Source organism: Erinaceus europaeus, unplaced genomic scaffold, assembly GCF_950295315.1.
Source record: "Erinaceus europaeus unplaced genomic scaffold, mEriEur2.1 scaffold_671, whole genome shotgun sequence".
Classification (NCBI taxonomy): Eukaryota; Metazoa; Chordata; class Mammalia; order Eulipotyphla; family Erinaceidae; genus Erinaceus; species Erinaceus europaeus.
The window spans coordinates 3213-70621 of NW_026648068.1; the positions used below are offsets into that span (position 1 = coordinate 3213).

The 67409-nt window shown below is 42.1% G+C and overlaps 3 protein-coding genes and 1 non-coding gene across 7 annotated transcripts; 1 reads left to right on the top strand and 3 right to left on the bottom strand.

Moving 5' to 3' along the window:
* Positions 1–15466: 15466 nt before the first annotated feature.
* Positions 15467–24789, top strand: LOC103115998 (protein FAM163A). Of its 2 annotated transcripts, XM_016189462.2 has the most exons (5): positions 15467–16292; positions 19327–19418; positions 20309–20334; positions 20823–20937; positions 22647–24789. In XM_016189462.2, exons 4-5 carry the CDS (start codon positions 20845–20847, stop codon positions 23055–23057), a joined length of 504 nt encoding a protein of 167 aa, XP_016044948.2. In that variant the 5' UTR covers positions 15467–16292; positions 19327–19418; positions 20309–20334; positions 20823–20844; the 3' UTR covers positions 23058–24789. The 2 variants fall into 2 exon arrangements, with proteins under 2 accessions (XP_016044948.2, XP_007525914.2); XM_007525852.3 differs by lacking the exon at positions 20309–20334 and having other exon boundaries at positions 16150–16292.
* Positions 24790–35252: 10463 nt separating this feature from the next.
* LOC103116010 (torsin-1A-interacting protein 2-like) lies at positions 35253–60017 on the bottom strand. 2 transcript variants are annotated; one of them, XM_016189469.2, is made up of 5 exons: positions 59881–60017; positions 48704–48904; positions 46363–46878; positions 41545–41646; positions 35253–38311 (listed from the first exon to the last, which is right to left on the bottom strand). In XM_016189469.2, exons 2-5 carry the CDS (start codon positions 48756–48758, stop codon positions 37554–37556), a joined length of 1431 nt encoding a protein of 476 aa, XP_016044955.2. In that variant the 5' UTR covers positions 48759–48904; positions 59881–60017; the 3' UTR covers positions 35253–37553. The 2 variants fall into 2 exon arrangements, with proteins under 2 accessions (XP_016044955.2, XP_060040686.1); XM_060184703.1 differs by having other exon boundaries at positions 59774–59905.
* On the bottom strand, positions 45919–46047 carry LOC132536607 (small nucleolar RNA SNORA11). The gene has a single exon (XR_009548114.1). It is a non-coding gene; the product is annotated as a small nucleolar RNA SNORA11 (small nucleolar RNA).
* On the bottom strand, positions 57530–60015 carry LOC103115997 (torsin-1A-interacting protein 2). Of its 2 annotated transcripts, none has more exons than XM_060184704.1 (2): positions 59881–60015; positions 57530–59679 (listed from the first exon to the last, which is right to left on the bottom strand). In XM_060184704.1, the coding sequence occupies exon 2, from the start codon at positions 59377–59379 to the stop codon at positions 58984–58986; it is 396 nt and encodes a 131-aa protein (XP_060040687.1). In that variant the 5' UTR covers positions 59380–59679; positions 59881–60015; the 3' UTR covers positions 57530–58983. The 2 variants fall into 2 exon arrangements, with proteins under 2 accessions (XP_060040687.1, XP_016044957.1); XM_016189471.2 differs by having other exon boundaries at positions 59774–59910.
* Positions 60018–67409: the final 7392 nt, after the last annotated feature.

Genomic DNA, 67409 nt, shown 5'->3' on the forward strand with positions numbered 1-67409 from the left:
CAAGGTATTGTCTAGGGAGATGGTGTGACTTTTTTTTTTTTAAGAAAGGATAAATCAACAAAACCATAGGGTAGGAGGGGTACAACTCCACACAATTCCCACCACCAAATCTCCATATCCCACCCCCCCCCCCTGATAGCTTTCCCATTCTCTATCCCTCTGGGTCATTGTGGGTTGCAGAAGGTAGAAGGTCTGGCTTCTGTGACCCAGGGTCATTGTGGGTTGCAGAAGGTAGAAGGTCTGGCTTCTGTAATTGCTTCCCCGCTGAACATGGGTGTTGACTGGTCGGTCCATACTCCCAGTCTGCCTCTCTCTTTCCCTAGTAGGGTGGGTCTCTGGGGAAGCGGAGCTCCAGGGCACATTGGTGGGGTCTTCAGTCCAGAGAAGCCTGGCCGGCATCCTGATGACATCTGGAACCTTTTTTGTTTTTTAATAGAGTCTGAGAAACAGAAAGGGAAAGCAACAGAGAGAAGGAGAGATGCCATGATACTGCTCATGATGTTTTCCCTTTATTTGATTTTTCCATGGACTTGAACCCAGGTCCAGCACTTGGTAAAGCAAGTCTACCAGATGAGCTATCTCTCAAATTGGCTGTTATGTTTAGGTGTTTTCCACTACCAAAAAATGTCCACATTATCCAGTCTATAACCATTCTTTCTCATTTACAGTGAGACCCCTCAACTGTCTTCCTTTTCTCAGATATATTTTATCTTTTATTAAAATTTTTATTATCTTTATTTATTTATTGGTTAGAGACAGCCAGAAATTGAGAGGAGGAGGGAAGCTAGAGAGGGAGAGAGACAGAGAGACACCTGCAGACCTGTTTCACCACTTGCAAAGCTTTCCCCCTGCAGGTGGGGATCGGGGGCTCAAACCCGGGTCCTTGTGTACTATAGCATGCGTACTCAACCAGGTGCACCACCACCTGGCCCCTCCTCAGCTATATTTTAAACTTTCTTTCTGCTTGAAGCTTTTTGTGAGTTTCTCTATCCTTGTTCTAAACCTCATTTTCCCCTTACCCATTGCTTTTCTGATTTTATTTAGCATTGTTATATTTGTTGTTTTAAGTCTTTCAGATAACCTACTTGGTTCCACTACATCTAAACTAGAACCCTATTTTAAAAGCTGTGTAAGGCCAAGAGATCGCTGAATGGGCCAAACACATGCTGTGCTATGTATGAAGCCCTGGGTTTGAGCCCTGGTACCACATAGCAGTGCCATGGATGGCACCTGGGGAACTCCATGGATGGTAGAATGATAGATGGTGTCTCATCTATCTCCATCTGTTTCTCCCTCTCCCTTTTTTTCTAAGAAATAACGCATAGAAAATTGGATCAACAGAAGAGAAAACACAAGTAGAACCTGAACTGGAATTGGCGTATTGCACCAAAGTAAAAGACTCTGGGGTGGGTGTGGGGGAGAATACAGGTCCAAAAAGGATGACAGAGGACCTAGTGGGGGTTGTATTGTCATATGGAAAACTGGGAAATGTTATGCATGTACAAACTATTGTATTTACTGTCAAGTGTAAAACATTAATTCCCCAATAAGGAAATTTAAAAAAATTAAAAAGAAAAATTGGATCAAGGGGTGACGGGCGGTAGCTCAGTGGGTATGCGCACTTGGCGAAAAGCGCAAGGACCCACACAAACCTCGAGGACCCAAGTAAGGATCCCGGTTCGAGCCCCCAGCTCCCAACCTGCAGGGGGGTTCGCTTTACAGGTAGTGAAACAGGTCTGCAGGTGTCTTTCTCTCCCCGTCTCTGTCTTCTCGTCCTCTCTTGATTTCTCTCTGTCCTATCCAATAACAATGACAGCAATAGCAACAACAATAATAACAAAAATAAACAACAAGGGGAAAATAGCCTCCAGGAGCAGTGGATTCACAATGCAGGCACTGGGCCCCAGCAATAACCCTCGAGGCATAAATAAATAAATAAATAATAAAATAATTAAAAAAGAGAGTCTGGAGGCAAAAAAAAAAAAAAAAGACTTACAGAGCCGGAAAAAAAAAAAAAGTAACGTGCACTTGCTCATGCAGAGATTCTGTGAACTGCAGGCTCAGTGAAAGCTATTAGGGGACAGGGGAAACCCTGACTCTAGTATCTCATTCAGTCTCCAGGGACCCTGGTGAGAGAGGTCAGAGAAATTTTCTGTTATAATCTTCTTCTAGCTTCATTAGGCTCAGAGGTCTTCCCATTTATGGAACTAGGTGCTTTTCCCATTGTTGTAAATTAAAAGCAAAGACATAATTAATAGAAGGAAGGTTGACCTGGAAAGAACAGAAGCCAGAAGAGTCCAGCTGCCCTGGCTCTCACACTCAGTAGCAGTGGCAGTACTAGGGTGACCCTTCAGCCACATCTCCACTGCCCAATCCCACAAGCCAGGTAATTCAAGGAGGGAAGAGGCCTGTATGCACCAGGAAGTACTCTTCATGCTACCAGGAAGTCCTTGAAATGGGGTTGTAGCCTTGGTTTACACCACTTGTCGGCATAAAGAATATTAGTGCTTCCTATGACTTAGAAGTGCCCTATCATGGGCAATTCAATGAATTACCCCCACTTCCAAAGCAAACCACCAGGCCACATCCACAGAGAGGCTGCTTCTCTAGGGGGTCTCAGTAATCTAGAATTTTCAGTTAGCATAATACTGAGTTTTCCTATTGTAGTTGGTATACTGGTGATAAGATAAAACAATAAAAATCACTGATGTAGATAGTAATTTGAATATAAATGGAAGATCACACTACCTCATTCTTTTTTTTTTTTCTTAAGATTTAATTATTTCATGAGAGAGGAAGAGACAAGAGCACCGCTCTAGCATGCATGGGATCAAACCCAGAGCATCAGAAACAAGAGTCCAGGACATCTCATCCCTCCTGCCCCTGCCATCCTCCTGAGGATTCTCACTGGCTCAAACACTCCCATGAACGTACATACACACTCACACACACACACACAAAAAGCAGACCTCTGGAGGTCAAGGAATGAATGCCCTGAGAGCCCAAGTTAAGAAAGATTCGGGAGTCGGGCGGGAGCCCCCGCCTGCAGGGGAGTCGCTTCACAGGTGGTGAAGCAGGTCTGCAGGTGTCTATCTTTCTCTCCCCCTCTCTGTCTTCCCCTCCTCTCTCCATTGTCTCTCTGTTCTATCCAACAACGATATCAACAACAGCAACTATAATAACTACAACAAGGGCAACAAAAGGGAATAAATAAATACAAAGAAATAAAAGAAAGATAGATATTCTCCTACCTTTGTTGGTGGGTCTGGTGAGTTATATACCCATACATGTATATGAGTGTGAAACTATATTTCTAAAATCTTATGATATTGTAAATCAGTGTTAGAATACTATTTATTTAGTACTGAAGTAGGCTTGGGTAGACAGTTTAATGGTTATATGATAGCCTTTCATGCCTGAGGCTCTAAAGTCCCAGGTTTAATCCCCAGAACCACCATAAAACAGAATTGAGCAGTGCTCTGTTTATTCTCTCTCTCTCTCTCTCCTCCCCTCCCCATCTCTCTCATTAAAAATAAGTAACATATTTAAAATTAATTAATAAAAATAAAAGCACTAAGATAACTCTGTGTCCATGAAGGCAGGAGATACAGTCTCCATCTGAAAGCCCTGGACTAGGAAGCAGAATTGGAAATTTGTGATGACTAGATGATATAAACCAATTTTGATACTTTATTTTATTTTATTTTATTAAACATTTATTTATTTATTCTCTTTTGTTGCCCTTGTTTTATCATTGTACTTATTACTGTTGTTATTGACGTCTTCGTTATTACATAGGACAGAGAGAAATGGAGAGAGGAGGGGAAGACAGAGGGGGAGAGAAAGATAGACACCTGCAGACCTGCTTCACCACCTGTGAAGTGACTTCCCTGCAGGTGGGGAGCCGGGGGCTCGAACCGGGATCCTTACACCAGTCCTTGTGCTTTGCGCCATGTGCGCTTAACCCGCTGCACTACCGCCCGACTCCCACTTCATTTTATTTTATCTTATTTATTTCCACTAGGGTTCTTGAAGAGGCTCAGTGCCTACACTACAAATCCACAGCTCCCAGTGGCCATTTTTTTTTTTTACTTTTTTTGTTTTATTTGATAAGATAGAGAGAAATTGAGAGAGGAGAAGGAGATAGAGAGGAAGAGAGAAAGATAGACACCTGCAGACCTGCTTCACTACTTGTGAAGCTTTCCCCCTGCAGGTGGGGAACTCAGGCTCAAGTCCAGGTCCTTGAACATGGTAACATGTGTGCTCAACTAGGTGCGCCACTGTCCCGTCCCCACCCACTTCTTTACCAATTCACTACCCTAGGATCCAATTTATTTGTTTGGCCAGTTTTTCACAAATGTATCATTATCTGATTTTTAAAAAGGGGGGTATTAAAGTTCTTTGTTGTTGGTTATTTCTTTGGGTCTTAATTTTAGTGTATCAGTACATACTAAATTGCAGGGTGTGTTGTTTTTTTTCAGTTAAAAAAAAAAAAGAAGAAACATATCCCTATTAGTGCTCCCCAGTCCACCATCAGAAATGACTTTGTCATATTTTCAGAGCAGTTTGGGTTGAGGGCTGCATATCCTGCCCTCTTAGACTTTCCATAGGAGGAAGGGGACAGCATCCAGGACCATTGCCCTCTGCAGGGGACCGTGTCTGGAACCCTCTTCAAGACACCAGCCCAGGTAGAGGAACTTGAAAAAGGAATGGCCCAGCTGTCTCTGCTCTTGTTGAAAAAGAAACAGAGTTTACAGAGTTATATTGCTGATCCTCTTTGTTCCTTTTAAAGCAACATGGTTCAGTGCCCTTCCCAAGTAGAAAAGGCCTGAGGCTGAAATCCACATTTCTCTCCCATCATGCTTCAGTCTCAACAGTTTTCCCTACCACTCACAAGCGTAGGTGTCAGTAGTGACTTGTCAGTATTATACAAGAAGCAGTGACCCAGCAACCAGAAGGACAGAAATCACTAAAGTTAGGGCAGAAATCAATAACATTGAAAATAAGATAACCATACAAAAGATCAACAAAAGTAAATGTTGTTTCTTCGAAAGAGTGAACAAAATCGACAAACCTTTAGCCAAACTCACAAAACAAAAAAGGGAGAAGACCCAAATAAATCAGATGTCAATGAAAGAGGATATATCATAGCAGACACTGCAGAAATTCAACATATCATGTGAGACTTCTATGAACAACTATATGCCACCAAGCTAAAGAACCTGGAAGAAATGGACGATTTCCTAGATAACTACCAACTTCCAAAACTAAGTAAAGAGGAAGTAGATAACATGAACAGGCCAATCACAGCTAATGAAATTGAAACAGTTATCAAAAATCTTCCAAAAACTAAAAGTTCCAGACCAGATGGTTTTACAAATGAATTCTACAAAACCTTCAAAGAAGAACTAATACCTCTGCTTTTAAAAGTCTTCCAGAAGATTGAAGACACTAGAATACTCCCTGCCAGCTTCTATGAAGCCAACATCACTTTGATACCAAAAGGAGACAGGGACATAATGAAAAAACAAAACTACAGACCAACATCTCTGATGAACATAGATGCTAAAATACTGAACAAAATTCTAGCCAACCAGATACAGCAGTATATCAAAAAGATTGTTTGTCATGACCAAGTGGGGTTTATCCCAGAGATACAAGGTTGGTTGCATATACGTAAATCAATCAGCGTTATCCACCACATCAATAAAAGCAAAACCAAAAACCACATGGTCATATCAATAGATGTAGAGAAAGCCTTTGACAAAATACAACATCCCTTTATGATCAGAACACTACAAAAAATGGGAATAGATGGAAAATTCCTGAAGATAGTGGAGTCTATATATATCAAACCTACAGCCAACATCATACTCAATGGTGAAAAACTGGAAGCATTTCCACTCAGATCAGGTACTAGACAGGGATGCCCACTATCACCATTACTATTCAACACAGTGTTGGAAGTTCTTGCCATAGCAATCAGGCAGGAGCAAGGAATTAAAAGCATACAGATTAGAAGAGAAGTCAAACTCTCCCTACTTGCAGATGACATGATAGTATACATAGAAAAACCTAAGGAATCCAGCAAGAAGCTTTTGGAAATCATCAGGCAATACAGTAATGTGTCAGGCTACAAAATTAACATTCAAAAGTCAGTGGTATTCCTCTATGCAAACACTAAGTCAGAAGAAATTGAAATCCAGAAAACAATTCCTTTTACTATAGCAACAAAAACAATAAAATATCTAGGAAGAAACCTACCCAAAGAAGTGAAAGACTTGTATACTGAAAATTATGAGTCACTACTCAAGGAAATTGAAAAAGACACAAAGAAGTGGAAAGATATTCCATGTTCATGGGTTGGAAGAATTAACATCATCAAAATGAATATACTACCCAGAGCTATATACAAATTTAATGCAATCCCGATCAAGATCCCAAGCACATTTTTTAGGAGAATAGAACAAATGCTACAAATGTTTATCTGGAACCAGAAAAGACCAAGAATTGCCAAAACAATCTTGAGAAGAAAGAACAGAACCAGAGGCATCACACTCCCAGATCTCAAATTGTATTACAGGGCCATTGTCATCAAAACTGCTTGTTACTGGAACATGAATAGACACACTGACCAGTGGAATAGAACTGAGAGTCCAGAAGTAAGCCCCCACACCTATGGACATTTAATCTTTGACAAAGGTGCCCAGACTATTAAATGGGGAAAGCAGAGTCTCTTCAACAAATGGTTTGGAAAAAATGGGTTGAAACATGCAGAAGAATGAAACTGAACCACTATATTTCACCAAATACAAAAGTAAATTCCAAGTGGATCAAGGACTTGGATGTTAGACCAGAAAATATCAGATACTTAGAGGAAAATATTGGCAGAACTCTTTTCCGCATACATTTTAAAGACATCATCAATGAAACAAATCCAATTACAAAGAAGACTAAGGCAAGTATAAACCTGTGGGACAACATCAAATTAAAAAGCTTCTGCACAGCTAAAAAAAACTACCAAAACCAAAAGACCTCTCACAGAATGGGAGAAGATCTTTACAAGCCATACATCAGACAAGAGGCTAATAACCAGAATATATAAAGAACTTGCAAATGTCAACAACAAGAAAACAAATAACCCCATGCAAAAATGGGGGGAGGACATGGACAGAATATTCACCACAGAAGAGATCCAAAAGGCCAAGAAACACATGAAAAATGCTTGAAGTCTCTGATTGTCAGAGAAATGCAAATAAAGACAGCAATGAGATACCACTTCACTCCTGTGACAATGTCATACATCAGAAAAGGTAACAGCAGCAAATGCTGGAGAGGTTGTGGGGTCAAAGGAACCCTCCTGTACTGCTGGTGGGAATGTAAATTGGTCCAACTTCTGTGGAGAACAGTCTGGAGAACTCTCAGAAAGCTAGAAAGGGACCTACCCTATGATTCTGCAATTCCTCTCCTTGTGATATATCCTAAGGAACCCAACACATCCATCCAAAAAGATCTGTGTACACATATGTTCTTGGCAGCACAATTTGTAATAGCCAAAACCTGGAAGCAACCCAGGTGTCCAACAACAGATGAGTGGCTGAGCAAGTTGTGGTATATATACACAATGGAATACTACTCAGCTGTAAAAAATGGTGACTTCACCGTTTTCAGCCGATCTTGGATGGACCTTGAAAAAATCATGTTGAGTGAAATAAGTCAGAAACAGAAGGATGAATACGGGATGATCTCACTCTCAGGCCGAAGTTGAAAAACAAGATTAGAAAAGAAAACACAAGTCGAACCTGAAATGGAATTGGAGTATTACACCAAAGTAAAAGACTCTGGGGTGGGTGGGTGGGTGGGTGGGTGGGGAGAATACAGGTCCATGAAAAATGATGAATGAAATAGTGGGGGTTGTATTGTTAAATGGGAATCTGGGGAATGTTATGCATGTTCAAACTATTGTATTTACTGTTGAATGTAAAGCATTAATTCCCCAATAAAGAAATAAATTATTTTAAAAAAAGAAAGAAAAAGAAACAGAAGGATGAATATGGGATGATCTTACTCTCAGGCAGAAGTTGAAAAACAAGAGCAGAAAAGAAAACAGAAGTAGAACCCGAAATGGAATTGGCATATCGCACCAAAGTAAAAGACTCTGGGGTGGGTGGGTGGGGAGAATACAGGTCCATGAAGGACCTGTTTTAGTGCAGATAAATGACATAGTGGGGGTTGTATTGTTAAATGGGAAACTGGGGAATGTTATGCATGTACAAACTATTGTATTTACTGTTGAATGTAAAACATTAATTCCCCAATAAAGAAATTAAAAAAAAGAAAAAGAAAACACAAGTAGAACCAGAACTGGAATTGGCGTATTGCACCAAAGTAAAAGATTCTGGGGTGGGTGGTGGGGAGAATACAGATCCAAGAAGGATGACAGAGGACCTAGTGGGGGTTGTATTGTTATATGGAAAACTGGGAAATGTTATGCATGTACAAATTATTGTATTTACTGTCGAATGTAAAATATTAGTTCCTCAAAAAAGAAATTAAATTTTAAAAAAGGCTGTGACCCAAGAGGGGTCATAACCCCAAGAAATTCTGCACTCAGAGTCCATACTACATCCAGCACAGCTCCCCCCCAGTGTTAAATAGCCCCACAGGCCAGGGTCCCTAGGGGCTTCCTGCATTCTGGTTACATGGTGTGTATCCAATTCCAGAAAATTCATCAGATTGCTTATTTATGATTTGTGCATTTTCCAGGTGTTACATTTCATTAAAAGAGTTAGAATAGAGCCTTGCCAACCATTCAATTTTTTTTTAATTTTCCCTTTTGTTGCCCTTGTTGTTTTTCATTGTTGTTGTCCATTCAAATTTCTTATGAAGCAAACTAACAAAAGCAAGAGGATATCGTAGTAATTGTAGGCAGTCAGTAAATCAAAGTGAAGAATGAATTTGGAAGTTTGTCTGAAATTAATCTTTTCTAAAGTGATTTTTTTTTCATTCTAAGAAAATTGAATGGAGGGAGCTGGCCAGGCAGTGGCACACTGACTTAAGTGTACATATTATCATGCAGAAGGATCCAGGTTCAAGCCCCTGCTTCCCACTGCAGGGGGGGAAGCTTCACAAGAAGTAAAGCAGGTCTGCATATGTCAGTCTTTCTCTCTCCCTCCCTATCTTCTCTCCCTTTTCAATTTTTCTCTATTCTATCAAGTAAAACAAGAAAAAAAATGGACTCCAGGAGTGTTGGATTCGTAGGGCCAGCACCAATCCCCAGAGATAACCCTGGTGGCAATAAATAAATGAACAAACAAACAGGCAAACAGAAAACTGGGGCTCAACTGGCAGACCTGAATTAGCTCTATATCTGAAAAAGGACAGGGGATAGATAGCACAGTGGTTTCCATAACACACCTTCATGCCTGAGGCTCCACGGTCCCACCCTGGTTCACTCCCCCGCACCACCATAAACCAGAGTGGAGCAGTGCTTTGTTTTTGGTTTTAATTTCTTTATTGGGGAATTAATGTTTTACATTCAACAGTAAATAAAATAGTTTTTACATGCATAACATTTCCCTGTTTTCCATATAACAAAACAACCCCCACTAGGTCCTCTGGGAGCAGTGCTTTGGACAAAGAAAACAAAGCAAAATAAAAATAATGAAAGGCCTAAAACTGAAATGCTAACACTACTGAAAACATTATAGCTCATATAGATAGTACATCTGCTTTGCCATGCATAGACCAGGGTTCTAACTGGGTCCCCACAACACTGGGGGGAGTTTCAGTGCTGTGATGTCTTTCTCTCTCTCCCTCTGTCTTTCTGTCTCTGTCTTTCTGTCTGAAAATGTCAACACAGAGTGATGAAGCCCCAGTAAGGCGGGGGGGGGGACCCATGTAAGGATCCCCATTGGAGCTCGGGCTCCCCACCTGCAGGGGAGTCACTTTGCAGGTGGTGAAACAGGTCTCTCTCCCTTTCTGTCTTCTCCTCCTCTCTCCATGTCTCTCTGTCCTATCTAACAACGATGACATCAACTACAACAACAATAATAAATACAACAATAAAAAACAAGGGCAACAAAAGGGGGGGATCCTTGCAAGATGAAGCATTAAATTTTTTAATGAAAAATTCCATATGTAACTTTTTTTTTTCTTTGCCTCCAGTCACTGGGGCTTGCTGCTGGAACTAAGAATCCAACACTTCTGGTGTTTGTTTTGTTTGTTTGTTTGTTTGTTTAGCCTCTCTGGGGATCAATTCCTGCACCACAAATCTACTGCTCCTGGTGGCCATTATATTTCCGTTTTATTAGATAGGATAGAAAGAAACTGAGAGGGGAGGATAAATAGAGAGGGGGAGAGAAAGATAGACACCTGCAGACCTGCTTCACCACTTGTGAAGTGACCCCCCCCCCTGCAGTGCTCCAACGGGGATCCTTGTGTTGGTCCTTGTGCTTCATACTATGTGCACTTAACCTGCTGCACCACTGCCCAGGCCCCCGTTACATAACTTTGCATGCAAGAAAACTTCCTAAACCAAGTAGATCAGAAAAAGTGATGGAAGATTGAGCTCTTTAAAAAGGAAACACTTCTGGGAGTCCCGCGGTGGCGCAGTGGGTTAAGCACACATGGCGCAAAAAGGAAACACTTCAGGGGCCAAGTGGTGGCTCACCTGGTTGGGCACACATGTTACAGTGCGCAAGGACCCAGGTTCAAGCCCCCGGTCCCCACCTGCAGGAGGAAAGCTTCACGAGTGGTGAAGCAGGGCTGCAGGTGTCTCTCTCCTCTATCTCCCCCTTCCCTCTCAATTTCTGGCTGCCTCTATCCAATAAATAAATATATTTAAAAAAAAAAATGAAGCACTGGGGAGTCGCGCAGTAGCACAGGGGGTTTAGCGCACATGGCACAAAGCCCAAGGACCCATGTAAGGATCCCCATTGGAGCTCGGGCTCCCCACCTGCAGGGGAGTCACTTTGCAGGTGGTGAAACAGGTCTCTCTCCCTCTCTGTCTTCTCCTCCTCTCTCCATGTCTCTCTGTCCTATCTAACAACGATGACATCAACTACAACAACAATAATAAATACAACAATAAAAAACAAGGGCAACAAAAGGGAAAATAAATAAATACTTAAAAAAATTTTAAACACTCAGGGCCAGGCAGTGGTGAACCTAGTTAAGTGCACATATTGCAGTGCGCAAGATTGCAGGTCCAAGTCCCTCGTCCCCACCTGCAGGGGGAAAGCTTCAAGAGCGGTGGTATCTCTCTTGGTCTCTCTCCCTCTCTTTCTCTATCCAATAAAATTAATTTAAAAAATTTTAAATATTAAAAAAAATGAAACACTCAATGGAACCAGTGCCACTTTGGCATGTTTTACTTTGGATTGTGTCCAGAGATGCCAGATGTGGAATGTCAACCCTCCAGCTTCATTACTCTGGTGAGACCTTTCCTAGCTCATAGGACTCCTTAATTCCATTTCAGATGGTACACTTCCTAACAAAGTCTCAAAACCTAGATATAGACCAAGGCCCATGAACACATGTATCCGTAAGTTAGGGGTAAATATATACCTTAAAGCAAAAGTGTACAATAGTTTTCAGTGAGTCAATAAATGCAGCAAGCAAGTAGAAAGACCTAAAAAAAGACACCATAAAGTACTTAATCAAATAGTTTCTACTTAGGTCTAAATGCCCTCCTCACCTCCTTCCTATTTCACTTCCCTCAATGACTCCAAGGCTGACCTTGTCAGACAAAGTAAGGACTACAAAAGCTGGATAAGGGCAAGAGACTGGCATACTTTAATGATGGACCTATTGGTCACTACCAGGCCACCCCATTACCCAAGGCCCTAGTCAGACCCTAGTCCTGAGATTCCCACACAGACATGATGGGCCTAGACCTGTAACAGATCCCTGTCTCCACAGTCACTGGTCATCTCCATCAAGAACAACAAAATGGACCCCTTTGTGGGTCCCTGTGGGATCTTGCCCTCACTGTGGATCAACAATGGTAGGGACAGCCCCATTCTCCAAAGGGAGGTTGGGCAACATACTCTACCACTTGAGGAAGATGGGTCCTGAAATTAGTGCAGCCTAGAATGTTCCTAGCCGTGACCACAGAATGTGAGCTCAGACCTACTGGGATGCAGGGGTTACACGGGCTCCTACAACGAATATGGGCCTCAGATCAAATTGATGGGTTTACAGTTAACAATATTTATATATTTTCCCCATATTTGGTAGCTACTCTCTTACCTGATCCAGTTTTCTAATCCTTTTTCCAACTATGACACCATCTCCCCAGACAATACCTTTGGTCCACCTGCACGTTAGCTGTGAGACTCAGGCAAAAACTAGTAAAGTCATGGATCCCTTGGAATAGACCTAAAATAGACCTACTAGCTTTTTCCAAAATGGAGACCCCAAATCTCATCTGATATATTCTTGCCTTTAGGCTCCTGATTATTTAATGGTTTGTTCTTCTTTATATCTTTTTTTTTAAGTTTTTTTTCTTTTTTTTATTTTATTTATTTATTCCCTTTTGTTGCCCTTGTTGTTTTATTGTTGTAGTTATTATGTTGTTGTCATTGTTGGATAGGACAGAGAGAAATGGAGAGAGGGAGGGGAAGACAGAGAGGAGGAGAGAAAGATAGACACCTGCAGACCTGCTTCACCGCCTGTGAAGCAACTCCCCTGCAGGTGGGGAGCCGGGGTTCAAACCGGGATCCTTATGCCAGTTCTTGTGCTTTGCGCCACCTACGCTTAACGTTTCTTTTTTTTTTTTATATTTATTTTTTCCCTTTTGTTGCCCTTGCTGTTTTATTGTTGTAGTTATTGTTGTTGTTGTTGTTGTTGGATAGGACAGAGAGAAATGGAGAGAGGGAGGGGAAGACAGAGAGGAGAGAAAGATAGACACCTGCAGACCTGCTTCACCGCCTGTGAAGCGACTCCCCTGCTGGTGGGGAGCCGGGGTTCGAACCGGGATCCTTATGCCAGTCTTTGTGCTTTGCGCCACCTGCACTTAGCCCGCTGTACTACAGCCCGACTCCCTCATCTGATATATTCTTGCCTTTAGGCTCCTGATTATTTAATGGTTTGTTCTTCTTTATATCTTAATGCTTTTTCAATCACCAGGTTCCAGATGTAATCTAACTTCCCCGGGCAGATGACCCCACCAATGTGTCCTGGAGCCCTTTCTCCCTGGAGCCCAGCCCCACTAGGGAAAGAGAGAGACAGGCTGGAAGTATGGATTGACCTACTAATGCCCATGTTCAGTTGGAGAAGCAATTAAAGAAGCCAGACCTTCCACCTTCTACACCCCATAATGATCCTGGGTCCATGTTTCCAGCGAGATAAAGAATAGAAAAGCTTTCAAGGAAGGGGATGGGATAGGGGGATCTGATGAGACCTGGCTGGCCTAATGGCTCCTTCTGTGGGATAGGGAGATCTGGTGGTGGGAATTGTGTGGAATTATACCCCTCTTATCCTATGGTCTTGTCAATATTTCCATTTTATAAATATTTTTTTAAAAAATGCACAGAACCCAGGTGCGAGCTCCCTGTCCCCACCTGCAGGGAGAAAGCTTCACAAGTGGTAAAGCAATGCTGCAGGTGTCTCTCTGTCTCTCATCCTCTCTGTCACTCCCTTTCCTCTCAATTTCTGGCTGTCTCTATCCAATAAATAAAGATAATGATTTTAAAAATGAAATACTTTGCATGGGGATAAATAGCATAATTGTTATGCAAAGAGACTCTCATGGCTGAGGCTCCAAAGCCTGAGGTTCAGTCCCCCACACCACCATAAGCCAGAGCTGATCAGTGCTCTGGTAAAAATAAACAAACAAACAAATAAAAAACTTACACATAGAAAATGAATTCATACTAAGAAAATGTTGGGGGCACCAGTCAGTGGCACACCAGGTTAAGCGCACACATTACAGAGTACAAGGACCTGGGTATTTTAAAAGAAAACTTTAAAATTCCTCTTTCCATGTTTGTATTTCTCCCAGTGTCACATACAAAGCATCGCCCAACACCCACACACACCAGCAGCTACCTCAAGTCCCCTGCTTCCTACAGTCTCCAGATGTTTCTCAAATATCTCTCATAATAACTCATGAATTTCCCCCCTCCTCTGTTCTTACAGCCTAGGTATATTCAGGGGCTGGAGTAGCTAGCATAATGGTTATGCAAAGAGATTCTCAAGCCTAAGGCTCCAAAGTCCCAGGTTCAATCCCCTGCATCACTATAAGCCAAAGCAAAGCATTACTCTGGTTAAATTAAAAAAAAAAAAAAAAAAGTGCTGAGTATATTCAGGTCAGTTAGTCTGACTTCCCTGAAATAAGCTGAAACAGCACCTCCTCCAAATTAACCATTACCCCCAGTCTGCTCAGTCCAAGAAATGAGCTAACGACACAGGCCAGCCAAAAGAAAAGAAGGCTGATAGCGCTCTACTTTAGCATAACACATTTTCCTGTTACTTAAAGGAAGTGAAAAGGCACCAGACTGCACTCCTCTCCGCCATCCTTTGCACCCACATCTCTTTGGGCAGGGCTTGATGATAATGGCAAAAGGGAACATAAAAGAGAAAGGAACTCCGTTCTCTGACTCCCTCTGCTGGCCTACCCTGAGAATTGCAATCCTGGAGGAATGCTTAACAAGAAAATTAAGACTGCCTCTTCATTGGGGTTGCTAACCCACTGTGTCAGTTTCCTGTAATAAATGATTGGAGAAGGCTTAATTACATTGGAAGATATTGAGACCAGCTAGTGCTTAGGTGACATTCAATTAACTCCTGCTCCTAAGGGGGCCAGCAGGTAGCAGGGGACCATGCTTATTAATTACATGTGTCTGGTGCCAGCTATAGTTTCTGCCAGTGTGGCTCCTGAAGAGACACGATGAACCTGCCCCAATGAGCAGAGGTCATGGAAGGCAGGGACTCTTCAGAGCCCTTACATCCCCCTAGCCTTGTCAGAAGTAGGAGACCCACTTCTCAACACAATATGTGAAAGTGGCATTTCGTTCCCCCTCGAGCTTCTACAAAAGAACTGGTCTTGTGGTCCGGGAGGAGGTGGCACAGTGGATAAAGCATTGGATTCTAAACAATGAGGTCCTGAGTTCAATCTCCGGCAGCACATCTACCAGAGTGATGTCTGGTTCTTTCTGTCCTCCTATCTTTCTCATGAATAAATAACTAAATTCTTTTTAAAAAAGGAGGAGGAGGAGGAGGAGGAGGAGGAGGAGGAGGTGAAGAAGAAGAAGAACTGGTCTTGAAGATGACCTGTCTTAGTATCTGGCAACCATGGGCTTTTGACTCTCTGCACACCCATCTCCTCCTGCTTCCTTCCTTCCTTCCTTTCTTTCTTTTTCCTCCAGGGCTATTGCTGGGTCTCAGTGCCTGCACTACGTATCCACTGCTCCTGTGGCCTTTTTTTTTTTTTTTTTTTTCGGGCAGACTCCCCTATGTGGCCTTTTTTATTTGGGGGGGGGGAGGGTAGGACAGAGAGAAACTGAGAGGGGAGGGGAAGATAGACAGGGGAGAGAAAGATAGATACCTGCAGATATGCTTCACCGTTTGTGAAGTGTTGCCTGCCCCCTTGCAGGTGGGGATGCCGGGGTCTATATCTGGGGTTCTTTTTTTTATATTTATTTATTTATACAGTCCATTTTGTTGCTCTTATTTTATTATTGTAGTTATTGTTGTTGTTGCTGGAGGGAGGAGGGGAAGACAGAGAGGGGGAGAGACAGACACCTGCAGACCTGCTTCACCACCTGTGAAGTGACTCCTCTGCAGGTGGGGAGCCGGGGGCTCCAACCGGGGTCCTTCTGCCGGTCCTTGTGCTTTGCACCACCTGCACTTAACCCGCTGCGCTGCCGCCTGACTCCCTAGATCTGGGATTCTTTCGCAGGTTCATACACTTCTTACTATGTGCACTTAACCTGATGGTCTGTCAGCTCCTCCTCCTGCTTTCTGGCCTGCTTGCCCCAAAGACAGAATCCAGAGTCAGGCTTGCTATGGACTGAAGATGAGAACAAAGTCACCTACCTCCCAAAGATCTGCATTCCTGCATCACTTTTCCGAAGGGCCAGATGGTACAACTTCACCCCACCCCTTAAAAACACATCCCCAGGCCATTCCCCCAATAGACTGCATTGGTTGGAGTCTATGTGTAATTTTTTCCCTTTTTTTTTTTAAAGAGACTGAAAAAGAGACCACATCACTGAAGTTTTGTTCAAGACAGTGGTGGCTAGACACAATCCTGGGTTATGCACATAGCAAAGCAGCACACTATCCAAGTGAGCTATTTCACTATCCTTTATTTTTAGATTTATTTATTTACTTACAAGCGAAAAAGAGAACAAAACATCATTCTGACATATGCAGTGCTGGAGAGCTAACTTGGAACCTCATGTATGCAAGCCCTATAGTCTGTCACTGAGTCAGCACGCTGAACGCATGAAGAGTCTCTGGTTTTATTTAACATGTAGCCTCTGTGATTGCTATCCTCCAGCTGATGAGAATTTCCACTTTAGGAAGCCATTCTCAGTTCCCTGTGATATAAGTACAGGTTTACTGGAAGGGAAGAAGCTACCTCTATCAAAAAGGAAGAAAAGGAAGGAAGGAAGGAAGGAAGGAAGGAAGGAAGGAAGGAAGAAGGAGAAGAGGGGAAAGGAGATGTGGAGAGAGGAGAAGAGAGGAGATGTGGAGAGAGGAGAGAAAATGAGAGGAGAGGAGAGGAGAGGAGAGGAGAGGAGAGGAGAGGAGAGGAGAGGAGAGGGAGAGGGAGAGGGAGAGGGAATGGAGGAAAGAAAGGGAAAATGGCTGCCAGAGATAGTGGAGCCATGTAAGCATTGAGCCCCAGTGATATCCCTGGTGATAAAAATAAGTAAATGAGCAGAAAAAAATTAATTAATTTGGGTTTGCAGGTGCTCAATGTGAGATGCTAGATAAAGAAAATGTGACTTATATACACAACAGACTACTGCTCAGCTATGAGAAAGGATAAAGTCTTGCCTGTTACATTAACAGGGATGGAATTGGAGGCAACATGCCAAGAGAAATAAAAAGATGAACCATATAATCTTACTCATATGTGGGATATAAAGACACAAAGCTAAATAAAAACAAACCCTGGGGGCCAGGCAGTGGTGCACCAGGTTAAGCGCACATAGTATGAAGCATAAGGACCAGTGCAAGGAGTCCGGTTTGAGCCCCCAGCTCCCCACCTACAGGGGGTTTGCTTCACAAGTGGTGAAGCAGGTCTGCAGGTCTGTCTTTCTCTTCTCCCTCTATCTCCCCCTCCTCTCTCAGTTTTTCTCTGTCCAATCCTGTTGGGTAGTATGCCAGCTCCCCCGGCTTCTGTCTCTAATCCTGCTTAACTAAGCACCAGCATGCCTGTATGGCATTGGTTTGATCCCACTCAAAGCTGCGGTCTATTTACATAAATCACTAAGCACCACCCTCCCTCCAGGGCATTGGTGGTCCTGTGGTAGAATTCTCACCTGCTCCGCCCCCTCTCCTTGTCACACCCTGATTTTCCACCACTCTCTTTTCGCTCCATCCTCTACATCACATCCTGTTTACACCCTACTTGGCAAGTATATATAAGGACAGGTTTGTGAGTTTTCAGTTTAGTTTAGTTTTAGCATAGCTTGGCTTAGATTGTGCTTCGTTCTGCATGAATAAAGGTTCTGCATGAATAAAGAGATACTGCGTACAACTCAACCATGAGTCCAGGGTCGTCTGTCTCCGCTTGCGAAGCTAGTCCGACACTATCCAATAAAAAAAATGGAAAATTTGGCTTCTAGAAGTGGTGGATTTGTAGTGCAGGCACCAAGCCCCAGTGATAACCCTGAAGGCAAAAAGAAAAAAGAAAGAAAGAAAAGAAAAGGAAAAGAAAATAAACCCCTAGAATCTGACCACAAAGGGCTGAGGAGATAGCATCATGGTTTATGCAAAGGTTTTCATGCCTGAAACACCAGGGGGCCCAGTTTCAGTCCCCAGCACTACTGTAAGCCAGAGCTGAGCAGTGTTAGAAAAGAGAGGAAGTCCTAGAAATAGGAAGGAAGGAAGGAAGGAAGGAAGGAAGGAAGGAAGGAAGGAAGGAAGGAAGGAAGGAAGGAAGGGCCTAAGCACAGAACTTAGCTCACCAGATGGGGATGGAGGAAGAGCATTGGAAGGGCAGCGGGCCCATAGGACTGTGTAGAAAGCTATTGGTACTTTGGTGGTGGACATGGTTCTATCCCTAAAATGTATGCTCTTATAAAAAAATATTACCTTGTGTGGTCTGGGAGGTGGCGCAGTGGTAAGCTTTGGACTCTCAAAGCATGAGGTCCCGAGTTCGATCCCCGGCAGCACATGTGCCAGAGTGATGTCTGGTCCTTTCTCTCTCCTCCTATCTTTCTCATAAATAAATAAATAAAATCTTTTTTTTTAAAAAAAAAGATTACCTTAAAATATATATATAAAGAACATGGGTTTGAAGTGATCCCCGTGACTTTCAACCTACCTCAGATTCCTGAATGTCTCCAGGGTTCTGCTGCTACCTCTGTTGACACACATGAACCTGACGTGTCCATCTCACCATCCATCCAGTTGACTGAGGGGTTGGGAAATTGGAGTCAGTAATGTGCACCTCTGAGGACCCAAATAGTCTCAGACCCCTCGGGACAGGAAATAGGGAGGGGGTATGCAGGGGCATAGAGGGAGCAACTGGCTGGGGTGCCTAAAAGGCTACATGCACCAGGAGACAAACATATGAGGTTCTCTAGTGGGGTGTGGAACAGGTATTGGATTCCCTCTCACCCATGAGCACTGCTTTCCAAAACAGGTAGAGGCTCCTTCCCAGGGCCCTACAGAAGATTCCAGAGAGTGGTCCTGGGACAGGGAAACAAGAATAAGACAGGATGTGACTTCAGAGGTTTTGTCCCAGTTTTTTAGGTCAGGACATCAGAACTTGCAGTTACCAAGGGGTCTCCTCTTCCAGCTTTTTTTTTTCCAATAGAGAAATGGAGGGGGGGGCAAGCGGTTGCTCACCTGGTTGAGCGCAGCTGGTTGAGTGCACATGTTACAATACGCAAGAACCCAGGTTCAAGCCCCTGTCCCCACCTGCACGGGAAAGCTTCACAAGTGGTGAAGCAGAGCTGCAGGTGTCTCTCTGTCTCTCTCCCTCTCTATCTCCTCCTTCCCTCTCAATTTCTGGCTGTCTCTATCCAATAAACAAAGATATTTTAAAAATTAATTCTAAATGTACCTTGTGCTCTATCAGGTGCACCACTGTCTGGTCCCTCCTTCTCCAGCTTTCACCAACCCTCCCTCTCTTCTCTCCAGGGATTGAAACCTTTGGCCATGTTGCACCTCCAGCTGCTCTCTGCTCAGGCACAGCCTGAATGACTGGACTACCACCGTCCTAGCTGTTTCACGTAAGTGGAAAGCACAGGACAAGGTTCTGGACCTTGGGGGTGGGGAACTCCAAAAAGACCCAGTAGCAGAAGGCAGGCCCATGAGGTCTTCAGCTGACAACATGTCTGTCTTTTCTCACTGCCTCAGTGCCTAAGGCAGCCAGCCAGATCTGCTAGACCCAGGGAGGGAGCACAGTGATCCCTTTCTCCTGTTCTCAGGAAGCTAACCAGGGACCGTTGATATGATGGGAGTATCATGGATGATGAAACGGTCTGTGATATCTCTCCTTCCTCACCTCTCTCTCAGAAAAATAAAGGCTGAACACTTAGTGGTAGGGCACGTGCACAGGCCCTGGGTTCATTCCCTAGGACTGCACAGTTTTTTTTATACTGTGTATATTTATACACACACATATCCCAGTGTCCCAGTGAATCCCTGAAGCACTGCCTTCAGTGCATCTGGGGAAAATAAAATGGCTTTGCTCAACGAAGTATCCAAAGTTTCCATCTACAGTGAGCTTCTTCTTCTTCTAGCGTTTGCTAAGAGCTAGGATCTGCTGCCATCTGGTGGTCAGTCTGTTGTGACTACCAGATACTTTGGGGAACTCACAGAGAGGCCCTTTGACCAACCTGGAGAATTGCTCTTAGCATCTCTGATAGGACCATTTAGTCCATCACCTGTCATTAGGACTGAGTTTGAGGTGACAGGGGACTTCCCAGTGAGACTTGTCTCTTGGCACTCAGAGACAGAGCTGGAGACCCAGAGTAGGGGATTGTTGACTTATTGGTGATAGTGGGCACTGTGGGGAAAGCAAGAGGAGGAGGTGAAGTTTAGGAACAGCTCTAACCCAAGGGACCTTTAACTGGGGGGTGACACTCTTCTTCCAACATGCTCTTCTGTTGTCTTACAGGTCACCCACCGTTCCCTTTACTGGACGTGAGTGCTCATGGTCATTCTTCCATTGTCAAGTGCCCAGACCTCCCCCTCCCCCCCACACCCAACTCCTGTGGCACAATTAGCATGTCCTCATGTGCCTAGGACTTGAGAATACTCATTCTGTGGCCTGGATGCAGAGTCTACCCCAGGCTAAGCAGCCTTACACAGCAAGCTTGCCTCTGAGCTGACAGATTGGACCCCATTAACCAAGGCCTGTCCCCCAGTCTGAAGGTCATCTGCTTGTCCCAGGCCCAGGGAAAACATGAGTTCTTATTCCCCATGAGAGTTGGAGAGAAAAGAGACACCCCCAAAGGGAATATGGGTTTGACCCAGGGTTGAATAGGGTGAGACTTTTGCAATTTGGAACCTATCCCCTCCAGTTCAAAGACTCTGGTCAAGGACTCAGGAACCTATAGTGTTTGTGCGCCCCTTCATCCCCACCCCCAGGGCAGCGACTAAGAACTAAGTCCTAGCACATGTCTTTGCAGAGTTTGATGGGGCGTCGTGCGGATGACAGCGGGCACAGTTGTGATCACGGGCGGAATCCTCGCTACGGTCATCCTACTCTCCATCATTGCCGTCCTGTGCTACTGCCGGCTCCAGGTGAGACCCTAAACCTGGGCCAGCCCCTCTTCCTCCAGAAACTGGATGTCCAATGTGGGGGGCGACAGAGCCCTGAGCCAGAGAGTGAAAGCAGTATTCAGGGAAATCAAAAAGGAACTCTGTAACCCCAAATTATGCACACTTGTGGGGATTGAAAAGCAAGCTGGAGGAATGCCAGGTATAGCCACCTAACATCAGGGTTCTTTAAGAATGGTGGAAGGACACCTCCTGGGGAGACTCTGAAAACTGCTCCTGAAACCAAATGCCGACAGGAACAGGAACAGGGCTGAGGTATGTAAGCCTCTGAACACTGTCCTTTTGTTTCCTAAATTCAGTTTCAGCATATTAGCTGCTCCTTGCAAAACAAGTCCTTTAAGCAGGGCACTGAGAGTTTTTATCTGTTTCTTACCCAATTTATCAATTTCACGTTGTCTCCTCCCTCTAGGGCAGGCATAGGGAACTTGTTGCTGCCAAGGGCCACTTGGGTTTTTATAATAGCACTCACTGGCCACACAAAAATTAGTGAGTTTAAAGAATAAGCACTTACGGGCCAGGGTAGATAGCATAATGGTTATGCAGAGACTCTCGTGTCTGAGGTTCCATAGTCCCAGATTCAATCCCCACCCCAACACCTTAAGACAGCCGATCAGTGCTCTGGTAAGAAAAAAAGAAAGAAAGAATACTTAATATTGCTATGAAAAGAAAGGTTCTGGGGCCAGATGGTGGTGTACCTGGTTAAGCACAGACTACAATGCACAAGGACCCGGCTCAAGCCCTGCAGGGAGGAAATTCATGAATGGCAAAGCAGGGCCGCAGGTATCTGTCTCTTTCCCTCTCTCCCTCCCCCCTCCCTTCTCAGTTTCTCTCTGTATCTAATAAATAAAATTGTATTTTTAAAAATGAAAAGAAGGGGCCAGGTGGTGGCGCACCTGGGTGAGCGCACATGTTACAGTGCACAAGGACCCAGGTTCGACCCCCTGGTTCCCACCTGCAGGGGGAAAGCTTCACAAGTGGTGAAGCAGGTGTCTCTCTGTCACTCTCTCTCCCTATCATCCCCTTCCCTCCTGATTTCTACCTGTCTCTATCCAATAAATAAAGATAATTTATAAAAAAATTTAATAAAAAATGAAAAGAAAGGTTCCAGGTGGGGGAGATAGCATAATGGTTATGCAGAAGACTTTCATGCCTGAGGCTCTGATGTTCTAGGTTCAGTCACTTACACCACTATAAGCCAAAACTGAGCAGTGCTCTGGGGAAAAGAGAAAGAAAGAAAGGAAGACAGAAAGAAAGAAAGAAAGAAAGAAAGGCAACAAAAGTGAATGAATAAGTAAATAAATAAATATTTAAAAAAAATAGAAAGGAAGGAAGGAAGAAAGAAAGAAAGAAGAAAAGAGAAAAAAGTTCCAAGATTTATTGGATTTTGAGCGCCACTTGCAGTTGCCTTGACTGGGCCAGACCAAATAATGGACATTCCCTCCCTGCCCCCCCCCCCCAGCCCTGCTCTAGGGCTGTCAGGTAGCCAGTCCCTTAGGAGCCGCAGTTTTTCCTCCCACCAGTCCCACCTCCACTACCCTGTCCTTAGTGTCATTTGTTTGTAAAAGGAGAGAGGGAAGGTTGTTGGTCCTGCAAAGCTGGGAATAGCATTTGTGTGGGCCCAGGTGTTGGGTTTTACCCTGAGCACCAACTGAGCACCACTCTTTGTCTCCTAGTATTATTGCTGCAAGAAGAGCAGAGCTGAGAATGCAGAAGAGGAGGAAGAGGAGCAGGACCTGCCCACACCCCCCAGAGGCCCCACCTGCAATGCCTGCAGCTACCAAGCCCTGGACCACCCAGCAGGTGGCCTGGCACCCCTCCCCAGAGAACCATGCAGCCAGCCATGTGGGGTGGCTGCCGGCCATTGTGCCACCTGTTCCCCAAACAGCTCCCCCTTTTACATACGGACAACTGACATGGTGCCCAATGGGGGTGGAGGGGAGAGGCTTTCCTTCACTCCTACTTACTACAAAGAAGGGGGACCCCCATCCTTCAAACTGGCAGCACCCCAGAGTTACGCGGTGACATGGCCAGGCTCTGGGCATGAGGCCTTCACCAATCCAAGGGCTATTAGTACAGACGTGTGACCCCTCCCTTCCTGATCCCCCCCTCACCAATGCTGCTGACCCAGCAGGAACAATGGGGACTGTGGTGTTCTCTTCAACAGCCCACAAGGACCATCTCCATTCCTCTGGCTTTTTCTTGCCCTACAGTGGGGGTCTCACTGATATTTAAGCAGTGTGAAGCACTGATGAATAGAATCCCATGGCCCAGAAGTGCCCCCCCCCACACACACACACACACACACACACACACAGAGTGAGCTGGAAACCTTGCCAGTTTCTCTCTTGGGACCTCCCTCTGGTCAGCCCAGCACTGCCACACTCCTTTTCACCTCCCCCCCAAGCCCCACTTTGCAGGGTTGCAAGAAGAGAAGCACTGGGTTCTGAGGGCTGCCAGAGTTCTTGGGTGTGTATGGGAGGGGGCTGGTACAGAGGAAGCAGGAAGGACAAAAGCAAGAGAAGAGGTGAAAACTTAGATATTGTAGAATTGGAAATGGAGCTGAAAGTACTGGAGGAACCTCTTCTGGACCCTAGATCTAATTCATAAGCGAGTTTTGTATTGAGGTAGTCCGTCAGAAACCACAGGCCTTGCTCTATAACCTCTTCTTAATTAAAGCTGGATAGCTTCCTCACTGGTCTGCATACTACTGATCAATCCACTTCAGAGCACAAATGCCCACACCCACATGAGTCCAGAGCTCTGTCTCCCAGCACACAGCTGTGCCTGCCTCGCCTTGTGCCCATGCTTAGTTGACTCTGAGGCCCTGACATCAGGTTATTATGTAATCCCCAAAATGACTATCTAACCTCATTCTCTCCTCCCCACCCCCAAATCCTGTTTCTCAGCCCTAGAACCAGCTGCCTCAGCAGCTAGAAAAATGTTTTCAAGTTCTGTCACTATAATTCAAGTAGCTGAGAGGATAAGGCTGTGGTCCTGGCAAGCCACACTGAGTGGTGTCACTGGACAGACACACTGGACACCTCCAACACCCCGCCCCTACCCTTAGGTTTGGCCATTTTCACAAACTGCAGAGTAGAAAGGAGTCTGGTAGAGCAACTAGAAAGCAAACTTTGAGTCCCTGGTCAGATGAAAAGCAAAGTGGCCCTCCCCAAGGCAGCCAGCTGGTTGCATAGGACAGCAGCCAAGAACTTAGCTTCCCCTGTCACTGCCAACCCCTGTCTGCCAGGCTGCCAGCCCTCCTAGATTCCTGACAGCCCAGATACCTTGCTACTCTGGCCCATCAGCCCCAGAAGCGGTTTCTCCTTATCAGAAATCACCACTCCCTTCTACCTCTCACCTTCTGGAATAACCAAGATGATCCCAAAGTTGATATCCATCTTGCAGCAGAATGCAAAGGATCTCATGCAGCCCTGTCTCCCCCTGTAGCTTTCCCAGCCTCAGTCCTGTTACCCACCCACCCCTCGAAGTGAAATCTGGGTTTAGGGCCATTAAGGGCTCCTAGCTCTCTCCTGCTTCCCTATAGACATGTGGACCTGCCCTGTGCAAGTGAAAGCACACCTTGTCCACCCTCACTGTACTTCAGAGCTGTGGCGTCTGAGTTCTAGGACACTCTGTGGACACTTTTTTGAACTGCACCCTAAAGAGGAAGAAGAAAGTTGGAGACAGTTTGTCCTCTCTGCCACCTTGTTTCCAAGCCAAGTCCCAGGTCCCTCTTGGATTTTCTGGCCTGCCTCTCTGAGAGCTTGGAGTCACCCCTAAGTGGATGTTGAAATAAATGAGGAATTTGAAATACAAGCCTGATGACAAGGTCCTCCTTTCTGTGCTTGAGGAAGGAGCAGCTGGGTGTTAGCATGATGAAAAACACTTTCACACTAAACCTACCAACACCCTCATCCTTCTTCCTCCTGTCTCATATATCTGACACGTGCTCCCCAGAACCACCAAAGCCCAGGCTAGAGCTCTCAGACGGGTAGGACTTGGTGTCTGTTGGGAAAGGAAACTTAAAGTATTGGACTATTGGCCCCTTGGGGTGGACATGAGACTGTCAACAAAGAGGAATCTCACTGAGGAGCAAATCAGGGCTCCTCTCATAGCCCCCACCCTCACCTCTTAGGCCCATGGTCTTCTGGCCTGTAGTTCTGGATTAATTCACTTCCCTGAAGTCTGTGGAGTCTAGAAGAGACCAGAGTCTTTGCCTATTGGGATGGGGAATGAGGAGACTGAAAACTAGGCCTTTACCTCAGACCCTGGCAGAGAAGCATAAACAGGGTGGGTATGTCTCAGTAGAGCCTGTAATTTGGTGTGAAAGGGAGAGTCCAGGGGCAGGATGAGGAGCATGCTTTGGGGGAAGGGACAATTAGAAATCCCTGAGACAGCAGAAGACCTGACCTGAGTGGTCAAACCCTTAGACACTGCTTCACAGGCCTTCAGACCTAAAGTTAGGTCACAAGGGGTACCCCCAATTCCTGTCATGCCTGCACAACAGCAGCTGGGGCTGGGTGACAAAAGTCTAGATGTTCATGGGGTGGGAGGAGTAGGGGGGGGTTGATCAGTTGATTGGTGGTGAATTGCAGCCTCTCTCACCACCTCACCAGGCCCTGCTCTGGTCTCCTCTGGGGGAGCCTCTACCCAGGTGCTACATCTGCTTGGAACCCCACAGAGGCCCTTAAGACTGTCTAAACACAGAGAAGTGGCTTTACTTATTATTACTTAAATTTTTTTGTCTCCAGGGTTATTGCTGGGACTCAGTGCCTACACTATGAATCCACTGCTCCTGGAGGCCATTTTTCCCATTTTGTTGCCCTTGTTGCCATTATTGTTGTCATTGCTATTGTTGTTGGATAGGACAGAGAGAAATCGAGAGGGGAAGACAGAAGGGGAGAGACACCTGCAGACCTGCTTCACTGCTTGTAAAGCGACCCCCCCCACACACACAGGTGGGGAGCCAGGGGCTCAAACTGGGATCCTTAGGCCAGCCCTTGCACTTTGTACCATGTGTGCTTAACCTGCTACACTACCACCTGACTCCCAGAAGTGGCCTTGTGACATATTAGCTATACCTAGATTGGGGGGTGTTTGGCCGTTTGACTTTAGGAGTTGGGAAGTAGAGGAGGATGGAGCCAATGTGGGGAGGAGGCTTGTGAAGGACCGGGTGAACACCAGAGGGAGGCCTTCCAGGGCTCCTCCAGCCCAGGTCCCTTGAAGTTGATAGTCCCATGATCTTGATTTTTTTTTAATATTTATTTTATTTATTTATTCCCTTTTGTTGCCCTTGTTGTTTTATTGTTGTAGTTATTATTGTTGTTGTTGGATAGGACAGAGAGAAATGGAGAGAGGAGGGGAAGACAGAGGAGAGAAAGATAGACACCTGCAGACCTGCTTCACCGCCTGTGAAGCGACTCCACTGCAGGTGGGGAGCCGGGATTCGAACCGGGATCCTTATGCCGGTCCTTGTGCTTTGTGCCACCTGCGCTTAACCTGCTGCGCTACAGCCCGACTCCCCGATTTTTTAAAAATATATATATATATATTTATTTTTTATATTTATTTCCCCTTTTGTTGCCCTTGTTTTTTATTGTATTATTGCTGTTGTTGTCATCGTTGAATAGAACAGAGGGAAATGGAGAGAGGAGGGGAAGACTGTGTGGGAGAGAAAGATAGACACCTGCAGACCTGCTTCACTGCCAGTGAAGGGACTCCCCTACAGGTGGGGAGCCGGGGGGCTGGAACTTGGAATTGAACTGGAATCCTTATGCCGGTCCTTGAGCTGGTCCTTGCACTTAGCGCCATGTGCGCTTAACCCAATGCGCTACCGCCTGACTCTTAATCTTTATGCTTTGACAAACCCCTCAAGTAGAATCAGGTGTGGCGGGGGGCAGTGTTGTGTGAAAATAAGTTCAGAGTTCTGATAAAGTCATAGACTGAGGCAAGCAGCAGCTTTCACATACCAGTAGTACTTTTAGACTGAGCTACAGCATCTGCTAGTGTATGTGTCCCATACATTATGTTCAACATAATCTTTTATGATCACATATATTTGATACCTGTATACATTTGAAGTTATTAGATTCTAGCAGGTAGGGTTGTAGTATACAAAAATAAAACAGGGAGTCGGGCGGTAGCACAGTGGGGTAAGCACAGGTAGCTCAAAACGTAAGGACTGGTATAAGGATCCCGGATCAAGTTCCCGGCTCCCCACCTGCAGGGGAGTCGCTTCACGAGCGGTGAAGCAAGTCTGCAGGTGTCTTCCTTTTTTTATTTTTTTTTTAATATTTATTTTCCCTTTTTGTTGCCCTTGTTTTTTTGTTGGTGTAGTTGTTGTTGTCATTGTTAGGACAAAGAGAAATGGAGAGAGGAGGGGAAGACAGAGAGGGGGACAGAAAGATAGACACCTGCAGACCTGCTTCATCACGACTCCCCTGCAGGTGGGGAGCCGAGGGCTCGAACTGGGATCCTTAAGCTGGTCCTTGTGTTTTTTGCCACATGCGCTTAACCCGCTGCAGTGAAGCAGGTCTGCAGGTGTCTATCTTTCTCTCCCCATCTGTCTTCCCCTCCTCTATTTCTCTCTGTTCTACCCAACAATGACGACATCAATAACTACAACAATAAAACAAGGGCAACAAAAGAGAATAAATATTAAAATAACGAAACATTCAACAGACTCTAAAATCCTACTTAGTACCATGTGGGTGGATTCCATTCTGTCTCTTTACTAAATGTAGCCTTCACTCAATAGCTAAGATTCTCCCTCACTTAATATATATATTGCCTCCAGGGTTATTGCTGTGGCTGGATGCCTACACTATGAATCCACTGCTCCTGTAGCCATTCTTTTTTTTTTTTTCTCTCTCTATAGGACAGAGAGAAATTGAGAAGGGAGGATAGAGAGAAAGACGCCTGCAGGCCTGCTTGACTGCTTCGGAAGTATCCTCCCTGCCGTTGGGGAGCTGGGGGCTGTAACCAGGATCCTTGTGTGGGTCCTTGAGCTTTGTACTTTGTGTGCTTAACCCAGTGCACCACCGCCCAGTCCCCTCCCTTTGCTTATTTTGATGAAGCTATTTTGTTTAAAAAAGAAAAATCAAAGTCATTTTAAACTTTTCAAAAGCACACTGTATGTGGGACACACACAGGATGGATCCCACATCATGATGTGGGCTTTAGAGTGGGGAAGAGAGACTGGACTCAGCACTAAAGACTGGAGGAACACTTAAGAGTTTATAGATGGGGGGCTGTGTGGTAGTGCAGCGGGTTAAGTGCACATGGCATAAAGTGCAAGGACTGGCATAAGGATCCCGGTTTGAGCCCCCAGCTCCCTACCTGCAGGGGGTCACTTCGCAAGTGGTGAAGCAGGTCTGCAGGTGTATTTCCCACTTCCTGTCTTCCCCTCCTCTTTTGATTTCTCCCTGTCCTATCCAACAACAACAGCTATAACAACAATAACAATCACAACAAGGGCAACAAAATGTGAAAAATAGCCTCCAGGAGCAGTGAATTAATAGTGCTGGCACCAAGCCCCAGTGATAACCCTGGAGGCAAAAAAAAAAAAAAAAAAAAAAGTTTATAAATGGAGAGTAAGTGGGATCTAAGGACAGACAGTTATAAAGAGGAAGCATCAGGGATGAGAGTGGTTCCGGTTAAAGTGGCCTAAAGAGAATCTTGATTCAGACATCTCCTGGAGGATGCTGGAGGGTGAGGACTCACACCAGATGTTGATCAGATATTAAGTGTAGTCAGGTGGAGGGGGGAGTATCTTGCTTAAACTAACTTTTACAAGGAAGTGCACAGATGGACTGAAGAAGTCCCCAGTTCAACTACAGTTTGGTCAAGCAAAGAATCCATCAGCTTCTCTATCAAACACTGGTTATCTGGTCCAGGCTGCAACATTAGACTTAACATGATTTTTATTGTTTAGTATTTAAAAATACAATTCCCACTTCAGCCCTTTGTGTGAAGTTTTATTTTTTAATGTTGCACAGCATGAGAACAGGCTCCTTTTTCACTAAGTGTCCTGCCATCTTCCTGCTTCATGGGTGTTTTTACAAATCCTCTGGTAGAGAAGAGGCTGGAAGTCTGGGATCTGGCTGATGTTTCTCCTCTCTTCTTCCTCCTTCTCACAAGGGCACACTCACCTAAGACAGTTTTTCAGATACCAGCTATCAGATTCTGTATTCTGTCTCATTCCTACCACAATGAATTAATTTACAATAATTCATGGCATTGCTTGTTTTTATCAATCATTTTTCACAGTATAGAGGCCTCTGTTCCAAGGTAGAGATGTAGCACCCTCTAGTGGCAGATCTATATATTTAAAAAATCACAAAGCTGGGGCCAGGCAGTGGCACATCTGGTTGAGCACACACATTAATTACAGTGCACAAGGACGCAGGTTCAAGCCCCTGGTCCCCACCGACAGGAGGAAAGCTTCACAAGTGGTGAAGCAGGGCCGCAGGTGTCTCTCTGTCTCTCTCCCTCCCTCTCCCCTCTCACTTTCTGTCTCTATCCAATATTAAATAAATAAAAATATTTTTTAAAAAATCACAAAGCTTATGTGGACATTAGGGAAATTATGTTCTTCACCATCAGGCTGGGCTTATCTTTTGACCTTAGCCCATTCACTGAAAGCTCATATTTTAAAGACTGCCAACTCCTGAGAGTTCCTGAACTTCAAAACTACAAGATAAACCAAATTTTCAAAACTGAATCCAAACTTTGGACAAAAATGGTTGTATAAAAGAAATACTAATAGACCTGTTGTTGGGAGCCTGGTGGTGGCATACCAGGTAAAGCATACACAGTACAAAGCACAAGGACCTACACAAAAATCCCGGTTTCTAGCCCCCAGGTCTCCACCTGCAGGTAGGTCACTTCCCAAAAGGTGAAGCAGATCTGCAGGTATCTATCTTTCTCTCTCCCTCTCCATCTTGCCCTACTCTCTCAATTTCTCTATGTCCTATCCAATGGGGGGAAAATTGGCCCCCAGGAGCAGTGGATTCATAGCCCTAAGTGATAGGCCCGGATGCAAAAAAAAAAAAAAAAAGACATGTTGTTTTCAGTTGGGTAATGAGGCCAGAAAGCTGAGCAAGGAGAAGGCCTGAGACAGATGTTCAGGTGTATGTATTCTCAAATTCTAGTTCAGGAACATTCTAAAATAGTATCTTTCCGTTTCTCTGAGAAATTTTAAAAATATTTAATAGGACAAAGAGAAATTGAGAGGAGAAAGGGAGCTAGACAGGGATAGACACCTGCACCACTGCTTCACCATTTATGAAGCTTCCCCGTGCAGGTGGGAACTGGGGGCTTGAATGCCAGTCCCTGCACGTTGTAACATGTGCATTCAGCCAGGTGTGCCACCACCTGACCCCTAAAACTCTCAATACAGTTTATGGATTTTTAAAAAAAATTTTTTGTAATTTTATTTTCCCTTTTGTTGCCCTTGTCTTTTTTATTGTCGTTGTAGTTATTGTTGTTGTTGTTACTGATGTCGTCATTGTTAGATAGGACAGAGAGAAATGGAGAGAGGAGGGAAAGACAGAGAGGGGGAGAGAAAGACAGACACCTGCAGACCGGCTTCACCCCCTGTGAAGCGACTCCAATGCAGGTGGGGAGCCGAGGCTCGAACCAGGATCCTTACGCCGGTTCTTATGCTTTGCGCCACGTGCGCTTAACCCGCTGCGCTACCGCCCGACTCCCAAGTTTATGGATTTTTTTAAGATTTCAAAATCAGCTGAAAAAAACTCTGCAGGTAATACTGGAAAGAAAGACACCAAATGCTGAATTACTTACATTGTTACAGATTGACAGATCAGGAGATGCTGGCCATGTTCTCAGGCCACTTGAGTAAAGCTAGGCGCCGTCACTAGTTTGCAAAGGAAAAAAAAAAAAAGCTTTAGAAGAAACACTGTGCAGACACAGAAAGTGAGACAGATTAGTTGCAATGGCTGAGTGAATCAAAATATCTATATTTTTTCAGTGCCGGGGCCTTGTATGTGAGCTTCAACTGCCACTCCTGGGCAAGATTTTTCATTTTTTATTTCAGACAGAAAGGGAGAAAAGAGAGAGACAGAGAGAGGGTGGGAGGGAGCTCAGCAATCTGTAGAGCTTGCTCCTGTAGTTGTGGCACTCTTCTGTTGAATTTGAACCTGGGGCTTCAGGCCTCGTAAGGCACAAGGTCTCCTGGGTGAGCTATCTCCTGGCCCCAAATTGTGTGTGTGTGTGTATATATATATATATGTATTAATACAGACATAGAGATTCAGCGGGGAAGCAATTACAGAAGTCAGACCTTCCACCTTCTGCATCCCACAATGACCTTGGGTCCATACTCCCAGAGGGATAAAGAATAGGAAAGCTACTGGGAGTTGGTCAGTAGCACAGCAGGTTAAGCGCAGGCAGTGCAAAGCGCAAGGACCGGAGTAAGGATCCCAGTTCAAGCCCCCATCTCCCCTCGTGCAGGGGAGTTGCTTCACAGGCAGTGAAGCAGGTCCGCAGGTGTCTCTATTTCTCTCCCCCTCTGTCTTCCCCTCCTCCCTCCATTTCTCTCTGTCCTATCTAACAACGATGATGTCAATTACAACAACAATGATAACAATAGTAAAAACAAATAAAAAGTAAAAAAAAAAAAAAAAGAATAGGAAAGCTATCAAGGGAGGGGATGGGATACAGAGTTCTGGTGAAAAGAGTATGCAGTTGTACCCTCTTATCCTATGGTTTTGTCAGTGGTTCCTTTTTATAAATAAAATAAGAGAAAAATAAAAATAAAAGAGACATAGAGAAATGGAGAGGGGAGGAAGAGATAGAGGTAGAGAGACACCTGCAGTCCTCCTTTACCACTCGTGAAGCTTTCCCCCTGCAGGTGGAGAACACAGCCTTGAACCTGGGTCCTTGTGCACTGTAATGTGTGCATTTAACCAGGTGCACCACCACCTGATCCCAAATTGTGGATATTTATACTTTATTTAGTTATCTCTAGAACTGAGAACATCTTCTTTGCAAATATATTATTCATAACTAGCATTCCTCATGTGACTCAGTATTTTTGATCTCATAAACATCCTTAAAGTTTGAAAATGTAACTTTACAGATGACAAAAGTAATATGTAATCACTAACAGTATTCAGTCTCTATATAAACTGAACATCAATATTCCCATCAAACAAGTGAAGCACACTTCAAGTTCCTTTTTGAACAAAAGCTAAAAAAAAAAACAAAAAAACACCATTTTCAGCAAAATTCTATTTAATGTTTTTTATGCAGTGCCAGGGAATGAACCCAGAGCCTCCCACATGCCAGGCATCACTGAGTGGCCTCAGTCTAATTTTTCCTTCTTTATTTTTGAGAGAGGTGAGAGGGAAAGACACTCTACCACCCATGTAGCTTCCCCACTGCAGTTCATGATACTCCCATGTGGTGTCAGCTTGAACCCAGAGGCCTGTGCATAGTAAGCCGTGTGCTTTACAGAGTGAGCTACCTGCCAGACCTCCATACATCCCTAGTAAATGACACCATAATGAGATTGAACACAATACTAGAAATGGAGATTGGCACTTCACCTGAAGTTCAACTTGAAAAGGGTTTTAAAAAACTCTTTTTGTGGGAGTTGGGCGGTAACGCAGCGGGTTAAGCGCACGTGGCGCAAAGCACAAGGACCAGCTAAGGATCTTGGTTCGAGCCCCCGGCTCCCCACCTGCATGGGAGTAGCTTCACAAGTGGTGAAGCAGGTCTGCAGGTGTCTATCTTTCTCTCCCCCTCTCTGTCTTCCCCTCCTCTCTCCATTTCTCTCTGTCCTATCCAACAACGACATCAATATTCCCCTCCTCTCTCCATTTCCCTCTGTCCTATCTAACAATGACGACATCAAAAACAACAACTACTACAACAACAATGAAAAACAGCAAAAGCAACAAAAGGGAAAATAAATATAAAAAAAAAACATCTTTTTGTAAGATGACTTACTTATTGAGGGCTTTACAAAGGTGTAATCATTTATGTTCATATTTCTCTTTTAACTTTCAAATGATAAAAGAAAAAGTTTCCCTGTTACTATTTGAAAGTACTTCTCTACCAATAACCTGGAGATAAGCTTAACTTGGATTACATGATAACCCTGTTGGATTAATAATTACAGTTTCTAAAATCCATTTCATTTTTTTAAACTTTATTTTATTTATTTATTTATTTTATAGGAGAGGAGTTGAGAGGGAGGATAAGGGGGAGAGACAGACACACACCTGAAGCCCTCCTTTACTGCTTGAAGCTTCCACTTGCAAGTGTGGACTGGGGACTTGAACCTGGGTCCTAATGCATGGTAATCAGTGCATTTAACCAGGTGCATCACCACCCAGTCCCACATTCATTTAGTTATCAAAGTGCTAGACACCTTCATATACTGCATAAAAAATTTTGGTCAGACACATGCAAATATTGTGCTGGGGAAAACCATTATCTAATCATTGTTTTCACATGATGTTCTTGTTATAATCTTTTTTATTTTTTAATGTTTTCTTTTTTTAATTTTTTATAATTTATTTTCCCTTTTGTTGCCCTTGTTTAACATTGTTGTGGTTATTGATGTTACTGTTGTTGGATAGGACAGAGAGAAATGGAGAGAGGAGAAGACAGAGAGGAGGAGAGAAAGACAGACACCTGCAGACCTACTTCACCACTTGTGACACGACTCCCCTGCAGGGGAGTCGAATTGGGATCCTTACTCCGGTCCTTGTGCTTTGCACCACGTGCGCTTAACCCGCTGTGCCACCACCCGACTCCTGTTCTTGTTATATTCTAACATCAATGCTTATTATGTTTTCTGTCTCTAACAGATAAAGATATAAGTCAAACAAATAAAATCAGGCCTGCCTCTGTTCAATGGTCATTGCTGGAAGCAACTGTATCTCTACTATAAGTACGGAGGCTTTCAAATAAAAGACATTTAAATTATTTTAGTTCTGATTGAAAAAGAAACCGAAACAACAGCGCTACTATCTTTAGTGAAATGATGCCCTAGAATCTCTCTGTTAGCCCTTGAAAACTCACTGGGGAATACAAGATTTGCCCTGCAGAGATAAACTTCATGTCCAGAGGCAGTTTCTGACTCTACCAATTGTTTGCAAACCTCTGGTATTACTCAGGAGGGGATTTATATTCAATTATTTAGTAATGACAGTTGTTCTCTGATGACAAGTGGTGATGATGGCTTTTTAAAAAGATCTATTACTGAGGGAAAACACCAGAGCATCACTTATGCACTGCCAGTGATTAACTCAGAAAAGCATGCATGCAAATATGACACTGCACCACCACAAATGGTGATGTTGGGTATATCAGGCATGGTTTCTTATGCCAACAAGTCATTGTTCTAAGTCAAATAAGTAAACTTAATTAAAAATGTTCAGACTGGTAAACAAAATAGCAATACAGACACTGACATCGAACTACATACTCAACTTGAAAGGATTAAAAACTGTTTTCATAAGATAACAGATTGAGACCATCTTCAAATGAAAGAAAGATTGGCAGATACACAGAAGAAAATTCAGAGGGTCGGAGAGATAGCACAGTGGTACCACATAAGATTTGCATAGGAGAGGTCTCAGATTCAATCCTCGAAACCACCAGAGCTCAGCAGTATTCTGGACAAAAAAAAAACAACTAGAAAGTTGGAAAATGTAAACAACAAAAAAGAAATTTATAATACATTAGATAATAGAATTTAATCATTTGAACATTTAAAAGTACACAGTTTATGTTTTAAATATAATAATTTTATTCCTAAGAAGAGCCATAACTAATATACTGCTTCTTTTCAAAATGATCTTTGAAATTGTGGACAAAAATAACTGACAATAGTTTTGGCTGATTGCACTTATATATATGGAAGGAAGTGTTTTTAACACAGTAAGCAGTTTAATCGAATTTCTAATTTTTTTCTAAATTATATTAAAAGGAAATGACAAAAAGTATACTCAGTTGAATGAAGATTACTTGTTTCACCTGTGATCAGAGTTGCTGATAGCAATAAAGTTTGCCCACTTAATGTGTTAAGCAGGTCAGTATGAGAGTTTTACAAGGCACATTGGTTGTTTTTTGTTTGTGTGTTTTTTGTTTTTCCTCCTTGGTGAAATGCTAGCATCTGAGATGGAGAAGAAGTCCCAGTATGATATAGATTTTTCTTCAATTTACTCTAATTTTATGTATAATTAATACATTATATTCACTATGCTTTAACTGTCTGTTCAGGCAGGCCTTTCCTCAATTTGTTGGAAAATTCTTTCACAAACTCTCAAAAATAACTAGGTCCTTTAGATATGTCCCTGTACTCAGTTGACCACACTTAAAGCCTTGGTTAGAAACAAATTTATGTGGTTTTCCTCTTGACAGATATCTTCACATTTTGGAATATTTCTTAATGTTCTTTAATTGTTCTACATGTTAATCACAAAATTGAAAATGTGTGTGTGTGTGTGTGTGTGTGTGTGTGTGTGTGTGTGTGTGTTTGTATGTGATACTAGAAATATACTAGTATTAGTGTGATGGTTCCTAGGCTTGTCATGTAGTGTAAAAGATAAAATACTCTTTTATTAGAGTTTGCTTTAAGAACTGAATCACAAAACAAATACTATCTCCATAAGCACTGTTCTAAATATTTCTTACAACCACAGAACATGGTCCACCACTAAGACATTAGAGTAAAGTCCATTAAAACCTCCTCAAATATACTTACCATTCCTGCTTGCTTTCACTAAGGATCACTTTTCCCCCATTAGCAGTATTCCTGGCTAGTTCATCAAGTCATTTGCATTACATAACATTCCATGACTAAATAAACAATTAAACAGTTTGGCAAAAGTTATGCCAATGTGCCCACATAAAACCTACTATTTAAGGGGTTGGGCAGTAGCACAGTGGGTTAAGTGCACATGGGGTGAAGCACAAGGACCGGCCTAAGGATCCTGGTTCAAGCACCCGGCTCCCCACCTGCAGGGGGGTCGCTTTGCAGGCAGTGAAGCAGGTCTGCAGGTGTCTTTCTCCCCCCACCTCCTCCTCTCTCAATTTCTCTCTGTCCTATCCAACAACAACAACAATAATAATGACAACAAGGGTAACAGCAAGGGCGACAAAATGGGGAGTGGGGGAAGGCCTCCAGGAGCAGTGGATTTGTGGTGCAGGCACCAAGCCCTACTGATAACCCTGGAGGAAAAAAAAAATCTACTATTTAATAGTTACTATCTACTTGGGGTTAAGGAGACAGCACACAGACTTGCATTCAAGAGGTCCCCTGGCCCCATCCCTGACACTACCAATAGCAGAGCTGAGGAGTGCGCTAATCAAAAGAAAAAAAAAATCCGCTCTACCTAAAGGACACTCAAACACACTAGACAATTATATAGTCCATTCAAGGGATACAAAAATGATAATAAAATGGGGAATGTTATGCGTGTACAAACTATTGTATTTACTGTTAAATGTAAAACATTAATTCCCCAATAAAGAAATAAAAAAATGATAATAATTAAGGAAATCATCAGGAATATGCTAATAAGTACAAGTGCATACATTCTGCTGATCATCTGCAGGTTTTTCTTGTTCATAAACAGTAAATCTAGTCAATAAACCTATACTTCATTCGTTCCTTATAAGTTATTTTAAAACATTCAATTTTCCTACTCATCTCATATTTTTCTGTTCATTTGGTCAGTGATTTTCAGACATCATCGCCAGTGGAACTCTTTGTTCCAACTGAACATCATGGAGAATCTCAATGTATAATATAGTTGGGAGCCTGCTCTGAAACAAAAAGTATAGTCCCAGCAGACAAAGCTTGAAAATCACTGCTTTAGATCATTCAAGAAGCTAAATATGGTCAGCTAATTTCTTCATTTCCAATTATTACTAGCAACTTCCCTTGTTTAAGAACATTGGAATATGGCCGTTTTTACTTCAGCTCATTGACAGAATAAAAGCACAGTGTCTTATACACAGATACTTACCTACACAGCTTAGGTAAATATCTGAATTCCTACTTCCTTTTCTTATAACATTCAAAAGTGCAAGTGACGATAGGATATAACCCCACAACTAAGTTGTTAAACTGAATTTTTAAAATACTTGAATGATAGAATTTTTTTCATAAAATTAGCATTTCTTCATAATTGTGATTGCTTCAGCTGGTATCCAGAATCTACACTAAAGACTATAAAGCCTTTTTAAAAAATCATTTTGTAGTCATTCTGAGACTATCATCTACTGTACAGTAATTCTGTTGCTATGTTTTAGATTTTAAAACACTCTGGTTATATGGTATCATGATCTATTTCAAACCTGATTTTTCTTAAAAGGCAAAGAATAAAAGGCATGTCAAATTTGAGCTTTGTCAGGCTAGGATTTGGAAGGTTTTCCCAAAAGTAAAAAATTAAAAAAAAAAAAATGCCTGTCTCTAAAACAAGCTTTTTTGTGTTCTTCAGGCTGTTTCCTTACATTCATCAACTTCCTTCTACACAAATGGAGGGTTTTTTAAAACAGACTTTTCAGTAGGCCAGTGCCAGCCATCACCTGCTTGGTGCTTAGCTCTGAGAAAGAAGGCACCCTTCTTGTTCAATGTGGCTCACGGGCTGGACAGGCAGCACCAGGTGTGAGATCCGACTCCACAGCCCACTCAGTTTGTCTGAGTCCATGTGATCATAGGAAGTGGGAGCATTGGAGTCAGTAAAGCGGGCCCAGAGCAAATCTCTCACTTTCTCTTCTGTTTCCCTGGGGCCAACACTTGCTTCTAATGTTTCCTCCTCAAGAAGGACGGTCAGGACCAGGGCCACATCTTTAAAGGCTGCATTCTCATGGTCACAGTACTTATAAAAGATCAAGGTGGAGCCAGCAGGCAAGGATTCAAAGCGATGCACCACAGCAGCCTTTGTTCCATTCTCGAATCCAGTGCTCAGCTCCAAGTCCACCCAGAGCTTGACAGTGTCACTGTCCTGCCGGGCCCTTGCAGCTGCATCAATCTGAATGGCAGAGACCTTCTGGGAAGAGGTGTAGGCATCTGCCACATGGTGACTCAGGCACTTCAGGGTCTCTCTTGCCTCTCGAGCAGCTGTGAATATAATGGTGGCTGGTTCGGCAGGGTAAGAAGCATTGAGGTGCTTCTGGAGAAACCTGCGTCCCCTCTGCCACAGAAAAGGACTCTGGCCTGGATACTTATCCTTCAGTTGACTAAACTGAACCAAGAAGGCTTCCACAGCAGGTTTTTTGAGCACTTGTTGGGCTGAAGAGGAAAAGTAGCTACTGAAGGGAATAAGAATCACAACCAGGAAGCCAAAGACAAAGCCTGTAAGAAAATGATTAAGACAAAAGGAAAAGTCAGAAATAAAGTAAAAGCCAAAAATAAAGCCTGTGGTAATGTGAAACGAGGCAGAGATACTGGCATATTTCATTATCATGTGCTTCTTTTGCTTAAATCCTTTAAGCCTTCTGCTATTAAAGCCTACCAGAAATACTTTTCTTCTAACTTATTAAATTCAATCCTTTGGATATACAAAATATTTGTTGTAAGGTAAAATATAAGGTTATATACTGGTTGCTATGATTTAGAAATGTACTAATGCTGTGTGTGGTCTGGAAGATGGCGCAGTGGATAAGCACTGAACTCTCAAGCATGATGTCCTGAGTTCAATCCCCAGCAGCACATGTACCAGAGTGATGTCTGGTTCTTTCTCTCTCCTCCTTCCTTTCTCATTAATAAATAAATAAAATCTTTAAAAAGAAAAAGAATGAGAAGAAAGAGAAGGGGAAGGGGAAGAAGAAGAGGAGGAGGAGGAGGAGGAGGAGGAGGAGGAGGAGGAGGAAGAAGAAGAAGAAGAAGAAGAAGAAGAAGAAGAAGAAGAAGACGAAGACGACTAACGCTGTGCTTAAAAAGTGAAAATCAGTGACTTTGTGGTGGCACACCTGGTTGAGCACATACATTACAAAGCACAAGGACCTGGATTCAAGCTCCTAGCCCCCACCTGCAGCAAGGAAGCCTCATAAGTAATGAAGCACTGCTACAGATCTCTCCTTTTTCTCCCTATCTTCCCCTTACCTCTCAATTTCTCTCTATTCCTATCCAAAATAAATAATAATAAGTATTTTTTTTTTAAAGTGAGCAATCAATGGTCCGGGAGGTGGTGCAGTGATAAAACTCTGGACTCTCAAGCATGAAGTCCTGAGTATGCTTCCCAGCAGCACATGTGCCAGAGTGATGTCTGGTTCTTTCTCTCTCCTCCTATCTTTCTCATAAATAAATAAATATCTTTCAAAAAAAAAAAGAATGTTTAAAATAAAAAGTGAACAATCAGGGGCGGGGGTAGATAGCATAATGGTTATGCAAAAAGACTCTCATGCTTGAGGCACCAAAGTCCCAGGTTCAATCCCCCGCACCATCAAAAGCCAGAGCTGAGCAGCGCTCTGGTAAAATAAAAACAAAACAAAACAAAAAAAAGGGGGGGAGTTGGGTGGTAGCGCAGCGGGTTAAGCGCACATGGCACAAAGCAAAAGGAAAGGCACAAGGATCCCGGTTCCAGCCTCCGGCTCCCCACCTGCAGGGAAGTCACTTCACAGGCAGTAAAGCAGGTCTGCAGGTGTCTATCTTTCTCTCCCCCCCTCTGTCTTCCCCCTCCTCTCCCCATTTCTCTCTGTCCTATCTAACAACGATGAAATCAGTAACAACAATAACTACAACAACAATGAAAAACAACAAGGGCAACAAAAGGGAAAATAAATATTAAAAAATTATTTTTTAAAAAAGTGAACAATAAGGATACTCTCCCTCCTTTCAAAGCACTACCCATCCCCCACACCTATGGACATCTAATCTTTGACAAAGGGGCCCAGACTATTAAATGGGGAAAGCAGAGTCTCTTCAACAAATGGTTTGGAAAAAATTGGTTGAAACATGCAGAAGAATGAAACTGAATCACTGTATTTCACCAAACAAAAAAGTAAATTCCAAGTGATCAAGGACTTGGATGTTAGACCAGAAACTATCAGATATTTAGAGGAAAATATTGGCAGAACTCTTTTCCGCATTCATTTCAAAGACATCTTCAATGAAATGAATCCAATTATAAAGAAGACTAAGGCAAGTATAAACCTATGGGACTACATCAAATTAAAAAGCTTCTTCACAGCAAAAGAAACCACTACCCAAACCAAGAGACCCCTCACAGAATGGGAGAAAATCTTTACATGCCATACATCAGACATGAGTTTAATATACAGAGCTTGCCAAAATATATACAGAGCTTGCCAAACTCAACAAGAAAACAAATGACCTCATCCAAACTTGGGGAGAGGACATGGACAGAATATTCACCACCGAAGAGATCCAAAAGGCCAAGAAACACATGAAAAAATGCTCCAAGCCTTTGTCAGAGAAATGCAAATAAAGACAACAATGAGATACTACTTCACTCCTGTAAGAATGTCATACATCAGAAAAGATAGCAGCAACAAATGCTGGCGAGGTTGTGGGGTCAAAGGCACCCTCCTTCACTGCTGGTAGGAATGTCAATTGGTCCAACCTCTGTGGAGAGCAGTCTGGAGGACTCTCAGAAAGCTAGAAATGGACCTACCCTATGACCCTGCAATTCCTCTCCTGGGGATATATCCTAAGGAACCCAACACACCCATCCAAAAAGATTTGTGTACACATATGTCCTTAGCAGCACAATTTGTAATAGCCAAAACCTGGAAGCAACCCAGGTGTCCAACAACAGATGAGTGGCTGAGCAAGTTGTGATATATATATATATATATATACAATGGAGTACTTACTACTCAGCTATTAAAAATGGTGACTTCAACGTTTTCAGCTGATCTTGGATGGAGCTTGAATAAACCATGTTAAGTGAAATAAGTCAGAAACAGAAGGATGAATATGGGATGATCTCACTCTCAGGCAGAAGTTGAAAAACAAGATCAGAAGAGAAAACACAAGTAGAACCTGAACTAGAATTGTCGTATTGCACCAAAGTAAAAGACGGTGGGGTGGGTAGGGGGGGAGAGTACAGGTCCAAAAAGGGTGACAGAGGACCTAGTGGGGGTTGTACTAATGGTGGTTGAATTGTTATGTGGAAAACTGAGAAATGTTATGCATGTACAAACTATTTTATTTACTGTTGAATGTAAAACATCAATCCCCCAATAAAGAAATTTTAAAAAATGAATAAAATAAAAAGAAAAATCCAGTTAAAAAAAAAAGCACTACCTATAACAGGCCATTTCCCCTAGAAGTCAATATGTAAAACATCTTTAGTTAACGCTCTCTAACAGAAAATGCAGTTTTAGCTTCTTATTTAGGAAAAACCCTTCTTCATATAAGAATTTCTTTGTTAATGACAGCAAAATATCGATCAGTACCCCTGAAGTAAGGCTCCCTGAAACAGTTTTTGTCCGTATCAGCCTTTTAAAAACATATTAATACAATGCTCAAAAAAAAAATACAATGCTTAAACTGTGTAAGTCTGCTATTTGTCTAGATATTTTCCTTGAAAATTTCTGCAGTATGATCAGTTTTATTCTTACCAATGCTCAACATATTCTTTCGATTAAGCTTCCTTTTGATATCCTTTCCAATGTCTTTGTTTTCTTCGAATCTTTGTGTTTCTTGTTGATGAATTCTAGTTTCTGTGGGAGGGAAAGGGGGAAGGGTATTAATTTTAGACAATAAATTAATGAATACATGTATCTTTTATTCCTCTTAAATAATCAAAGATTTGGCTGAAAGGATTTCCATACTCTGTAAAATTTTATACAGTGCTAATATTTTCCTTATTTTTTTCTTTTTCTCTTTTGTTGCCCTTGTTGTTTATCATTGTTGTTGTTATTGCTGTCGTTGGTGGATAGGACAGAGAGAAATAAGAGAGAGGAGGGGAAGACAGAGAGGGGGAGAGAAAGACAGACACCTGCAGACTTGCTTCACCACTTGTGAAGCTACTCCCCTGCAGGTGGGGAGTTGGGGCTCAAACCAGGATCCTGATGCCTGTCCATATGCTTTCCGTCATATGCACTTAACCTACTGCGCCACTGCCTGGCTCCCTTCCTTATTATTTCCCTTAAAGCTATTACATTTATTTCACTTGGAAGAATAAAATGAAGGGCTATGAAATTCTTTTTTTTTTTTTTTTTCCTCCAGGGTTATTGCTGGGCTCGGTGCCTGCACCATGAATCCACCGCTCCTGGAGGCCATTTTTCCCACTTTTTGTTGCCCTAGTTGTTGCAGCCTCGTTGTGGTTATTATTACCATTGTTGACATTGCTTTGTTGTTGGACAGGACAGAGAGAAATGGAGAGAGGAGGGGAAGACAGAGAGAGGGGAGAGAAAGATAGACACCTGCAGACCTGCTTCACCGCCCGCGAAGCGACTCCCCTGCAGGTGGGGAGCCTGGGGCTTGAACCGGGATCCTTACACTGGTCCCTGCGCTTTGCGCCATGTGCGCTTAAGCCACTGCGCCACCGCCCGACTCCCACTATGAAATTCTTGTAGTATCTTGCTGCTACAGTATTCAGAATCCCCACGAACTCTTTCATGAAAGACAAAGCAACAAATATCCTAACAGTGCAGACAGATTTAAAATATGATTCAACAGCATGTGCAAAATTAAATAAGAAACTAAAGAAAATATTAGCTGTACACAAGATTCAACAAGGTCTTATTTCACTATTTATGTCTCTCTTGGCTCCTCAAGACACCAAAGTACACCAATAACAGAAGCACCAAGCTAAGATTACTGCATAGTTGCAGAACAGCTTACATAGCAAGCTCAAAGCACTCTGTGAAAGAGGTACACTAAACAAGGAATACAAGTCTAAAAAATGTATGCACTATATAAACATATATGTATGAGGTGAGAGACCAGTCATAAAATGTGTAGATGTTGAGAGTGGCAGAGAGATTAGAGCACTCTGAACTCCAGAGAGCAGATAGATGTGTGCTTGACCTCAGCCAAGCACCTCTAATACTGAAAGCTAAGCACAACCTTACAGACTTACTGTAAAAAAGAAAAAAAAAAAAAAAACTCAAAGATCATACTAACACAGAAAAAGAAATCATCTTCACCTCCGAGATAATTCATGTAGATATAACATACCCCAAAATGTGGCCCAGGAGGTGGCACAGTAGATAAAGCATTGAACTCAAGCATGAGATCCTGAGTTCAACCTCCAGCAGCACATATACCAAAGTGGTATCTGGTTCTTTCTCCCTTTCTTCCTATCTTTCTTATGAATAAATAAAATCTTAAAAATAAATAAATAGGGAGTTGGGCAGTAGCTCAGCAGGTTAAGTGCACATGGCATGAAGTGCAAGGACTGGTATAAGGATCCCGGTTCCAGCTCCCCACTCCCCACCTGTAGGGAGTTGCTTCACAGGTGGTGAAGCAGGTTTGCAGGTATCTTTCTCTCCCTCTCTGTCTTCCCCTCCTCTCTCCACTCTGTCCCATTTAACAGTGATGACATTAATAATAACTATAACAATATAAAAAAACAAGGGCAACAAAAAGGGAAAATAAATAAAATATAAATATAAATAAATAAATAGGGGGCCAGCTGGTGGCGCATCTGGTTGAGCACACATGTTGCAAAGTGCAAGAACCCGGGTTCAAGCCCCCGGCCCCCACCTGCAGAGGGGAAAGCTTCATAAGTGTTGAAGCAGGGCTGCAGGTATCTCTCTGTCTCTCTCCCTATCTCCCCCTTCCTCTCAATTTCAGGCTGTCTCTATCCAATAAATAAATAAAGATTAAAAAATTAAAATAAATAAATAAATAACATGCCCCAAAAGTAGGGTTTTTTTTTTTTTTTTGGTTTTTTGTTTTGTTTTGTTTTGTTTTGGCACCAAGGCTTTGCACCTGCAAGGTTCCACCACTCACAGGGGCTCTTCCTTTTTTTTTTTCTCTCTCTCTCTCTTTTAATTTCAGATAGAGACAGAGAGGGGAAGAGAAAAGAGGAGAGATATCACAGCTGTCATGCATAGCATGGGGCTAGAACTCAGGTCCTCACGTATAGCTAAGTACTCTACTGAGTAAGCTATTGTCTGGCCCCACTAAAATAAATTTATATTATTGTGGGGTAGATAGTGGGGGTAGATAGTATGATGGTTATGCAAAGAGACTCTCCCAATAAAGAAATTTTAAAAAATGTTGTAAATCAATATGAAACATCGAATCAGTCTGTTAAAACTGGAAGCTTTCCTGGAGACTGCTGGGAGCAGTTGGCACAGAAGAAAAAAAAAAAAGAAAGTAACCTTCCTCCATGGTTGTTCAACAATGTGTTTGGCTTTGTATGTTAACTCTCTTTTCAGACACCAGTTTCGGTATGCCAGCACGATGCCGACCAGACTTCCCTGGACAGACGACCCCACCAATGTGTCCTGGAGCTCCACTTCCCCAGATACCCACCCTACTAGGGAAAGAGAGAGACAGGCTGGGAGTATGGGAGGCTGGGAGTATTGTGGGGGTAGATAGTATGATGGTTATGCAAAGAGACTCTTAAGCCTGAGACTCTGAAGTCCTATGTTCAATCCCCTGTACCACCATAAGCCAGAGCTGAACAGTGCTCTGGTAAAAAAAAAAGTTTATAAAATATATTATCTTAGAATTTTAGGACTGATAGAACATTCAGGCCTTTGGCCAGGGTCACATAAAGATTAGAAGCAGGTTTCTTCTCATCTTTGTGAATGGCTTATTCTAAGGTGCTTCCAATATGGTAATTGCAACATAATTGCATATATGCTCTTTACTCGTTTACAACTTTCAGAATAAACTGGAAAACTTAAGAGATATCTATGATCATAGGTTAGAATAATTGCATATATGCTCTTTACTCGTTTACAACTTTCAGAATAAACTGGAAAACTTAAGAGAGATCTATGATCATAGGTTAGAATATAAATTTTACCAACCTTGAAATTGAAAAAAAATTAAAGGTATTACTGATCCAGAAAATTTTTAAATGTGGAAACTGGGGGATGTTATGCATGTACAAACTATTGTATTTACTGTTGAATGTAAAGCATTAATTCCCCAATAAAGAAATAATAATAATAATAATAAATTTTAAATGTTAGTGAACAATCCAGGAGGTGTCATACATAGCATGTAGAGAACTGGGCTTACTTGCTCAAGGTATGAATTTGACCCCTGGTATCACCTATGCCAGAGGAATACTCTAGTTCTCTCCCTTCCTGTCTTGTGTGAATGAAAAAATAAAATAAAATAAAATCTCCCCCTACCATACAAAAAAAAAAAAAAAAAGCTGATGATGACACATGGATAAGGCACTGAACTCTCAAGCATGAGGTCTGAGTTCAATTCCCAGAAGCACACATACCAGAGTGGTATCCAATTCTCTCCTTTTCTCTCCTACTATTTCTCTCATCAATTTTTTAAAAATATTTATTTATTTATTTATTTTCCCTTTTGTTGCCCTTGTTGTTTAACATTGTTGTGGTTATTGATGTCATTGTTGTTGGATAGGACAGAGAGAAATGGAGAGAGGAGGGGAAGACAGAGAGGGGAGAGAAAGACAGACACCTGCAGACCTGCTTCACCGCCTGTGAAGCAACTTCCCTGCAGGTGGGGAGCCAAGGGCTCAAACCAGGATCCTTACACTGGTGGTCATTCTCTCTCATTAAAATAATAAAATACAAAACACACACAAAAAAAAATTGATGAGTGGGAGTCAGGTTAAGCGCACGTGGCACAAAGCACAAGGACCAGCGTAAGGATCCCGGTTTGACTCATCATCATCAACAGTACTTTGTTAAAAACAGTTATTTCTGAAGAATGGGTTTAAAAATGAACTTTTTTTTTTTTTTTACCTTTTGTATTTTATTTATTTAACTCAGCATAATGCTATCCATGTTGCAGCCTGTGTCAGAATCCATACTCTCTGGCCCTATGCCTGCTGTAGGGTTATGTATTCATTGGTAGGCCAAGACTTTTATGCCCACTGTCAATAAACCCAGATTTCTGTTGGGTGTGTTGTAAACAAAGGAGCCATTTCTTTAGGCTTCCTGCTCTGATCACACCCCACAAACTGCATTTTCAAAAACACTAACTCCTTCTTAGAGAAGCTACCAGCAAAATTCTGATGACAGGTTAACGGTCTCTCTCATTCAAATAAATAATGAAAAGGTATTTCCTCCAAATTAAAAATGCAATTGCTATGTAGGAAGCAACATAGTGAGATGAGCTAGTCTAGGAGCTGAGTAGGGCAGCTTGAGTTCTAATCTCAGCTTCGTCATACTCCGTAGTAGGACCACAGGTAGAGAAGTTGGCCCTGATCAGTAGTGATTTCAGTAACAAAGTGTAACAGGGTAAAACAGACGTCCTAAAGATACTCTCACCTGGCACCAATCGTCGCCTCCTCAATGTTTCTGAGCTCTCCAGTCTTGCACTCGGATGGCCAGAACTCGGGGCCTCCTGGAGCTCCTGGGCAAGGGGATTCTGCTCAGAGGGCTCCCCACTGGATTCATCATACATGTCCTCAGGAAGGGCTGCAGAGCTGACCCCCAAGTGTGTGTCTGTTCTTTCCACCTTATCACTTGGAGGATGATTTGGTTCTTCCAGATCCAAGAGGTCACTACTCAGCCTTCCTGAAGGGGGGTGATGCCCTTGTTCTTCATCCTGAAGATTCTGGTTGTCCTCAAGTTCTGGTTGACCCTTTGGACAGCTGCCGTAATTTGCTTCCTCTGGATTTTCTTCTTGGTCATCTTTGTCTGTACTTCTTGGACCTACTGTCTCTACTTTTAAGCCAGAGCTAGAATCAGGGCCCTGTGCTTCTTTCGAAGTATTTGCTATGACTGCAATCTCCAGTGCTTGTGAATTTACTAATGACACATTTTCCAAATCCTTTTGAGAGTCTATTGAGATAAAAATTTACAATTTCAATTTTTTAAATGTCCCTATATATTTACCAAGGTCCCTGATTAATAAGTAAAACACAGATTTGGTTTACCAGTTACTATCTTAAATGCAATTTCTCTTAGTTCCTACTAAAAGCATTTAGAATAAATATTCTGGGAGTCGGGCGTAGCGCAGCGGGTTAAGCATATGTGGTGCAAAGCCAAGGACTGGCATAAGAATCCCAGTGTGAGCCTCCAGCTCCCCATCTGCAGGGGATTCACTTCACAGGTGGTGAAACAGGTCTGCAGGTCTATCTTTCTCTCCCCCTCTGTCTTCCCCCCTCTATTTCTCTCTGTCCTATCTAATGACGACATCAATTACAACAATAATAATTACAACAGCAAAAAACAAGGGCAACAAAAAGGAATAAATATTTAAAAATAAATATAAATAAATATTCTATTATGCTTATAAATCTAATATATATAATGTAAAATTTATTCTGAGTGACAGAATCAACTTTTGGATGTGCTATATACATACTCTTCCCTAATGAAATAATGGATTTAGGCAAGGATTATCAATGGTATCTAAAACCACCATGTAGCATCTGCAAGATAGCTTTACTCTATAGTGTGCTTGCTTTGTCATGTGCACAAACCCAGCTCCAGGCCAGTCACCACCATACTGAAGGAAGCTTCAGTGCTAACATACATGTCTTTCTCTCTCTATCTCAGTCTCTATATGGGAAAGAAAAAAAAAAAAGAGTGGCCTAGAGCACTGAAATCCCAGTGATGACAAGAAAGAAGGAAAAAAAAATAGCTAAAGCTACTGGCAAAAAGTTGAAGAATTTTATAATTGATAAGCCAGACTGGCAAATTTATCAACATAACATTTATCAGCATAACATCAGAGATGTTTATCAGCATAACATCAGAGATGGAAAACCAGACATCATTAACCTTCCAAAGTCAACAGACTAGGAAGTTGACAATATTACCTATGAAGTATTCCGACCAAACAGCTGAGCCTGAGCTGACAAAGCTTCTAGAGGTATCAGTTTCTTTTTTTATATATTTATTTATTCCTTTTTGTTGCCCTTGTTTTTTTACTGTTGTAGTTATTATTGATGTTATCATTGTTGGATAGGACAGAGAGAAATGGAGGGAGGAGGGGAAGACAGAGAGGGGGAGAGAAAGACAGACACCTGCAGACCTGCTTCACCGCCTATGAAGCGACTCCCCTGCAGGTGGGGAGCTGGAGGCTCCAACCAGAATCATTACGCCGGTCCTTGCGCTTTGCGCTACGTATGCTTAACCCGCTGCGCTACAGCCCGACTCCGAGAGCTATCAGTTTCTAAGAAATACAATATATTTTTAAAAATCCTTAATAAGACATTTAAATATGCTTCTTCTCTTCTGAAAAGTCTAGTTCATATGTTGCCTATTTTATATCACCTAAGTATAAATAGCACATGAAGAATTTAAATTTTCTTTTTTTATAATTGAAGAATTCCTTCTAAATACACAGCAAATCTTAAAGATTTCAAAATTGACTTACTCATTTTTTAAAGTGTAACTCTAAAAATGTATATATCATCATTTTAAAGCTATGTTACATGTTTCAAACCTAAGTTCCTAATATTGAGAACTCTAAAAAACATTAATTTTCCATATAAGCATATAGAACTCAGTGAATATGAGAGAATAAGAATATTCATAGCCAATTAAATTAGCTCCTTTTTTACTTCCAAACTTCAAGTTTTCATCATCAGAAACTATCCCTCTTACCGTAGCTCTACTTTATACAGCACAAACTTCAGTGCTGCACAGACTACCTTACCCTCTGCAGGATCTCTAAGTCCTCTGTCGTTCATGGCTGTGCTCTTGTCGCTCATGTCTGTGCTCTAGTTTGTCACACTTGGGAAGATTTTTTTGTTAGTGTCTGGTGTTCCTTGTGGAGATGTCTTGCTTTCTCCTTGTTCCAAGTCCCAACAGGCTCATGCCTCCCGTGGACCCAGGAAATAAGGCATAAATACAGTGACTAAAATAAAATGAAAAATATTAAATGACTTTTTATCCACACAAGAGAGAAATGCCAATTTCATCTTTATATGTTAAATCTATTTTAGTAATTCCTCTTTGGATCTTTTTATTTTTAAGTATTTTATTTATTTTATTTTTGAGAGAGAAAGACATAAGCTCTGGCTTATGGTGATTCGGGAGATTGAACCTGGGACTTCGGAGCCTCAGGCATAAGAGTCTCTTTGCATAACCATTATGCTATCTACCTCTGCCCCTCTCTTTGGATCTTTTCTAGTAAAGAAAAGTTTTCTGGCTTTCATGAAGATCATCATCCAAATCCCAGACTACAAAAAGAAAAACACATCCGGGAGTCGGGCGGTAGTGCAGCCAGTTAAGCGCATGTGGTGCCAAGCACAAGGACCAGCATAAGGATACTGGTTCGAGCCCCTAGCTCCCCATCTGTAGGGGAGTCGCTTCATAGGTGGTCTGCAGGTGTCTATCTTTCTCCCCCCTTCACTGTCTTCCCCTCCTGTCTTGATTTCTCTCTGTCCTATCTAACAATGATAACATCAATAACAACAACAATAACTACAACAATAACAACCAGGGCAACAAAAAGGAAAATAAATAGAAAAAATAGAAAAAAAAAAAAGAATAACATATCAAATTATTAATCCGGCACAGATGCCATAGTCACCTAATATGTTCTACCCACTGTAGTTGAGAGAATGGGAAAAAATCAGATGACCAAAATGTGAGGCATGGAAGTAGGAAAGCAAAAGTATACCAGACTTGCATTCAAAAGTCCCAGGTTCAGTTCCTAGCACTACCATATGCAAGCACTGAAAAAGGGCTCTTGTCTCTCTCAATCTCTCTCTCTCTCATGAAAATACATAAGTTAATCTTCCCAAATAAAAAATAACTCGGGAGTCGGGCGGTGGCGCAGTGGGTTAAGCGCACATGGCGCAAAGCGCAGGGACCGGTGTAAGGATCCCGGTTCGAGCCCCCGGCTCCCCACCTGCAGGGGAGTCGCTTCACGGGCGGTGAAGCAGGTCTGCAGGTGTCTATCTTTCTCTCCCCCTCTCTCTCTGTCTTCCCCTCCTCTCTCCATTTCTCTCTGTCCTATCCAACAACAAAGCAACATCAACAATGGTAATAATAACCGCAACGAGGCTGCAACAACTAGGGCAACAAAAAGGGGGAAAAATGGCCTCCAGGAGCGGTGGATTCATGGTGCAGGCACCGAGCCCAGCAATAACCCTGGAGGGAAAAAAAATAAAATAAAATAAAAATAACTCAAAATTTAAATGCATTAAAAGTTATCAGAGCTCTAGTTTATGGGGTCTGAACCTGGGATCTTAGAACCTCTGGCATGACAGAATTTTACATAATTATGCTGTCTCCCTAGCCTCCCATTTAAATCTTATAATTTTGTAAAACACTTAAAACACTAATAAAAATAACATGTTCACTTGAAAAAAAAAAGTTTTAAGAATCTTAGAACAGTCTTTGAAATTAAAATTAAAAGCAATGGGTGGGGGGTAGATAGCATAATGGTTATGCAGAGACTCTCATGCCTGAGGTTCCAGAAGTCCCAGGTTCAATCCCCCACACCACCATAAACCAGAACTGAGCAGTGCTCTGGTTAAAAAGTAAATTAATTAATAATAAATAATAATAATAAAATTAAAAGCAATTTTAAGAGTTAAAACTGAAGGTACTACTGAGATTAACTGCTACAGAAATACTTTGTCTTCAGTTTCTGTCCCATATATACTTCCCAGAGTCTGTCCATCAAGAGCTATCACTAAAGCTTTTCAGTAAAAACTAACAAAGCACAAAGAGGAAGAAATAAAGAATTGGTGTTTTCTTGCCCCTCTGTTCTCCTAAGTATTTTTCCTTAACCTAAAATAACTATCTTCCCACAGGGATTTTCTTTTATTTATTTATGAGAAAGATAGAAGAGAGAGAACCAGACATCACCCTGGTACATATGCTGCCGGGGATTGAATTTAAGACCTCGTGCTTGAAAGTCTAATGCCATCTTTCACCGTGTAACCTCCTGAACCACTTTTCTTTTGTTGTTAATTTATTTGTTATATTACATTGTAAGAATAGGCTAAATTTTTTTTTTTCTGGCACTGTGACCTTGTATAACTTCACCACTCCTGGGTTGATGTTTTCTTTTTTATTAGAGAGAGAAAGAGATCCACCATAGATAGCACTGGAGCGTCCCAAAGAGCTCTGTCATTATGAAGTGACAGGCTTCAAACTCAGGCTTTACACATGGCAAGGTAAGCACTTTACCAATTGATTGCTCTTCTGGCTTCATGGTTAATTGTTGCTTCTAGCTATAGGGTCCTTATCTGTGTGTTCAGTGGTGGTAGCCTCTAAGACCTCACAAATGCATGATCCTACTTTCCTGGATAGCTTTTTCCTTCTTATTTTAGATGGAGAGAGATGAGAGGAACCACAACACTGCTCCATTTGTGGAGCTTCTCTGTTATTATCCATGGTGCTGACATGTGATGCTGGGGCTCAAACCCAGGGCATACACATGCTGGGAGACACACTACTAATTGAGCTAACTCTCAGCATCTCAGTTCACTTCCTTTTATGATTATTAAGATGTGTTTTTTTTTTTTCATTTTAAACAATTCTGTGAACACCATGGACTCGTGAGCAAAAGTTTCTTAATGCATATTTTGTGATTCTCTGTTCAATAAAGTATTTGCCTATTTTTGCACCAGTGACCTACTGTATTTATTGCTATAAGTTGATAACAATTCTTTTTTAAATTTTATTTATTTATTCCCTTTTTTGTTGCCCTTTGTTGTTGTTGTTGTTGTTGTTGTAGTTATTGATGTTGTCGTTGTTGGATATGACAGAGAGAAATGGAGAGAGTAGGGAAAGACGGGGGAAAGATAGACACCTGCAGACCTACTTCACCGCCTGTGAAGCTACACCCCTGCAGGTGGGGAGCCGGGGGCTCAAACCAGAATCCTTACACTGGTCCTTGCACTTTACGCCACCTGCACATAACCCCCAAGTCTGCAGGTGTGTCTTTTTCTCTCCTCCCTCTCTGTCATCCCCTCCTCTTTCCATCTCTCTCTCTGTCCTATCCAACAATGACAACATCAACAACAACAATAATAACTACAACAATGAAAAACAAGGGCAACAAAAGGGAAAATAATATTTAAAAAGTTGCAAACAAAGAGATTACAATTCAAATACTAAATTTAAGTTTAAAAAGTAAGATACAATAATTAAAAAGTAACTGAATAGTGGTCTGGGAGATGGCACAGTGGATAAGGCATCAGACTCAAGTATGAGGTCCTGAGTTCAATCCCTGGTAGCACATGTACCAGAATGATGTCTGGTTCTTTCTCTCCTATCTTTCTCATTAATAAATAAAAATAAATAAATAAATAAATAAATAAATAAATAAAATCAGGTGGGGATAGACAGCATAATGGTTATGCAAAAAGACTCTCATGCCTAAAGCTCCAAAGTCCCAGATTCAATCCTCTGCACCACCATAAGTCAGACCTGCTTCACCACTTGTGAAGTGACTCCCTGCAGGTGGGGAGCTGGGGGCTCAAACTGGGACCCTTACGCTTCTCATTATGTGCACTTAACCCAGTATGCCAACGCCCAGGCCCCAGGATTTACTTTTTCATTTAAATAAAATTTTAGCTCCTTACCAGCAGTTATCCCCACTTTTCTGTGACCTTGAAATTTAGAGCAAAACTAGTCCCATTTTGCTTTAACTATCTGTATGAGGGCTTGAAACCGTTTAAGGCTGCAGGGCTTTAATTTTCCATTCATGGAAAACCCATCAGATGGTAGGTAGTTGTGAGATATCTCCTTAATGTTGACTTCCTGGGGTTTCTCTGAAGGGTGACCTAAATTTGTCTGCTTTCTCTCTGGCTGTCCTACGTCTGAGATATACAATCTCTGTTCCACCACATTGCACCAAAGATAAATGCTTTCAGAATCTGGTAGGTCTTACTGTATGCTATATTGAATGAACTTAGCACTGGAGCACATGATCAGATTTAGCAGCCTCCAACACATAAAATTAAAGCTTTACTGCTAGTGAGGGAGATAGCATAATGGTTGTATAAAAAGACTCTCATGCCTGAGGCACCAAGGTCCCAGGTTCAATCCCACACATCAGCATAAACCAGAGCTGAGCAGTGTTCTGGTTAAAAAATAAATAAATAAATAAAGTGGGGCCAGGTGGTGACACACCTGGCTGAACGCAGATGTTACCATGTGCGAAGATCAGGGTTCAATCCCTGGTCGCCACCTACAGGGGAAAATTCCATGAGTGGTGAGGGAGGGCTGCCGGTGTTTCTCTGTCTCTCTCCCTCTCTGCCACCCCTTTTCTCTCAATTTCTGGCTGTCTCCAATAAAGATAATTTAAAAAGTTACTTCAAGGATAACTCTACAAACTGCTGCACAATAATAGTTCACATATGAACCTGGTACTAAATAGTGCAACTTTAAAAGTTATTTTTATTGCACTGTGTATAGTTTAAAGACACACACACACAAACACACACCCCTCTCTACTGGGCAGTGGTGCACCTGATAGAGCATGTTACAAGCCACAAAGACCTATTCAAACCCCCCAGTCTGTATCGCACCAAAGTAAAAGACTCTGGGGTGGGGGTAGGTGGGTGGGGAGAATACAGGTCCAAGAAGGATGACAGAGGACCTAGTGGGGATTGTACTGTTATATGGGAAACTGGGGAATGTTATGCATGTACAAACTATTGTATTTACTGTTGAACGTAAAACATTAACTCCCCAATAAAGAAATTAAAAAAAAAAAAAACCAGTCCTCACCTGTAGGCAGGAAGCTTCACAAGTAGTGAAGCATGCTGCAGGAGTCTCTCTCTCTCTCTCTCCCACTCTCCTGAATTTCTCTGCCTCTATCCAAATAAATAGATAGATAAACAAATACGCACAATTAAATACACGGGGTTTAAGAGATAGTTCACCCAGTGGGGCAGTGTCTTCCCATACATGTGGCCCAGGATCCAACCCTGCCACCACATGGGAGTATCCTGGTAGCACTGGAGGAAGCTCGGGTACTATGGTGTCTCATATGCTCTCTATGGGAGTGAAAAAGTTGACCCATTTACCAAGAGTAATGAAATCATGCATGTGAAAGACCCATCTCAGCAAAAAATATATATATATATAAACACACACACACACACACACACACACACACACACACACACACACGAGAAAAAAGATAAGCAGCAGTTTCTATTTAGCGTTTGCTTCTGCAGAAAAGATAGGTATCAGATGACAAGAGTAGATTTCAACTCTACAGTTAAAGTAAATATCTGTGGGGTGGGAGCTGCAGTCTAAGAGATGGCACAATGGATAAAGCACTGGACTTCCAAGCATGAAGTTCTGAGCTGGGAGATAACGTAAAAGTTATGCCTAGGGAGTTGGGTGGGGGCACAGCAGGTTAAGCGCACGTGGCACAAAGTGCAAGGATCAACGTAAGGATCCCAGTTCGAGCCCCTGGCTCCCCACCTGCAAAGGAGTCGCTTCACAAGTGGTGAAGCAGGTCTGCAGTGGTCTCTCTTTCTCTCCCCCTCGGTCTTCCCCTCCTCTCCATTTCTCTGTCCTATCCAACAACAACAACTACGACAGTAAAACAAGGGCAACAAAAGGGAATGAATAAATATATATATTTTTTAAAGTTATGCCTAAAGACTTTCAGGCCTGAGGCACCAAGAGTCCCTGGTTCAACTTCCCAGAACCACCATAAGCCAGAGTTGAGCGGTGCTCTGGTGAAAAATTAAACAATGTGAGTATCAACCTGATGCTCCACTCAGCCCCACAAAAATAAACAAATAAATAGTTCACAAGCATAGTCCTGATAATAAATAGTTCACAAGCATAGCCCCACATCTCACATACCAGAGTAATGCTCTGGTTATCTCCTTCTTGCACATAAATAATTTATTTTAAAAAGTACTGGGTGGGGGCGTAGAGGCTGGGTAGTGGCACACCTGGTTGAGCACACACATTACAGTGCGTGAGGACACAAGTTTGAACCCCTGGTCCCCACCTGCAAGGGGAAAGCTTCATGCATGAAGTAGTGCTGCAGTTGTCAGTCTCTTTCCCTGCCACCCCCTTCCTCTCAATTTCTGGCCTTGTCTATCCAATAAATTAATTAAAGAAGCACTAAGGGGTGGGGGTGGGGAGGCAGAAGAATTGAGAGGTTGGCAAGCTAGTGTCGTAGGATGGAGGATAGTGACTTGGATGAGGTGTGACGTGTCAGCTTGTGTGACAATTCTGTAAGTCAACATTTCCTCAATTAAAATGATCTTAACATAAAGTGAACTAATGGTAGCCACAGAGGCGGGAAAGTATGTAGAGCATAGGACTTGCATGTATGAGGTCCTTTTTGATTCCCAGCACCTTACTGGTTTTCTTTCTCATTAAATAAATAACATCTTTTTAAAAAGGTAAATAGGTGTTCATGTAATTTAGTTATAGAAAGTGTTACTTACTGTGCTTTTATATATATATATACTTAGAACAGTTAATAATGCTTTAAAAGATTTTTTAAAAACTACTTATTCTGGAAGTAGAGATTAATACAGCTCCCACCATCTGAAATAATGGACAGTACTCCAGATCTTTGTTGTTGTGAAAATTAAGAATAGACAAACTTTAAAATTCTTTTTTTTTTTGCCCCCAGGGTTATTGCTGGGGCTTGGTGCCTGCACTATGAATCCCTTCATAATTCTGATCACATTTTGATTTTTGCAATCTTATGAACCATCATTCATGTTTTCTCCAATTTTAAGATTATCTTAGCCTTATTTTTATATATTTATTCCTTAAGTTGTTCGTCTGAATTATAAGAACACAAATTGTGATCTCATGTGAATAAACAATTTTATAGCAGTATCAAAAAAAATCTGTATTTATTTTCCCTTTTGTTGCCCTTGTTGTTTAACATTGTTGTGGTTATTGATGTTGTTGTTATTGGATAGAACAGAGAGAAATGGAGAGAGGAGGGGAAGACAGAGAGGGGGAGAGAAAGACAGACACCTGCAGACCTGCTTCACCACTTATGAAGTGACCCCCCTGCAGGTGGGGAGCCGGGGGCTCCAAGAGGGATCCTTACTCTAGTCCTTGTGCTCTGCGCCATATGCGCTTTAACCTGCTGCGCTACTGCCCGACCCCTAAAATTCCTTTTTTTTTTTTTGTTATCTTTATTTTTTATTTACTGTATAGAGACAGCCAGAAATCGAGGGGAAGAGGGTACTAGAGAAGGAGAGACTGAGAGACACCTGCAACACTACTTCACCTCCTGCAAAGCATTCCCCCTGCAGATGGGGACCAAGGGCTCAGACCTGGGTCCTTGTGCACTTTAACGTGTGTGCTCAACCAGGTGCGCCACCACCCGGCCCCTTAAAACTCCTTTTTTATGTCATCCTAGGAAGGGGACTATTATAGAATACTCTGTAATATTTTTAATCCATATGATATCATCCTAGAAAGACCTAAGTTTAAAAAGGTACAAAGCTAAGTTCACTCCTTTCTTCAATCTAGTGAACTCTACCAAAGGAAGTTATTTCTGAGAGTTAACCATTTACTAGGCCTGTGATCACATAATCATATCTGAAGGTAAAGTATCTGTCTTATATTAAAGCAAAATTAAAATTAGCATTTTAAATATCTTCCCCTTCTTCATATAACTTATATAATGTCACCAAACAGAGCTGTTTATGAAGAGTGCTACAATACTTCTGATTCTTTCTTGCCTTTTTTTTTTTTTCTTTTTTGCCCCCATGGCTTCATGACTGTATAATTCCAAGGCTTCCAGTAGAATTCTTTTTCTTTCAATGTCAGACAAAAATAGACGGAGGGAGAGAAAGTCAGGAAGAAAAGCACTGTTCCACTGCTCATGAAGCTTCCACTGTGTATGATGTTCCCAAGTGGTGCAGGGGCTCAAACCCAGGTCTTTGAGCATAGTAAAGTGTGTACTCTATCTCCTATCCCCTAATAAGAAAAATGTGACTGCCTTGTATGACCTGAACTATCAAGTGCCTTTGAAATCTTGTGTCACTGGCAAAGTGCAGCAATATTATCCTGCAGTAGTTTTAAGTTCTCAGCTCCCATCCTTTTACGGCAGGCAACAAAATACCACAGATATGCTACTTACTGGGTTTATCAAACTGTGATACACAGATAACTGCATAATCATCATGAGAAATGCTATTTGTCAAACTGCAGATTCCTGGACCCCCACGGCAACATAGTCAAAGTTTCTGCAGATCAAACAATTTTCATCTTTGATGAGTTCATTCTGGCATTGTTTAGATATTAATCTGAGAATCAATAGCACAAATCCATTTAATTTGTCCTTAAAGGAGAAGTTATTCCAAACAAAAACAAAACACCTTTTTCTCTGTTTTGCTGACATTTACAATTGCATATGTGTAGAGTGCTTCTTAGCAAGTTTCTGAAAACATTCAGGGAATAACATGAGTCATATCACCATGCTCAAAAGCCACGCCTCAAAGTAAATGTTCACTTTTTAGGAAGAGCTTTAAGAGGAAGATATGAAATTTAATGAGAAACTAACTAGTCTTACTCAGTTCAGCAGTCCATACAGTTTATTCAGCATTATAACAGGAGAGAACTTCCACAATAGACAAAGGGCAGATCTCTAGGATACATTCTTTATACAGACTGAGAAAAAACTTTAGGTTTCACAGCATTTGACAGGCATGATTTATTGTATATGAACAGCCATTCATTCCACTTCTACCCAAAAGAGTCCTGATTTTATCAGGGGAGGAAGCGTGCTCTATTCAGGCAATGACATCCTCCTCTCTTTGCTAGGCTTCCCAAGCTCCCCTGTGAATCAGCACCTTCTCATGATATGTAAGAAGAAATCCTTTGAGGGCCTTTTGAGAATAATGTTCTCCCCAAAGAAAAGGCAGAGACTTGAAAGGAGAAAAATCATTTACTCCCTCTGATTAGAACTGAAATACCTGGAGCAGAAACAAGCCACATGGTACTTAGGTAACTGAGAACAACAACAACAACAACAAAAATCAATGTGATAAGGACCCCTATAAGGAAGTATAGAAAGAAGCTAGGATCTTGCGGACATAGCTGATTTGTTACATAAGCAATGGTTTATTTAGCATCTTAAGTGGATGTTTTAAACTGTTCAGTGTTCTCTCTTTTCAACAGCTTTTTCTGAGTTTCTTGACCTAAGTTCTAGACCCATGATTCTTATGAATCAGAGAAGGGTAGATTGTAGCAATGTCCAGAGCATAGCCAATGCCACCCCAACCTTGTTCATAAAACACAGAGTCAAGCTTGGTAATTCCTTCATCATCTAAATGATAGGACAGATACTTTCCACTTCTGGGGTCAAAGCATTCTAAATTCAGTCACTACAGACAGGATAGTATTAGCTTATATTGAGCCAAGACAGCGGCATTTCTACAGCACTTCTGTAGGTACTGCCTGATAGAAGGTAATTCTCTGACAGTGACCAATTACTGAAGATGGGCCAGATACAGTCAATGATGAATAAGTGGTTCTGTATGAATAAATTACATAAATCAGTATCTCTGACTAATATCCAACTGGTAGAATATGTAACAATGTAATTTTTCATTAAAATATCTGTCTTGGCTAGAATAATCTAGAATCCAACTATAGTGAGACTGCTTTCCCATAAAAAGCAGTCACTAGATATGCCATTATGGAGCCCACAATATGGGCCCTTGCTCCAGGACTATCATGTCATATGTCAGTAATTAGGTCGTGGATCTTTTAGAGGGCAATGCTAATTCCAAAATATAGAGGCAGTAGATTAGCCTGGCTTCAGGTAAACAGCCTGGCTGGGATACTGATTAAACTTATGCTGAACAAAACATGCATAGACCACAGAATCAGATCCAACTAGTGAAGCAGTTCCCCAAAGCAGTGATAGTCTGGATCAAATTTACCAAGGAGTTACATTCCATATTGCTTTAACTACTAGTGCAAAAGCCTCTAACATCTCCATGATTTTGATTGTTTAAGAAGTTACTTGTTTTGGTCAAGTCTTCTGTTTAAGGTATTGTCTGTCCTGGCCAAGATTAACTGTAATGCTGGGTTAAAACCAGCTACTCTAGAATCATGTATCCTTTTTCTAACCAGTGGAGGACCCAGAAGAAATGGATGGCAAGCCTTCTCAAAGGTCCACCTGGAGAAATTTTGGGGAGCCCATTCAAATGGAAAAGACGAAGGAAGAACAAGGCTTCTATTTGCAGGATTATCAGGGTAACACTCAGGGCAATAATCAGCTCTGTTAATCCGGTCTAAGAACACTTGGTAACATTCATTTTCAACAAGTTCAGTTTGGTACAGCCAATGGCCCAGTTCTAAACTTGGGAACCACTGTTGTCCACAGTCGGGACAATGTGTATTATCTGAGAACATCTGGGCCTCCAGAGATGAAACAGAAAGCAATGTTAACAGTAAGAGGCAACAGAGATAGAGAGAGACACGCAAATAACCAGTCCTAGTGCAGATTTGGCTTAGCAATTTCTCAGTCCAATCAACATTACTTGGAGAGAGTTAAATCTGATTTGCACCTCCATGCACTTCTTCAAGATTTCGTTGTCTATTTTCCACTCAATTGCAACTCAGTCTCCAACTCATGAACCGATCCAGTCTACAGTGTTAGCAGTCACTTACTAGAAGCACAGGTCTCAGAATAGCTCCTTCACAGCCTAGCTTCTGGAGAAAAGAAAAGAAGAAAAGGACTCTAATATAGTTAACTTTTTCTTATGAGTTATCAGCTGGAGGTGTCATGCAGAGGCACTTGGCTTACTCTGCTTTGCTGATGAATTATTATGTCTGCTCGGTGAGACAGAGGAGCTGACAGGTCCAATGTGTCTTTTGTGGACGCTGGCACTCTTGCCGTTGTAATACACGTACCCAAGTCTTAATGCCTTGGCACTTTACAGTGATGTGTAGGGGCTCGGGAAAACCTGGCAGAATGCTCTTGAGTGTGAATCAAATGAAGTCTTTCTTGGGAGGACCTTAATCTGGACCCAGTCACAGAGAAGTAGCTGGTGCTGAGTTGGCTGGTGGGTCTGGGAATGCTTCACATACCTGTAAATGATAAGATTTCAGATGACTCACATGAGTTTTGCAGTAGCTCACATTATTAGAATTTAGCATTTAGAAACCATTTCAACTACTTATGGTAGATAAGAATTTCTTCACTAGTTTCCCCATGGCAACTTCATATGGGCTCAAACCTGTTTTTCTGTTGGGAATTATTCTGGGTTATGTTTATTTCAAACAGAAGTTTCAAATAGCATGCACTAGAAAGGATTCTGGTGCATTTCTTGATGAACTATCTTAATTTTTTTTTTTTTAGTATTTATTATTGGAGAAAAACAGAAAGAAATTGAAAGGGGAAGGGGAGATAGAGATGGAGAGATAGAGAGACACCTGCAGCCCTGCTTCACCACTTGTGAAGCTTTCCCCCTGCAGGTGGGAACCAGGGGCTTGAACCCAGGTTCTTGTGCACTGTAATGTGTGCGCTTAACCAGGTGCGCCACCGCCTGGCCCCTATCTTAATTTTTTAGGACTTTTCTTATTACTTTTGTACTTTAGGAATAGTAAGGCCTGCATAATCATGTTTAATCTGACAAAACCTGGAGACTTCTTATATAGCTGTTCTTTGTAATGGGGTGCTATATGTCTCATTTACATAATATGTAGGCTAAAGTTAACAATGGTGATAGCCTTCCAGAATAGGCTTCGATCAATCTATGAAAAATCTTAAAAAACTATTATATTGTTAGCTAGCCATAGGAAGTTGGGTGAAAATTTTTTGAAGGCTGAATAAGGGCCAGGTCTCAATCCTCACATCTATCTTACCTTGGGGGGGAGCATGGGGGATGTGAACCCAGGTCCTTGCACATGGTAATTTGTGTGCTCAACCAGGTGCACCACTGCCTGGCCCCTGAGTCCTGAGTTTAATCCCCAGCACTGCTTATGCCAGAATGATGCTCTGGTTCTCTTTTTCTCATTAATAAGGTATTTATTTATTTATTTATCTATTATTATTTATTTATTTATTTATCTCAAGATCTTTACTAGGTATTAAAGTATTTATTTACTGCCTCCAGGGTCATTGCTGGGGCTCAGTGCTGGCACTATGAATCCACTATTCCTGGCTGCCATTTTTCTCTATTTTTATTGGATAGGACAGAGAGAAATTAAGAGGGGAGTGGTAAGAGAAAGGGATGGAGAAAGACAGATACCCACAGACCTGCTTTACTGCTTTTATTTATTGATTGATTTATTCCTTTTTGTTGCCCTTGTTGTTTTATTCTTGTAGTTATTGATGTTGTTGTTGTTGGATAGGACAGAGAGAAAGAAAGAGAGGAGGGGAAGACAGAGAAGGGGAGAGAAAGACACCTGCAGATCTGCTTCACTGCCTGTGAAGCGACTCCCCTGCAGGTAGGGAGCCGGGGCTTGAGCCGGGATCCTTACAAGGGTCCTTGAGCTTTGCGCCATGTGCATTTAACCCACTGTGCTATCACCTGACTCCTGCTTTACTGCTTCTTCTTTTTTTTAGTATTTATTTTATTTATTTATCCCCTTTTGATGCCCTTGTTGTTTTATTGTTGTATTTATTATTGCTGTCATCGTTGTTGGATAGGACAGAGAGAAATGGAGAGAGGAGGGGGAAGACAGAGAGGAGGAGAGAAAGGTATCTGCAGACCTGCTTCACTGCTTGTGAAGCGACTCCCCTACAGGTGGGAAGCCAGGGCTCGAACCAGGATCCTTACACAGGTCCTTGTGCGCTTTACTGCTTAAGCATACTACCTGCATGTGGGGAGCAGGGGCTCCAACCCAGATACTTGCACAGGTCCTTGCGCTTAGTACTATGTGCATTTAATCAGGTGTACCACTACCCAGCACCCAATAAATTAAAATCTTTAAAGCTCCAAATGCCAGAATAAATCCACATTTTCAATCCCCTGCACTAACATAAGCCAGAGCTGAGCAGTGCTCTGGTGTCTCTTTCATTAAAAATAAATAAGGGTGGTCCAGGAGGTGGCGCAGTGGTAAAGCTTTGGACTCTCAAGTATGAGGTCCCAAGTTCGATCCCCGGCAGCACATGTGCCAGAGTGATGTCTGGTCCTTTCTCTCTCCTCCTATCTTTCTCATAAATAAATAAAAAAATTAAAATAAATAAATAAATAAGTAAATAAGGGAGTCAGGCAGTAGCGCAGCGGGTTAGAAGCGCAAGGACTGGTAAGGATCCCCGTTCCTGCCCCCGGCTTCCCATCTGTAGGGGAGTCGCTTCACAGGTGAAACAGGTCTGCAGGTGTCTATCTTTCCCGTCTTCCCCTCCTCTCTCCATTTCTCTCTGTCCTATCTAACAAAGACGACATCATAACAACAATAATAACTACAACAAGAGTTGGGGGTCGGTGGTAGGTAGCACAGCGGGTTAGGCGCACGTGGCGTGGAGCACAAGGATCGGCGTGAGGATCCCGGTTTGAGGCCCCGACTTCCCACCTACAGGGGAGTCGCTTCACAGGCAGCGAGGTAGGTCTACGGGTGTCTATCTTCCTCTCCCGCTGTCTTCCCCTCCTCTCTCCATTTCTCTCTATCCTATCCAACAACGAACGACATCAACAACAAAAATAACCACAGCAAGGCTACAACAAGGGCAATAAAGGGGGGGAGGGCAATAAAGGGGGGAGGGGAAATGGCCTCCAGGAGCAGTGGATTCATGGTGCGCACTGAGCCCCAGCGATAACCCTGGAGGCAAAAAAAAAAAAAAAGCAACAAAAGGGAAAATAAATATATAAAAAATAAAATACTTTTTAAAAAGAGTAAGAATAAATCCCCAACCTACCTTCTTTTTTAATTTCAAGAGACAAATTAGCACCGATTCCAAGTATTCCTGAGTCAAGAGGAGTCTATAGTTCCATATGTTCCAGACAAGGATGTCCTTTCCTTGGTTCTCAAGCCACTGTGGTCAAGAGCCAAAGGAGGACCCCAAAGTACTAACTACTCAGAATGAGACCAGCCTCCTCACTCATTCCTTTGCCTTATCCCTACTTAATGACTAGGACTAAGAAGATCTTCCCAAAAAAATAAATAAGAAAAAAAAAACCAAAAACCTCTCCTGGTAAAATTCTCTACTACCCCTCCCCCCAAGCGTCATTAACTATCTCCAGCTTGAAAACATCAGGGCCAAACAGTTGCATCATATTAAATAGTATCTCTGTTTATGTCCTTCACTACAGAGCCCAAGGCTTCTGGCTCTATCTCAACTTCTGGTTCTGGGAGCAGAGAGGTAAATCCCATCCTATTTCACTATTTTTCCCCATAAAAATATACCATTCTGATTTGTTAAACACTTTAGCTAACCCTGGAGGCCAAAAAAAAGAAAAAAGAAAGAAAAATTAAAGGAAAGAAAATGAGTAACACCAAGTAGTATTCTGGGAGGTGGCACAGTGCAAAGTGTTGAACTTGAGTTCAGTGCCTGAAAAATGCTGGAATAATGCTCTGATTCTTTCTACAGGAACCCCTCACTAATAAATAAACATAAAAATAAATAAAACATTAACATCAAGAAATCTGGCACCCAGAGGGAGCACACCAGACTTTCATGCCTGAGGTCCTAGACTTATCAGGTTCAATCCTTGGCATCACTATATAGCAGAGCTGAGTGGTGCTTTGGGCTGTCTATTTCATTAAAATAAATCAAATGCTTCAGAAAAAAAGGGAGGAATAAATAAATAAACCTGGACCTTCCCTAAGAAGTACTTGGTACTTCCTATGCCTGCACCCTTTTACCAGCAAGTCTAACAGAGACTACCACCTAGATATCAAAAATTCCCTGGATTCTCATGTACAACTATTCCCCCCTTTAAAAATACCTTCCTTGGTTTCCAATCAGGGAGATGGCAATTCCAGAGTACATTATCAACCCATTTTCCAGGAGAGGCACACTCCTCTCTCCTTCTACTCTCCACCCCACCCCCCACCCCCCACAAAAAAACTATTCCTCTATGAAAAGCCCTTTGCTGTCACAGTATTATTGGCTTTCTACATGGCAAAAGATGAATAAGGTTTTATTGGTAATGTGACCCAGTGATAGGAACATAATGACTTTTGGAAGAAAGTATGCAATGTTTCATGAAGCTAAAGAGGTACATTTCTTTTTTCTTTTTTAAAGAAGGTATTTATTATTATTATTTATTTATTTATTTTCCCTTTTGTTGCCCTTGTTTTATCACTGTTGTAATTATTGTAATTATTGTTGTTGATGATGTCGTCGTTGTTGGATAGGACAGAGAGAAATAGAGAGAGGAGGGGAAGACAGAGAGAAGAGAGAGATCTGCAGACCTGCTTCACCACCTGTGAAATGACTCCCCTGCAGGTGGGGAGCCGGGGGCTTGAACGGGGATCCTTAAGCCAATCCTTGCACTTCACGCCATGTGTGCTTCAGCCTGCTGCGCCACCGCCCAACCCCCGAAAAGGTACATTTCTAATACATTTCTTTTTTTGGGATCCTTAAGCCAATCCTTGCACTTCGCGCCATGTGTGCTTCAGCCTGCTGCGCCACCGCCCAACCCCCGAAAAGGTACATTTCTAATACATTTCTTTTTTTTTTAAATATCTTATTTTATTTATTTATTCCCTTTTGTTGCCCTTGTTGTTTTATTGTTGTAGTTATTATTGTTGTTGTCGTTGTTGGATAGGACAGAGAGAAATGGAGAGAGGAGGGGAAGACAGAGAGGAGGAGAGAAAGACAGACACCTGCAGACCTGCTTCACCGCCTGTGAAGCGACTCCCCTGCAGGAGGGGAGCCGGGGTTCGAACCTGGATCCTTATGCCGGTCCTTGCGCTTTGCGCCATGTGCGCTTAACCCGCTGCGCTACAGCCCGACTCCCCATTTCTAATTACTCAATAATAGCAAAGTAATAACTAAGATGACCACACAGAATGAGTAAGTAAATTGTGATAATGGAATAGAATGCTGTACATATGGACATAGAAAAAATTCAATTTAATCTTTCAACTAAAAAATAAAAACAAAGTAGAAGTAGTACATATACATACACATATGCAGTTTCCATTTATATAAAATGTTATTATATTAGTTCAAAATAGACATACAGTAAAGCTAAAAGGTAACCACAAGGAAAATTATGATTCTTTTTGATGTCAGAGAAAATGGAATGTGACTGGGAAAATAGCATTTGAAAAACAAATAGTTTCCCTTAGGTTAACTCAAAGGTAGGGCTCAGGAATTGTATGCCTGAGGCTCCAAAAGTCCGGTTCCATCACGGGTACCACCATATGCCAGAGTTGAGAGATGTTCTAAGCTCTGTCTTTCTCTCATTCTCTCCCTCCTTTAATTCCTCTTTCATGAAAATAAACAAATCTTTAATAATATTATTTCCCTTAACTTGGTGGAGATATAAGATTCACTGTAGATTCCTAGTAGTTGATATAGTCACTCTTCAATAATTCAGACTTTTAAAAATAGAGCTAAACAATCCGCCCCATACACACCACCACAAGCCAGAGCTGAGCAGTGTTCTGGTAAAAAACAAAAACAAAAAAACAGAGCTAAATAGTAATGGGCCAGAAGATGAGATCAACAGATAAACCTTTACAATGTGGATAAGAAAAGCAAAACCAGCACTGCTAGAGGCAAAGCTGGCGGTGGCATGTGAGGAAAAGAGCTGCCTTACAGAATGTGGGTCTTTGTTTTTCTCATGGAATTTTAAGCAACTTTTCATAAAGGTTAAAGAGGCCTACCTAATGCTGGTAGAAAACAGAAAGCTTATAAAGGCAAGTATCTATATACAAGGCATTGTTCTTCACATGGTGCCTTTTGAAAAGTTAGAGACATCCATCTTCCAAACAGAACTAGCCCAAAGAAGATACCATGAATGGCCAAGTAATCCAAAGTAACTCTGCCTGCAAGATAATACCTAACAATAGCTAACACCATGCTCTAAGCACTTCATGTATTCACTCACATAATCCTTATTATATAAATCATTTTATAGTTGAGGAAAAGAGAAAGAGAGATGTCAACTTACCCAAGACCACACAAGTTCTTGTTAGAGAAATCAGTCAACTCCAAGCAAACTGGTTAGTTTATACTAAAAAAAAAAAAAAAAAAATTTACTGGGTCTGTAAAACAGCTTATCTGTATAGTGCACTGCTTTGTTATGTATGTGACCAGGTTCAAGCCCAGCACCAGTCTCACTGAAGGAAGCTTTCTATGGTGCTGTGTGGGTTTTTTCCCCCTCTCTAAATCTAAAAAAGCCAGTCCAGAAAAGACAAGAAAAAGATTACTTATTTGTAGTCCAGGAGGTGGTGCACTAGATAAAGCATTGGACTCTCAACTATGAGGTCCTGAGTTCAATCCCCGGCAGCACATGTACCAGAATGATGTCTGATTCTCTCTCTCTCTCTGCCTATCTTTCCCATGAATAAATTCTTTAAAAAAAAGAAAAAGATTACTTATTTAATTTTCAACTTCCATAGAAGTTAGATAGGTTTCCTAAATTCCCTGAAATTATACATAAAAATTGTTCTTTATATATATGTACACTTTTTATAGAACCAAAACACATTTAGACTCCAAAAAAAATGTGAAATGGTTCTTTTTAAAAAATATTTACTTATTCTCTTTTGTTGCCCTTGTTGTTGTAGTTATTATTGTTGTCATTGTTGGATAGGACAGAGAGAAATGGAGAGAGGAGGGGAAGACAGAGAGGGGAAGAGAAAGATAGACACCTGCAGACCTGCTTCACCCCCTGTGAAGCGATTCCCCTGCAGGTGGGGAGCCTGGGGCTCAAACCAGGGATCCTTATGCCAGTCTCCTTGCTCCACGTACACTTAACCACTTAACCCGCTGTGCTACCGCCAGACTCCCGTGCAATGGTTTTTAATTGTCTTAAATTGTCTTACTACCTAAGGCATTTTCCTTGCTGTTTCCTCCACCCCCATCTCAATTAGAAAGCTGTCCAGGTGGCTAGGGAGATAGCATAATGGTTTGTTGTTGTTATTGTTGTTGTTGTTGAAGAGACCGTTCCCCCACCACACACAATAAATTGTTTGGCTCTTTTATTAGGTGACTGTATATGTTTAGATTTGTTTCTAGACTCTCAATTCCGTTCCAGTGGTCCAAGCATCCATTTTTATTCCGGTTCAGGACCACACTATTTAAATCACCATTTCTTTGTAGTATAAACTGGAGTTGGGGGAGTGTGCTACCTCTATTTTTCCCTTTTCTCATGAGTGCTTTGGCTATTTGTAGTTTTTGTTGTTCAATTTTCTTGAAGAATATTATTGGTATTTTGATAAGGATAATGTTGAATCTGTAGACTGTTTTTGTTAGAATGGTCATTTAAATAATATTTATTCTTCCAGTATGTGAAAAAGAAATGTTCTTTCATTTCCTT

Coding starts and splice junctions, on each gene's coding strand:
- LOC103116010 (XM_016189469.2), bottom strand. CDS start 48,758: ATGAGCGACAAGAGCACAGCCATGAACGACAGAGGACTTAGAGATCCT. Junction 41,647..46,362: donor GAGGCGACGATTGGTGCCAG/GTGAGAGTATCT, acceptor TCCCTCCCACAG/AAACTAGAATTCATCAACAA. Junction 38,312..41,544: donor AAAGAATATGTTGAGCATTG/GTAAGAATAAAA, acceptor ATTTTCTTACAG/GCTTTGTCTTTGGCTTCCTG.
- LOC103115997 (XM_060184704.1), bottom strand. CDS start 59,379: ATGTTCTCAGATAATACACATTGTCCCGACTGTGGACAACAGTGGTTC.
- LOC103115998 (XM_016189462.2), top strand. CDS start 20,845: ATGACAGCGGGCACAGTTGTGATCACGGGCGGAATCCTCGCTACGGTC. Junction 20,938..22,646: donor TGTGCTACTGCCGGCTCCAG/GTGAGACCCTAA, acceptor TTTGTCTCCTAG/TATTATTGCTGCAAGAAGAG.